Below are 72,089 nucleotides of genomic sequence, written 5' to 3' on the forward strand. Positions count from 1 at the left end.
AAAGTACGACTTCACCAGGGTTGTGATGGTGTCCGGTATGTGGAAAAATCTGAAGGCAGACCACAGGAGTTCATGGGGCACAGAGCCAAATGCATTGGCGAGGTCGAGGAAGACTACATGGAGGTCCCTTTTCTCCACCTTGGCCATTTGGATCTGGTGCCAGATCATGCTGGAATGTTCCAAGCAGCCAGAGAACCCTGATATTCCTGCCTTCTGTACAGATGTATCGACGTACGCATTCCTTTGCAGGTACTCGGCCATCCTCTGGGCAATGACCCTAAAGAAGATTTTACCCTCGACATTCAGTAAGGAGATTGGGCGGAATTGGCTGATGTTCACTGCATCCTTCTCCTTAGGGATCAGGACCCAGCCTGCCCTACGCCACACTTTGGGTATTATCTTTTTTTTCCAAGCTATTCCCATAAGCCTCCAGAGGAACCTCAGGACGTCTGGTGCGTTCTTATACACTTTGTACGGGACTCCATTTGGCCCCGGGGCTGATGCTGTTCTTGCCCTATTTAAAAGCATCAGGGAATGTAACATTGTTAAACATTAACTCCCTTGCACACACGCGGTGGTACGATACGAAGGGAGAGTTTGAGGCGTAGTTCGAGGCTTTAGGCCTAGCTGTAGGCTTTAGGCCGCTGTGAGTTAAATTTGTATTTAAAAGTTTTAATTAAAAGCTATCTCAGGGGATTATAAGGGAATGTTACACTTGTTTAGCCAGGAAAGCCTCATTAATTTAAATGTTTTAATTAAAAGCTATCTGAGGGAATTATAAGGGAATGTTACACTTGTTTAGCCAGGAAAGCGTCACTGAGTCTAAAGGTTTTTGTAGGGTCATGCCAAATGTTTGCAGTAGGGGGCGATGTTGCTACACGGACGGACGGACGGACAAACGGACGGACGATATAATCTATTATAGGCTGGTTCACTTCGTTCCTACCAGTATAACCCATTTTTATTAACTCCAACACCACTCAGTCTGACAGTTGGGGCATCCCTAATCCTGAATGGCCAGGCGCATCGGAGTAACAAGGGGAAATAACACAACTAACTATTTACCACAAGACGCCCACACGGTTGTACGCACCTGCCATGCCAGTCCCACAGAGGTGCAGTCTGTGATTTTTCGCTCTGGAGAACACGAGTAGCCAGGGCACAGCGTGAGCAGAACAGGCCCAGGGTGGAAGGTCATGGATACGTGTGAGCAGGGGGTGTGTGGAATCTGCCAAGGGGAGTCACGATGTCTCAGCGCATACGACTGGGAGCACGCAGTGGCTACGAACACCTGACAACCTGATATCTTAGGCCAAGTGTCTACCGTTATGCTGACAATGCAGAAACGTGTCAAGCGGCTTTGTATCAATGTTCCTGGGATTCCCTGCTCCACGTCCCACAGGATCATGGTTCTGAGGTTAGCAGAGTTATTCTAATAAACATAATAAGCATTGTATACAGTTACTACGGATCGTTTTCACACTGGGACTCACTGTCACAAGTTCGAGTTCAATTTGATATCCTGGACCTTGCTGATCACTGTCCTTTGTTGCTCCTATATATCCTGTTACTGGGATCACGATCACTCTGTCTCTCCCCATATCCCTGTTTGTTTCTCTGTGTATCCTGGTGCTTCCCTGTGTGTGTCTGTTTCTCCATGTCTTCCTGTGGCTCTGCGTATTTACCTGTGTCTCTCCATGTCTTCCTGCGTGGCTTTGTCTCCCTGTTTGCTGTCTCTCTGTCTTTGTGTATCTGTATCACAACGTTGATGTGCCTCTCCGTCTCGCTGTCTCATTGTCTCCCTGTATCACTTTTTCTGTGTGTCTGATTCTATCTCGGTGTTTGTCTAACTCTGTATCTGCGTCTTTGTCACAGTCTCTGGGAGGGAGACAGCAACCTTCAACTGGTCTTCCTGTTAAATGAAGTTTCTCAATGGGAAAGCTAATGCGAGGGAAGCTGATCATCACACATTTTTACAAGCCACCAAATGACCTCTGGCCCGATATGCAATGCAGCCTTCAGTGCACCCAACCGTCAACATTGACGACTTCAACAGCCAACACTACATGTGGGGGTATTCTAACAACAACACTGCACAAGGACAACTGTCAGATTGGTTCTCCATGCACGACCTAAACATGGTGTACAATGCAAAGCAGTCCGGCACATTCAGTTTCATCAGCTAGAAAGACTACTCGCCTCATCTTTCATTCACGAACCACAATAGCAATGGCCGACTGCTGATGCGCTCCCGACAAGTGCTGCCCATCTTCTCCCAATCCCAATATCGCCCAAGTCAACCAGTTCTGCAGAAGGTGAGTGAGTGCAGTTTGTATGATCTCCCCCTGTTCTGCAGAGTGAGATTGAATGAGTAGAGTTTGTAACTTCTCTGTCTTATAAAGATTCACAGTGGAGAGTGTATGATCTTCCCCAGTTCTACAGAGTGAGTGGAGTTTATTTTCTCTCCCCATTTTGCAGAATATGATTGAGTGAATGGAGCTTGTACGATTTCCCCCTGTTCTGTAGTAAGAGTGTGTGAGTTGAGTTTGTATGATCTACCCCTGTTCTACATAGTAAGAGGAAGCGAGTGGAGTTTGTATATTCTACCCGTACGGGGTAGATCCGTGTGATGTAAGGAAAAAGTTTAGCTGGAGGCATATTATATTATTTGCGACAATTGTAATGTATGACTTACTGTTAGTAGCTCAGAATATTGGAGAGTATATTTAGTATACTGATGATATTGATGTAGTTTATATTTCAGTTTTTTTACGTGGTGGTCTGGCTGCTGCTGCACCTTACTATTGTAGTATGGTTCAAGGAGACTTGGACGACGTAGTCGGAGGCACACTTATTTATTAAACACAGTTGTATTACAGGCCGAGATATACAACACTCGAAGGGGTATCGGCCCCTTCACCTAACAGGGAGATCCCTCTATCTCTACCCCGGCTAGCCTACTCCCAGGTCCTCCACTACAGGGCTAGTGTGTTTGTTTGCCATCCGTAACACCTCTACACTATTAAAAATTTCTTCCCTTTATTACTGCTACTTCCTCCCTTTGTTGCTGCTAATCCTACATAATGCACGGGCATAATATGGCTTTGAGACCCCCCCCCTCACCTCCCACGCATTTAACAAGTAGTGACTAATCCCATATCTGCATTTACCATGAATATGCTAAATTCATCTTCATATGCAAATTCCTTTGTCAAGGCGCCCTTCCCCCTCTAACCCAGCTTAAATATACGCTGCCAAGCTTGGTGGTGCTCATTCAGACGCTGTCTTTCCGACAGACCTGTTCTTCACCTGAGGACGGCTGCTTGCGTTGTGGCCGAAACGTCGTGAGAATTGTATTTTATTATGTTTTATTTTTATTATTTTATTATTTCCCTTCTACGTGACTTTACCGAAAGAACCAAGAAGATATTCTACCCCTGTTCTACAGTGAGTGTAGTTTGTATGATCTCCCCTTGTTCTACAGTGAGAGTAAGTTAATGGATTTCGATTTAAAGCTTTCGTGAATGCAGGGATTCATCTTCTTGGTTCTTTCGGTAAAGTCACGTAGAAGGAAAATAATAAAATTATAAAAATAAAACAATAAAATAATTCTCACGACGTTTCGGCCACAACGCAAGCAGCCATCCTCAGGTGGAGAACAGGTCTGTCAAGTAGACAGAGTCTGAATGGCACGCCCCAGGCTTGGAGCGACTATTTATGCTGGGATGGAGGGGCGAAGAGCGTCTTGACAAAATAATTTGCATATCAAGAGGAATTTAGCATATTTATGGGAAATGCAGATATGCGATTAGTACTACTTGTGAAATGTGTATGAGGTTTGGCGAGGGGTTTAAAGTAATTATGCCCATGCATTATGCAGGATTAGCAGTATCAAAGGGAGGGAATAAGGTTAGAATTAATAAAGGGAAGGAATATTAATAATATGGCGCCGCAGCAACTAATATGCTTATAGACTATACATTGTAATATTACACTATGTTTTATTCTACCCACCCAACTGTATACCACACTGCTATATATTCACTATAAAATTATGATACTATATATTACCTTATACATTGTATTAAACATTACACTTTAACACTATTTTTTTATTATACAATATGCTATATACCAGAGGTGTGGACTCGAGTCATGTGACTTGGACTCGAGTCAGACTCGAGTCATGAATTTGATGACTTCAGACTCGACTTGGACTTGCATAACAATGACTTTGTCCCACCTCTGAGGTGTGGACTCGAGTCATGTGACTTGGACTCGAGTCAGACTCGAGTCATGAATTTGATCACTTCAGACTCGACTTGGACTTGCATAACAATGACTTTGTCCCACCTCTGCTATATACTATACCATTGACCGTCGCGTGAAAGGTACTAAGAGTAAGCAACGAAATATGCCAATGGGAGAGTGATGATAGGAAGCTTGCAGCGGAGCAAAGAATCCATTCTCTGCGGAGAATACAAGATATATATAGTCAACTAGCGGTTAGTACCCGGCGTTGCCTGGGCTAAAAAGGCAGAAACATGTAGTTACGCAAATCCATTGATACACAAAAATAGAGTTACACGCACAAATGGACTCGCATATACATACATAGACTGAACAACAACAACCGCCATTCGTCACTAAGTGGCGGTGACTTCACAACAACGCTTGTGCCAGGCTATGTGCACCTTGAGGCCACGTGAAGTGTCGAACGCCCACTGGAAAGAGGTGATGGGGCAAACCCAGATGGCACAGGTCGACTGACTGAGACAATTTGCTGATGCAGCACCTGTGGCCCCTACTGTGGCAACTTTCTGTGCTTTAGCCACCCAGCGCTCCGCTCGTTGTTGTGAGCGTCGCTCCTCTGCCCTCCGTTGTTGTTGGAGGGTGACTGCCTCCAACTGGCCAGTAGCGTCTTTCAGGAGCCTCCACAGTGGCCGATCTTGACACGGCTGGTACCAGTCATCCGCAAGTGGACTCAGCTACAAGTCCAAGACAGACCTGTTCTCCACCTGAAGACGGCTGTTTGCGTTGTGGCCGAAACGTCATGAGAATTATTTGATTATGTTTTATTTTTATTATTTTACTACTTTCCTTCTACGTGACTTTACCGAAAGAACCAAGAACACACATATGTACGTACACACACACACATATGGACTAAGACACACACACATGAACTTACACATACATAGACTGACATACACATATGGACTGTGACACACAGATATCTACTTTAGATACACAGACATGGATTAACACACACATATGGACTCACACACAGACGCATTGACTTACACACACACATTGAGTGACACACACATGTATAGACTTACACAAACATGTGGACTAACACACACATATGGACTGACATACACATCGACGTACACGCACACAGATCGACTGACACACACATATGGACTAACACACACACATAAACACTTTGACGTTGTCCGTTCGAAAAAGACTCACATGGAGTTAAAGACACGCATGGCTCTACACGCACACACATATGGACTCAAAGACACAAACATGGACTCACACACACACATCGACGGGCACAGCAATCCCCGATGATGACACAGCTATCAGTATCGCAGTACTACGTATGAGTAAATAGCGTGACGTGAGCGATGGAAACAATAATGCATTTAAGAAATAAGCAGAAATCACAGACTGGCAGTAGACAGTGGCAGCGTTATAAAAGCGCAGCAAAAAAATGGGAAATTGAGGAACCCAAAAATCCAAAAAGAGTTTTGTGTACACAAACATAATTATTGTAACATGTCAACTCGTTTCATAATGGTAAACAATGAACCTGAGTTGTTATCTTCACGCAAACATAATTATTGTAACATCTGTGAACTTGTTTCATAATGGTAAACAATGAAGCTGAGTTTTTATCTGCACACAAACATTATTATTGTAATGTTTGTCAACTAATGTGTTTAACAATAATAAACAATGGACTTGAGTTGTTAGCGTAAGAAGCAAGGAAAATTGTACTTAGCATAGGCGTGTTGAGGCCTTGTGCGATGCGTAGCCCCCGTCCTGGCCTACATTGGCGAGGCGCGGAGTTGGCACGTTGCCAGGCTAGGGGCTGGGCCGCTACCCCCTCTCCAACATCCGGCGCCCGTGCAAGAATAATGGTATGTAAGCAGTAAAATATTATCTACGGAGTCTGTAGTATAAACTGAACGCATCGTGTTGGTGGGGGGGGGGGGAGGGTGAAGAGGACATGACACTGTGAATAAATATCCGCAGCGTTATGTGTGTACGTGTTGACTGTAAAACGCGTAAAAGAAAATGTCTCCCGTGAGCTGGAGCGAACGCGCATCACTTGGCAGGGTCTGCCACCCCCCCCCCCACGCATTTGGCGTCACTTGGTACGGTCGATGTCGCGCAATAAGTAAATAGTGAATAATAGAAACGGCACAAATGTGTTAATTAAACTACTTTAAAGTTTACGGATGGGAAAACGGAATAGCCTATTCCCACTACGGGGCTTAGGGCGTGCCGCCTGGGAAATGATTTCGGTCTTAAACCCCACCGTCCGAGAGCCAAATCCTCTGCAAGTGCGAGCGCGTGGAGACTTTTATATATAAAAAAGAAAAAGAAGAAAAAGAAGAAGAAGATGTCAGTGAGTGGACTGCGGTCTGAAAGTCACCGTAAACGTGAACACAATCAGTTAAAATCCGAAATGGTTTATTACGTCCTTCCAATGATTGCTGAGCTAGAATCCATCTTCTCGGTTGAAATTGTCTCTGTGTTTGTATATGTGGATCGCCACATGGACGAATCTCTCATGGTAGCCGGATGGCTTGCAAAGAACCTCTGTCTTGGAGAAGTCAATATCATGTGAGCCCACTGAATTATAACAGTGATCTTCCACGGCTGAGGTGTTTGTACTACCGTGTTTCAATTCTGCTTTATGTTCATGGATGCGGTCAGAGACATGTCGTTTGGTTTTTCCAATGTAACTGCTACCACAGAGGCAATTTAGTTTGTAAACGCCAGGGTACTGTATGTCTGGAACCACGTCTTTTACAGACGGGACCAGATCACGGATTTTATGTACTGTGTTGAATCGGACCTGGATCTTGTGCTTTACCAGGATTTTGGAGATCTTTTTTGTGACCCCAGCAATGTAGGGTAAGGTGATGGTTTTGAAAGGCTCCTCAACAGGATCCTTCTTGATGGTTGGAGTGATGGCTTTGCGGATTGTGTAGTCGGAGTAACCATTAGCCTTAAGAGCTTGGCGTACGTGTTTGAGTTCACTGGAAACGTGTTCCTGGTTTGGAGATGCATTGGGCTCTATGGTATAGAGTCTTGATGAGGGAATTCTTCTGGGATGGATGGTGGTGGGAATCCGGTTTTAGGTAAGCATCCGTATGGGTGGCTTTCCTGTAGACAGAGTGGCTCATTGAACCATCAGGTCTCCTTTTAATTAGGACATCCAAAAAGGGTAGCTTGCCATCTTTTTCGACTTCCATGGTGAATCTGATGGCTGGGTGTATGGAATTGATGTGGTCGAGGAATTGGTCTAGAGCAGGCCGGCCGTGTGGCCAGATGAGAAAAGTGTCATCTACGTACCTCTTCCATAAGGTCGGGCGTAGAGTGGCAGTCTGGATGTCGTCAGTCTCAAATTTCTCCCTGAAAACGTTGGCTACAACCGGATTTAGGGGGAGCCCATTGGGGTGCCCTCAGTTTGTTTGTAGAAAGTTCCATTCCAGGTGAAGTATGTGTTGGTTAAGCAGTGTCTCACCAGGGGGGGGGGGGGTACCCCAGTATCCAGTCCTTGATGAACCAAGTCTTCAATGATTGTGATGGTGTCAGGTACAGAAACTTTGGTGAATAAGGAAACCACATCAAAACTGACAAGCAGGTCGTCTGGGGACAGGGGAATTCCCTTGGTTGTCGATACCAGATCAGTAGAGTTTAGTACCGCAGAGGTTGTTTTTCCAGTGAAAGGCCGCAGGATTTCAGACAAAAAACGAGCCAGTTTGTAAGTGGGGGAGTTACTAGTAGAGACAATGGGACGAAGAGGTGTATCTTCTTTATGTATCTTTGGCAAGCCATATAATCTTGGTGGCCTGGCTGCAGAAGGTTTCAACGAGAACTGTTTGGTTTGATCAAATAATGCGGTTGAATAAAAAATATTTTGTTGGTTTTAATGACGAGGCTGTTGGTGGGGTCTCTTTTTATTTTTGTATAGCCACCATCGTTGAGTAGTTCTTGAATTTTGTTGTATTCTATTTTGTCCATGATGACAGTGGCATTGCCTTTGTCGACTGAGAGGATGACAATGTCATCCCTATTTTTTAATTGAGCTAATTCAAAACGCTCATCTTTGCTGATGTTGCTAGCTGGCATCTTAGCGTTTTTGAGGGTTGCAGCGATTTCAGATCTTGCTACGTCTGCAGCGATGTGACTCATGCCCTTGAGAGCCACATCTACTCGGGCAATGATATCATTAACTGGTATCTGTCTAGGTGTGACTGCAAAGTTTAGTCCTTTAGCTAAAACGGATTTCAGACCATCCGAAATAGAACTGTTACTGCGATTAATTACGACTTTGTTAACGTCTAGCTTTTCAGTGTGTGGGTCCGGTCTCTTGTTTGAGAGGCGGTTAAATTTGGAAATCAAATTGTCCTTACATTTGGTCGACATAGCGGCAGCTGAAGAGGCAGTCATTTTGTCTACATGTTCCCAATCCGATGTGGACATTGTTGCAGTCAAAGATAAGTGTGATTTGTAGAGTGTCTTGTCTAACTGATCTAGTTCGGTGCGCGTAAGTCTGATTTTCTCTGAGATAAGAGCTAAGGTAGTTCTAGACAGAATTCGCTTAGTATTAGAAGAAGTTACAGCAGCAGAGGTTAGTGTAAATGCGATTGGTATTACCTTAGAGTGGCGGCATCTCTTCAGAAAGGTGAGAGACTCGATTAGCTGAGCCTTTTTATCCCGGAGCTTGTTGAAGCATCTTAAAGTTTTGTGGAAACCCACCACGTAGAGGCGGTTAAATTTCGATTTAAAGCTTTCGTAACTGCAGGGATTCATCTTCTTGGTTTGTTCGGTAAAGTCACGTTGAAGGAAAATAATAAAATAATACAAATAGAACATAATAAAATAATTCCCACGACGTTTCGGCCACAACGCAAGCAGCCGTCCTCAGGTGGAGAACAGGTCTGTCGAGAAGACAGAGTCTGAATGACACGACCCAGGCTTGGAGCGACTATTTATGCTGGGATGGAGGGGCGAAGAGCGTCTTGACAAAATAATTTGCATATCAAGAGGAATTTTATTATTTTCTTTCTACGTGACTTTACCAAAAGAACCAAAAAGATAAGTTAATGGTGTTTGTTTGATGTCTCCCTGTTCTGTAGTGTGAGTGGAGTTTGCAAGTTCTACCCCTGTTCTGCACAATGTGAGTGAAATTTGCATGATCTCCCCCTGTTCTGTACTGCGAGTGAGTGGATTTTGTACATTTCCCCCCATTCTGAATAGCGTGAGTGGAGTTTGTATGCCTCTCTGTTCTGTAGTATGAGTCTGTGAGTTGAGTTTGTATGATCTACCCCTGTTCTACATAGTAAGAGGAGGTGAGTGGAGTTTGTATATTCTCTCCCTGTTCTAGTCAGTGTAGTTTGTATGATATCCCCTTGTTTTTCAGTGAGTGGAGTTTGTATGATCTCCCCCTATGCTAAAGCGTGAGTCAGTGAGTGGAGTGTGTATGTTCTCCTCCTGTTATAAAGAGTTAGTGAATGGGGTTTGCATGATCTCCCCGTGTTCGACCCTGTTCTGCAAACTGTTAGTGAGTGGATTTTGTACATCCCCCCCCGCATTCTGAATAGCGTGAGTGGAGTTTGTATGATTTCCCCCTGTTCTGTAGTAAGAACTCGTCATTGTGCCAAACCACAGGCAGGGGCACAACACCAATATCCCTGCTTGCCACGGGGCTGGGCACAACACCAATATCCCAACTTGCCACGGGGCTGGGCACAACACCAATATCCCCCTTGCCACGGGGCTGGGCACAACACCAATATCCCCCCTTGCCACGGGGCTGGGCACAACACCAATATCCCCCTTGCCATGGGGCTGGGCACAACACCAATATCCCCCCTTGCCACGGGGCTGGGCACAACACCAATATCCCCCTTGCCACGGGGCTGGGCACAACACCAATATCCCCCTTGCCATGGGGCTGGACACAACACCAATATCCCCCCTTGCCATGGGGCTGGGCACAACACCAATATCCCCCCTTGCCATGGGGCTGGGCACAACACCAATATCCCCCTTGCCACGGGACTGGGCACAACACCAATATCCCTCTTGCCACGGGGCTGGGCACACCACCAATATCCCCTCTTGCCATGGGGCTGGGCACAACACCAATATCCCCCTTGCCACGGGGCTGGGCACAACACCAATATCCCCCCTTGCCATGGGGCTGGGCACACCACCAATATCCCCCCTTGCCACGGGGCTGGGCACAACACCAATATCCCCCTTGCCACGGGGCTGGGCACAACACCAATATCCCCCTTGCCATGGGGCTGGACACAACACCAATATCCCCCTTGCCATGGGGATGGGCACAACACCAATATCCCCACTTGCCACGGGGCTGGGCACAACACCAATATCCCCCCTTGCCACGGGGCTGGGCACAACACCACTATCCCCCCTTGCCACGGGGCTGGGCACAACACCAATATCCCCCTTGCCATGGGGCTGGGCACAACACCAATATCCCCCCTTGCCACGGGGCTGGGCACAACACCAATATCCCCCTTGCCACGGGGCTGGGCACAACACCAATATCCCCCTTGCCATGGGGCTGGACACAACACCAATATCCCCCCTTGCCATGGGGCTGGGCACAACACCAATATCCCCCCTTGCCATGGGGCTGGGCACAACACCAATATCCCCCTTGCCACGGGACTGGGCACAACACCAATATCCTTCTTGCCACGGGGCTGGGCACAACACCAATATCCCCTCTTGCCATGGGGCTGGGCACAACACCAATATCCCCCTTGCCACGGGGCTGGGCACAACACCAATATCCCCCTTGCCATGGGGCTGGGCACAACACCAATATCCCCCTTGCCATGGGGCTGGGCACAACACCAATATCCCCCTTGCCACGGGGCTGGGCACAACACCAATATCCCCCCTTGCCATGGGGCTGGGCACAACACCAATATCCCCCTTGCCATGGGGCTGGGCACAACACCAATATCCCCCTTGCCACGGGGCTGGGCACAACACCAATATCCCCCTTGCCATGGGGCTGGGCACAACACCAATATCCCCCTTGCCATGGGGCTGGGCACAACACCAATATCCCCCTTGCCATGGGGCTGGGCACAACACCAATATCCCCCTTGCCACGGGGCTGGGCACAACACCAATATCCCCCCTTGCCACGGGGCTGGGCACAACACCAATATCCCCTCTTGCCACGGAGCTGGGCACAACACCAATATCCCTGCTTGCCACGGGGTCTGGTTTTAGCTCACACGCCAGGGTGTAGTTTCAGCCGCAGGATCTGCAGGAGCGCGAGTTCATCCCCGCGGTGCCTGTGTTCAGGGACGACGATGACATTCTTCTCACCACATGCTCGCCACGTGCTCTGCTCCAGGCGCGGGCCGGTTTAGACCAGCAGCGAGTGGTGACGCAACTCTGAGATGTGGGGGGAAGGGCAGGGTTAAGTTACCACGATAGTAATTACAATATTCATATTACTACTATAATAGCCCAGACATGTGTGTAACGCGCGTGACGTCACTCCAGATGCCGCACCTCCCCCCTTCATTAATAATAAAATAATCATGAGCGGGTGGAGTTTTACACTCACGCGGAAGAAGGTCTAGTGGCAAAGTCGCTTCAAATATGACGTTTCTTTACAGAAAGTGACGGTCAAAAATAAATGTAAGCAGCATCGTGCTACATCCATACATGACGTCACTTCAAAAGAGCCCCCCCCTCATTAATAATCACGAGCGGGTGGATTTTAACACTCCCGCAGGTCGACGGAAATTTTTTTAAATGCAAATTTGCTTCAAATTTGACGTTTCTTTATTGAAAGTTAATCAAATAAATAATTATACGCATCAAAGTGTATTTGGTGTCAATTGTGGTGCCACAACGACGGGGCCGCTCTGCCGAGCCAGGGAGCCGCCCGGCTTCCCCCACCGCACTGCCCCCCATCACCCCCCCCCCACATAAGCACACACCCGCACGCATTCCCCCCCCCCCCCCCCATAGAGCTGGAAGGGAAGGTTACCTGATCGACCGGTTTTTATCCGAGAGACCCTTATCGGGATTAATTCTCACGGTTTCCGGCGATCAGGGAATTGGATGACCTCCCCCGTGCTACGTGGCACCGCAGCGCGGTGCCACGTAGCACGTGCGGGATCCCCGAACGAGTCATTACCGACCAGGGTAGTGAATTCGAGGCCGAACTATTTCAGGCGCTGTGCCGAGAGTTCGGGATCCAGAAGGACCGAACCACGGCGTATCACCCCCAGGCGAACGGGATGGTAGAGAGGATGAACCAGACTCTGGCCGGGAAGCTTAAACGCATGGCGGCCGCGAATCAACAGGACTGGGACGAACACCTTCCCTATGCCCTGTTCGCCTACACCACCGCCGTTCACACCACTACAGGACAGACCCCGTTCCTAATGATGTTTGGTCGCGAGTCTCGCCTGCCCGCAGATCTGCTGTTCGGTGTCCCTCCGCCGCAACGGGAGGAAGGGAGCCACCCCGTGGAGCACTTGCTGGAGACCCTGCGAGGGGCCAGGGGCCGAGCCTACCCGCACGGAGAGGCCGCGCACCAGCGGCAAGAGCAGGGCGCCCGACCCCGTATGGAGCCCCCCTTCTACACTGCGGGCTCCGAGGTGTGGCTGTACACTCCCCGCGTCGGTGCCGGACAGGTGGGGAAGCTGACCACCTACTGGCGAGGACCCTGGATTGTGAGACGGCAGATCTCACCATGGACGGTGCTGATTCAGGGAGGAGAGAGGGGCCGGGAGATGGTGGTCAACATCCGCCGACTGAAGCCGTGGCGAGCAGCCCCCGAGAAGGGGAGCCCCGCCGTCCAAGTACCCCGAAACCCCGGGGTCCCCCCACCCCCCGTGCCCAGGGGCCTCTCGCAGTACATGGGCCCCACGGAGCCCCGGGCTCCGAGGGGCCCCGGGCGGGGCCGGGGGCGACGAGGACGGCGACCCTTAAACCCCACCGCCTCTGAGTTTGTTCCCCAGCCCGCAGGTGCCAGAGGCCGAGGGGAGCCGTTGGAATGGAGGAGGAGACCACCGCCGGAGCCCCAGGAGACGGAGCCGCCACCCCCGAGGCCAGCCACAAGGGCCGGGCGAATCCCGCGGACCCCGCGGCGATACCTCGTGGGGGCAACCCAGGCGAGGTGCTCCAGTCAACCCGGGACGGGGACTGGCACCCCGGGGGGCTATGTGGTGCCACAACGACGGGGCCGCTCTGCCGAGCCAGGGAGCCGCCCGGCTTCCCCCACCGCACTGCCCCCCATCACCCCCCCCCCCACATAAGCACACACCCGCACGCATTCCCCCCCCCCCCCATAGAGCTGGAAGGGAAGGTTACCTGATCGACCGGTTTTTATCCGAGAGACCCTTATCGGGATTAATTCTCACGGTTTCCGGCGATCAGGGAATTGGATGACCTCCCCCGTGCTACGTGGCACCGCGGCGCTGCGGCCGGCCTTAATGTGGTGTGGTCGCGGCGTGGGGCATTCGGCCACCGCGGTTGAGGCGCATTTCCCCCCACACACACTCCCACGGGTCGACGGGACAAGCAGGGGAGGCACGGGACAGCATGAATAGCGGGGTCACAGGGGCTGTTGCGCATAGTCATGGAGGGTTGGGATAATTGCGCTTGAGCGCGCAGGCCCCCTTGTTAGGAAGGGTAAGGGAGTAATTAGGATGTACGCCGCCAACGTCGCTCACTGATTAGCATATCAACAGCGCCCGGGAACCGCCGTGCGCGGGCTTGGGGTGCACGAGCCCATTGTTCAGCGCAGCATCCCCTTTGAGGTAGGGAGGATAAATAGAGGAGCGCAGAGGGGAAATCGCTCTCTTACTCCAGCGCCAGGCGACCAGACGCAGCTCGAGCCAGCGACCCGGACGTCCGTGCGACGCACCGAGGCACGCGGTTAGCACCAGGATCAGCGGACCGCCGTGGACACTTAACAGTGAGTAAGAAGGTGCATTAGAATCATAGCCGATAAATAGGGAATAGGTGCCGGTTTAGTGGAATAGGCCAGCCTCGTCGACTCACTGATTGAACATTAGTTACCAGGTAATAAATCATTAATAGCGAAGCGTGGTCTCGCGTGATCTTGTCGTGCAGTGTGAGCGTGTGGGAACGCGTGTGGTACTGTGTGTGCGTAAGCTCGCGGCGTGCGTAATAGGCGTACCCCAGGTGCGCGATCATAACGTAAGCGGCCAGCAGACGGCGAGCGCTGCGCAGAGCGGCGCAAGAGTGGGTGTCGCGTGTGTTCACTCCGTGTGTGATACAGGTGCGCGATCATAACTTGCGTAGTTGGTGTGGAGTTGGAGTGTACGGAGCGGCGTGTGTGTGTGTGCATACGTTCGTTACATGTCGGATACGGATGCGCATTGGTAACGTGCCGCACAGGGCTATACTGCGAGTACGGCGTTTGATTGACGATGATGTGCGCACGTATGCTCGCAGCGTGGGAGCGCGGCGCGAGGCTGTAATAGTAGGGGTATCGCGTTCGAATGCCGGCGAAACCGTAGCGGGTAATAGGGAGGTGGGGTGACGTAAACGAATAGGGGGATGCAGGCGGGAGGGACCCCGGGGGCCAACGGCCCCCACAAATTGGTGTCGGAAGCGGTACGGACCCCCGCGTTACCTCACGCTAAAATAAGACTAATATTTACCGGCCGGGGGGCCCCTTCGTGGAAGGCATTCGCCCGCAATCTCTTAGGGGCCAAGGAAATTAATGGATGGACGGACGCGCAGGCAGTACGTCAACTTAATATGAATCTTGATGGGCGGGCAGCCGATTTTGTAGAAGCGTTACCCGCGAGCGCACAGACACAGCTAGAGGAGCTGATGCGCCGACTCGATCAGCGTTTTGGCATGCGTGACGAGGAGGAAGCAAAATCGGCCTTAGAGGCGCGCCGTCGCCAACCTGGCGAAGATCTACGTGATTACGCCGAGGATGTGCGCGAGTTAACAAAGATCGCACGCCCGGGGTACGCAACTGATGTTATTGAGGAACTGGCCGCCGAGAAAATCCAGCGGTACCTGTCTCGCACGGCGTGGTGGCAGCCAGACGTGAGCTGCCCACGTCTTCCCTTTAACACCCTTGTCGAGCGCGCACGTAAGTGTGAAAGAATTCACAGCGAACGCGCGCAGCTCCGGGGGCTGGGACGAGAGCGCGCCATTGCGAGCCTGCTCTCGGAAGACGAGGAGGAGGAACAGGAGCTCGCGAGGACGGTAAGGGGCCGGGAAAGAGAGCCTCCAGTGTCCCGCGAGACAACCCCGGGATGGGTTGCCGGTATACAAACGGGTATAAAGAATGTCTCCGGCCAGGTAACCCAGGTACGCGAGGAAACGAATACAAATATGACCCAACTGCAATCCTCCGTTGAGACCATCCGATCCGAGATGGGGGAACTAGACTCCACGGTAGGAGGGCTAACTGGAAGGATAGCGCGACTAGAAGCAGAGTATGAGCAGCAGCGCACTGGGGGAGGAGGAAGTGGGCAGAGAGCCCACTACAGAGCCGCCACCCCTCCCCGGGCATGTTATATGTGCGATCGCCGAGGGCATCTAGTGAGGGACTGTCCTCAGGTCGCCCGAGCTAGACAAGAGCTAAGGTCAAACACTAAGGCCCCCCTAGAGAGGGGACCACCGGGGGGTGAAATCGACGTAGCCCCGACACAAACAAGCTGTGAGAATAATGGCGAGCGAGTGATCTCCACACAGGTTCCAGCAACAACGCCCACAGAAACGGTGACTCCTGGCGACTGGCTGCGGGAGCTGGTGGCGGGGATCACGGGGGCCACGTCGCTGGTGGAAGGGGAGGTAAACGGAGTGCGTACCCGAATCCTGCTTGACACGGGGGCGGTGGCCTCGCTCGTGAGCGCAGCGCACTGCAGCGCGATCGGGGTCGACGTGCGTCACCTGCAGGCACCGGACCGCGCGCTGCACACGGCGAGCGGAGCCGGAATGGGGCTGCTGGGGAGAGCCACCCTAGAGGTCCGCATAGGCAGCCAGGTGTGCACGCAGGAGTTCTACGTGTCGAGTGCGTTGTGTCACGAGTGTATCGCAGGCACCGACCTCCTAGAACGGTTGGGACTCAACGTGCAACCCCGCCAGCGATGCGCCACCATGGAGAGCAACGGCGAGCGGATACCGTTCCTGGGACGAGAACCAACGCGCCGCCGCTTTGCACCTGTGGCCGCTATCCTGGCGACGGCAGTCACCATCGGCCCGCTCACCGAGATGCTGGTGCCGGTGGCAACATCCCCCACCGACCCCGCGCTCCGACCATCAGGGGAGGTAATGCTAACTCCTCACCCGGAGTTGGCAAAACGGTATGGGGTTGTGGGATCCGCCACGTTGGTAAACGCAGATGGGGACCGATTGTTTATGCGGATGTTTAACCCCCACAATACCCTAGCGATAATGCGACGGCGCACCCCGATAGCCACCGTACACCCCCTGCACGCACGCCACTCTAACGACTCGGTGTTCGCACTCTGGGCTGAGGACCCCGGTCGTCCTGAGGGTGAGCAGGACCTGGCCTGGCGAGTCGGCCCGACTCCCCGAGCCGAGGTCGTTCCCCTGCTCGACGCGTTACATGTACCATGGGCGGACTTACCTAAGGGAGAGGCCGATCGGCTGCGCGAGTTACTGCGGGAGTATGCCGACGTGTTCAGCGAACACGACTCGGACGTGGGTCGGACCGACCTTGTTAAGCACCAAATTGACACCGGTGCAGCCCGACCCATGAAACTCCCTGCGTACCGAGTGGGCGCACCCGAACGCACCCAGATCAAAGAGGCGGTTGGGGACATGCTTCGCGATAACATAATTCAGCCCTCGGCGAGCCCCTGGTCAGCGAGGCAGGCGTGCACACCGATCCGGAGAAGGTACGCGCCGTAGTGGAGTGGCCACGGCCAAGGAATCTGACGGAGATCAGATCATTTTTGGGGCTCGCCACCTATTATCGTCGATTTGTAAAGGGATTCAGCGAGATTGCACGCCCCCTCACCCAACTCACCTCCCCTAAGCACCCCTATCAGTGGACGGGGGCCTGCCAGACGGCCTTCACCACTCTCAAAGACCACCTCACCCACGCCCCCACCCTCGCTTTCCCCGATTTTACCACCGATTTTATTTTGGACACCGACGCCTGCAGCAGCGGGCTGGGCGCGGTGTTGTCACAGGTACAGGATGGGATGGAACGAGTCATCGCGTACGCCAGCCGGACCTTGAGTGGGGCCGAGCTGAACTATTGCGTGACTCGCCAAGAGTTGTACGCCGTGATTTTCGCATGCAAATAGTTCCGGCCGTATTTGTACGGCAGGAGATGTCGCGTACGCACTGACCATTATGCTCTGCAGTTTCTTCTTACATTCAAGGAGCCGCGGGGGCAGATGGCCCGGTGGTTGGCGCAGTTGCAGGAGTACAACCTGCAAATCGAGTATCGGGCTGGCCGGACGCATGCAAACGCGGACGCCTTGTCGAGGCGACCCACGGTGTACGCCGAGACGAGGGCGGAGGAGGCCTGCCCGTGTTTCACGGGGGGACGCTGCCGGCAGGCAACGGACCCCCGAGAGGCCGCGGCCACTGACCCCCCCCCAGCGAGAGAGAGTGCAGTGTGCGCCACAGAGACCCTCACAGGTGGCACTGAGGATCCCGTCGACCGCCCGGCAAGCGCGGGACCCGCGGCTTGGGACCCGATCGGACGGATCCAGGAGGACGTCGGCTGCGCCTTCCCGGGCCTAAACGACGAGCAGCTGAGACAGACCCAGCAGCGAGATCCGGATCTGGCGGCGGTGGAGGCGGCACTGCGAGAGAAGAAGGATGCACTACCAGGACCCTGGAGCGGTTTGTATGCCCGGTTGTGTGTAGAAAACGGGGTGGTGAGGAAACTGGCCGACGCTGGGCAGCCGGGGTGCATCTGCGTTCCCGCCCATGTGCGACCCCAACTACTACGACTGGTACACGACCACCCGCTCGGGGGCCATGATGGGGAACGGCGCACCCGGGAGACTCTGCGTCGCCAGTATCTCTGGCCTAAATTGGCGCAAGATGTGGCCGCCTGGGTGCAGGGCTGCCGGGCCTGTCAGCAGTGTGGGCAAAAGCAGGCGAGGTACCAGGTACCCCTGAGGCCCTTCCGAGTCAGTCGGACGAATCAGTTGGTCGGAATCGACCTGCAGGGGCCCTTTCCACGATCCCACCGGGGCAACCGATATATTCTCGTAGCGGTGGAATACTTCACCCGCTACCCCGTGGCGGTGGCTATCCCGGATTAAACAGCCCTCGTAGTGGCCCGGGCCTTCGTGGAAAACTACGTACTTAAGTGCGGGATCCCCGAACGAGTCATTACCGACCAGGGTAGTGAATTCGAGGCCGAACTATTTCAGGCGCTGTGCCGAGAGTTCGGGATCCAGAAGGACCGAACCACGGCGTATCACCCCCAGGCGAACGGGATGGTAGAGAGGATGAACCAGACTCTGGCCGGGAAGCTTAAACGCATGGCGGCCGCGAATCAACAGGACTGGGACGAACACCTTCCCTATGCCCTGTTCGCCTACACCACCGCCGTTCACACCACTACAGGACAGACCCCGTTCCTAATGATGTTTGGTCGCGAGTCTCGCCTGCCCGCAGATCTGCTGTTCGGTGTCCCTCCGCCGCAACGGGAGGAAGGGAGCCACCCCGTGGAGCACTTGCTGGAGACCCTGCGAGGGGCCAGGGGCCGAGCCTACCCGCACGGAGAGGCCGCGCACCAGCGGCAAGAGCAGGGCGCCCGACCCCATATGGAGCCCCCCTTCTACACTGCGGGCTCCGAGGTGTGGCTGTACACTCCCCGCGTTGGTGCCGGACAGGTGGGGAAGCTGACCACCTACTGGCGAGGACCCTGGATTGTGAGACGGCAGATCTCACCATGGACGGTGCTGATTCAGGGAGGAGAGAGGGGCCGGGAGATGGTGGTCAACATCCGCCGACTGAAGCCGTGGCGAGCAGCCCCTGAGGGGGGGAGCCCCGCTGTCCAAGTACCCCGAAACCCCGGGGTCCCCCCACCCCCCGTGCCCAGGGGCCTCTCGCAGTACATGGGCCCCACGGAGCCCCGGGCTCCGAGGGGCCCCGGGCGGGGCCGGGGGCGACGAGGACGGCGACCCTTAAACCCCACCGCCTCTGAGTTTGTTCCCCAGCCCGCAGGTGCCAGAGGCCGAGGGGAGCCGTTGGAATGGAGGAGGAGACCACCGCCGGAGCCCCAGGAGACGGAGCCGCCACCCCCGAGGCCAGCCACAAGGGCCGGGCGAATCCCGCGGACCCCGCGGCGATACCTCGTGGGGGCAACCCAGGCGAGGTGCTCCAGTCAACCCGGGACGGGGACTGGCACCCCGGGGGGCTATGTGGTGCCACAATGACGGGGCCGCTCTGCCGAGCCAGGGAGCCGCCCGGCTTCCCCCACCGCACTGCCCCCCATCACCCCCCCCCCCCACATAAGCACACACCCGCACGCATTCCCCCCCCCCCATAGAGCTGGAAGGGAAGGTTACCTGATCGACCGGTTTTTATCCGAGAGACCCTTATCGGGATTAATTCTCACGGTTTCCGGCGATCAGGGAATTGGATGACCTCCCCCGTGCTACGTGGCACCGCGGCGCTGCGGCCGGCCTTAATGTGGTGTGGTCGCGGCGTGGGGTATTCGGCCACCGCGGTTGAGGCGCATTTCCCCCCACACACACTCCCACGGGTCGACGGGGCAAGCAGGGGAGGCACGGGACAGCATGAATAGCGGGGTCACAGGGGCTGTTGCGCATAGTCATGGAGGGTTGGGATAATTGCGCTTGAGCGCGCAGGCCCCCTTGTTAGGAAGGGTAAGGGAGTAATTAGGATGTACGCCGCCAACGTCGCTCACTGATTAGCATATCAACAGCGCCCGGGAACCGCCGTGCGCGGGCTTGGGGTGCACGAGCCCATTGTTCAGCACAGCATCCCCTTTGAGGTAGGGAGGATAAATAGAGGAGCGCAGAGGGGAAATCGCTCTCTTACTCCAGCGCCAGGCGACCAGACGCAGCTCGAGCCAGCGACCCGGACGTCCGTGCGACGCACCGAGGCACGCGGTTAGCACCAGGATCAGCGGACCGCCGTGGACACTTAACAGTGAGTAAGAAGGTGCATTAGAATCATAGCCGATAAATAGGGAATAGGTGCCGGTTTAGTGGAATAGGCCAGCCTCGTCGACTCACTGATTGAACATTAGTTACCAGGTAATAAATCATTAATAGCGAAGCGTGGTCTCGCGTGATCTTGTCGTGCAGTGTGAGCGTGTGGGAACGCGTGTGGTACTGTGTGTGCGTAAGCTCGCGGCGTGCGTAATAGGCGTACCCCAGGTGCGCGATCATAACGTAAGCGGCCAGCAGACGGCGAGCGCTGCGCAGAGCGGCGCAAGAGTGGGTGTCGCGTGTGTTCACTCCGTGTGTGATACAGGTGCGCGATCATAACTTGCGTAGTTGGTGTGGAGTTGGAGTGTACGGAGCGGCGTGTGTGTGTGTGCATACGTTCGTTACATGTCGGATACGGATGCGCATTGGTAACGTGCCGCACAGGGCTATACTGCGAGTACGGCGTTTGATTGACGATGATGTGCGCACGTATGCTCGCAGCGTGGGAGCGCGGCGCGAGGCTGTAATAGTAGGGGTATCGCGTTCGAATGCCGGCGAAACCGTAGCGGGTAATAGGGAGGTGGGGTGACGTAAACGAATAGGGGGATGCAGGCGGGAGGGACCCCGGGGGCCAACGGCCCCCACAAATTGGTGTCGGAAGCGGTACGGACCCCCGCGTTACCTCACGCTAAAATAAGACTAATATTTACCGGCCGGGGGGCCCCTTCGTGGAAGGCATTCGCCCGCAATCTCTTAGGGGCCAAGGAAATTAATGGATGGACGGACGCGCAGGCAGTACGTCAACTTAATATGAATCTTGATGGGCGGGCAGCCGATTTTGTAGAAGCGTTACCCGCGAGCGCACAGACACAGCTAGAGGAGCTGATGCGCCGACTCGATCAGCGTTTTGGCATGCGTGACGAGGAGGAAGCAAAATCGGCCTTAGAGGCGCGCCGTCGCCAACCTGGCGAAGATCTACGTGATTACGCCGAGGATGTGCGCGAGTTAACAAAGATCGCACGCCCGGGGTACGCAACTGATGTTATTGAGGAACTGGCCGCCGAGAAAATCCAGCGGTACCTGTCTCGCACGGCGTGGTGGCAGCCAGACGTGAGCTGCCCACGTCTTCCCTTTAACACCCTTGTCGAGCGCGCACGTAAGTGTGAAAGAATTCACAGCGAACGCGCGCAGCTCCGGGGGCTGGGACGAGAGCGCGCCATTGCGAGCCTGCTCTCGGAAGACGAGGAGGAGGAACAGGAGCTCGCGAGGACGGTAAGGGGCCGGGAAAGAGAGCCTCCAGTGTCCCGCGAGACAACCCCGGGATGGGTTGCCGGTATACAAACGGGTATAAAGAATGTCTCCGGCCAGGTAACCCAGGTACGCGAGGAAACGAATACAAATATGACCCAACTGCAATCCTCCGTTGAGACCATCCGATCCGAGATGGGGGAACTAGACTCCACGGTAGGAGGGCTAACTGGAAGGATAGCGCGACTAGAAGCAGAGTATGAGCAGCAGCGCACTGGGGGAGGAGGAAGTGGGCAGAGAGCCCACTACAGAGCCGCCACCCCTCCCCGGGCATGTTATATGTGCGATCGCCGAGGGCATCTAGTGAGGGACTGTCCTCAGGTCGCCCGAGCTAGACAAGAGCTAAGGTCAAACACTAAGGCCCCCCTAGAGAGGGGACCACCGGGGGGTGAAATCGACGTAGCCCCGACACAAACAAGCTGTGAGAATAATGGCGAGCGAGTGATCTCCACACAGGTTCCAGCAACAACGCCCACAGAAACGGTGACTCCTGGCGACTGGCTGCGGGAGCTGGTGACGGGGATCACGGGGGCCACGTCGCTGGTGGAAGGGGAGGTAAACGGAGTGCGTACCCGAATCCTGCTTGACACGGGGGCGGTGGCCTCGCTCGTGAGCGCAGCGCACTGCAGCGCGATCGGGGTCGACGTGCGTCACCTGCAGGCACCGGACCGCGCGCTGCACACGGCGAGCGGAGCCGGAATGGGGCTGCTGGGGAGAGCCACCCTAGAGGTCCGCATAGGCAGCCAGGTGTGCACGCAGGAGTTCTACGTGTCGAGTGCGTTGTGTCACGAGTGTATCGCAGGCACCGACCTCCTAGAACGGTTGGGACTCAACGTGCAACCCCGCCAGCGATGCGCCACCATGGAGAGCAACGGCGAGCGGATACCGTTCCTGGGACGAGAACCAACGCGCCGCCGCTTTGCACCTGTGGCCGCTATCCTGGCGACGGCAGTCACCATCGGCCCGCTCACCGAGATGCTGGTGCCGGTGGCAACATCCCCCACCGACCCCGCGCTCCGACCATCAGGGGAGGTAATGCTAACTCCTCACCCGGAGTTGGCAAAACGGTATGGGGTTGTGGGATCCGCCACGTTGGTAAACGCAGATGGGGACCGATTGTTTATGCGGATGTTTAACCCCCACAATACCCTAGCGATAATGCGACGGCGCACCCCGATAGCCACCGTACACCCCCTGCACGCACGCCACTCTAACGACTCGGTGTTCGCACTCTGGGCTGAGGACCCCGGTCGTCCTGAGGGTGAGCAGGACCTGGCCTGGCGAGTCGGCCCGACTCCCCGAGCCGAGGTCGTTCCCCTGCTCGACGCGTTACATGTACCATGGGCGGACTTACCTAAGGGAGAGGCCGATCGGCTGCGCGAGTTACTGCGGGAGTATGCCGACGTGTTCAGCGAACACGACTCGGACGTGGGTCGGACCGACCTTGTTAAGCACCAAATTGACACCGGTGCAGCCCGAGCCATGAAACTCCCTGCGTACCGAGTGGGCGCACCCGAACGCACCCAGATCAAAGAGGCGGTTGGGGACATGCTTCGCGATAACATAATTCAGCCCTCGGCGAGCCCCTGGTCAGCCCCAGTGGTACTAGTAACGAAAAAGGATGGGTCAACCCGGTTCTGCGTCGATTACCGTAAACTAAATGCAGTCACGCTCGGCGATGCCTTCCCCATACCCCGCATCGACGACACCTTCGACAGCCTCGCCGGAGCGCGATATTTTTCCACCCTCGATCTCGCGTCCGGGTACTGGCAGGTGGAGATGGCGGAGGAGGATCGGCCAAAAACAGCATTCACCACCCCGATGGGCCTGTTTGAGTTTCGAGTGTTGCCGTTCGGACTCACTAACGCGCCCGCGACGTTCCAGCGGTTGATGGAGTTGGTGATGCGGGGCTTGCAGTGGGAACAGTGCCTGATTTACTTGGACGATGTGATAGTGTTCAGTAGATCTTTGTCTGAGCATTGGTCCAGGCTTCGAGAGGTGTTCCAGCGACTGCGAGCGGCTCATCTCAAGCTCAAGCCACGTAAGTGTTACATCGCACAACGCGAGGTGGGGTACCTCGGGCATCGCGTCAGCGAGGCAGGCGTGCACACCGATCCGGAGAAGGTACGCGCCGTAGTGGAGTGGCCACGGCCAAGGAATCTGACGGAGATCAGATCATTTTTGGGGCTCGCCACCTATTATCGTCGATTTGTAAAGGGATTCAGCGAGATTGCACGCCCCCTCACCCAACTCACCTCCCCTAAGCACCCCTATCAGTGGACGGGGGCCTGCCAGACGGCCTTCACCACTCTCAAAGACCACCTCACCCACGCCCCCACCCTCGCTTTCCCCGATTTTACCACCGATTTTATTTTGGACACCGACGCCTGCAGCAGCGGGCTGGGCGCGGTGTTGTCACAGGTACAGGATGGGATGGAACGAGTCATCGCGTACGCCAGCCGGACCTTGAGTGGGGCCGAGCTGAACTATTGCGTGACTCGCCAAGAGTTGTACGCCGTGATTTTCGCATGCAAATAGTTCCGGCCGTATTTGTACGGCAGGAGATGTCGCGTACGCACTGACCATTATGCTCTGCAGTTTCTTCTTACATTCAAGGAGCCGCGGGGGCAGATGGCCCGGTGGTTGGCGCAGTTGCAGGAGTACAACCTGCAAATCGAGTATCGGGCTGGCCGGACGCATGCAAACGCGGACGCCTTGTCGAGGCGACCCACGGTGTACGCCGAGACGAGGGCGGAGGAGGCCTGCCCGTGTTTCACGGGGGGACGCTGCCGGCAGGCAACGGACCCCCGAGAGGCCGCGGCCACTGACCCCCCCCCAGCGAGAGAGAGTGCAGTGTGCGCCACAGAGACCCTCACAGGTGGCACTGAGGATCCCGTCGACCGCCCGGCAAGCGCGGGACCCGCGGCTTGGGACCCGATCGGACGGATCCAGGAGGACGTCGGCTGCGCCTTCCCGGGCCTAAACGACGAGCAGCTGAGACAGACCCAGCAGCGAGATCCGGATCTGGCGGCGGTGGAGGCGGCACTGCGAGAGAAGAAGGATGCACTACCAGGACCCTGGAGCGGTTTGTATGCCCGGTTGTGTGTAGAAAACGGGGTGGTGAGGAAACTGGCCGACGCTGGGCAGCCGGGGTGCATCTGCGTTCCCGCCCATGTGCGACCCCAACTACTACGACTGGTACACGACCACCCGCTCGGGGGCCATGATGGGGAACGGCGCACCCGGGAGACTCTGCGTCGCCAGTATCTCTGGCCTAAATTGGCGCAAGATGTGGCCGCCTGGGTGCAGGGCTGCCGGGCCTGTCAGCAGTGTGGGCAAAAGCCGGCGAGGTACCAGGTACCCCTGAGGCCCTTCCGAGTCAGTCGGACGAATCAGTTGGTCGGAATCGACCTGCAGGGGCCCTTTCCACGATCCCACCGGGGCAACCGATATATTCTCGTAGCGGTGGAATACTTCACCCGCTACCCCGTGGCGGTGGCTATCCCGGATAAAACAGCCCTCGTAGTGGCCCGGGCCTTCGTGGAAAACTACGTACTTAAGTGCGGGATCCCCGAACGAGTCATTACCGACCAGGGTAGTGAATTCGAGGCCGAACTATTTCAGGCGCTGTGCCGAGAGTTCGGGATCCAGAAGGACCGAACCACGGCGTATCACCCCCAGGCGAACGGGATGGTAGAGAGGATGAACCAGACTCTGGCCGGGAAGCTTAAACGCATGGCGGCCGCGACTCAACAGGACTGGGACGAACACCTTCCCTATGCCCTGTTCGGCTACACCACCGCCGTTCACACCACTACAGGACAGACCCCGTTCCTAATGATGTTTGGTCGCGAGTCTCGCCTGCCCGCAGATCTGCTGTTCGGTGTCCCTCTGCCGCAACGGGAGGAAGGGAGCCACCCCGTGGAGCACTTGCTGGAGACCCTGCGAGGGGCCAGGGGCCGAGCCTACCCGCACGGAGAGGCCGCGCACCAGCGGCAAGAGCAGGGCGCCCGACCCCGTATGGAGCCCCCCTTCTACACTGCGGGCTCCGAGGTGTGGCTGTACACTCCCCGCGTCGGTGCCGGACAGGTGGGGAAGCTGACCACCTACTGGCGAGGACCCTGGATTGTGAGACGGCAGATCTCACCATGGACGGTGCTGATTCAGGGAGGAGAGAGGGGCCGGGAGATGGTGGTCAACATCCGCCGACTGAAGCCGTGGCGAGCAGCCCCCGAGGGGGGGAGCCCCGCCGTCCAAGTACCCCGAAACCCCGGGGTCCCCCCACCCCCCGTGCCCAGGGGCCTCTCGCAGTACATGGGCCCCACGGAGCCCCGGGCTCCGAGGGGCCCCGGGCGGGGCCGGGGGCGACGAGGACGGCGACCCTTAAACCCCACCGCCTCTGAGTTTGTTCCCCAGCCCGCAGGTGCCAGAGGCCGAGGGGAGCCGTTGGAATGGAGGAGGAGACCACCGCCGGAGCCCCAGGAGACGGAGCCGCCACCCCCGAGGCCAGCCACAAGGGCCGGGCGAATCCCGCGGACCCCGCGGCGATACCTCGTGGGGGCAACCCAGGCGAGGTGCTCCAGTCAACCCGGGACGGGGACTGGCACCCCGGGGGGCTATGTGGTGCCACAACGACGGGGCCGCTCTGCCGAGCCAGGGAGCCGCCCGGCTTCCCCCACCGCACTGCCCCCCATCACCCCCCCCCCCCACATAAGCACACACCCGCACGCATTCCCCCCCCCCCCATAGAGCTGGAAGGGAAGGTTACCTGATCGACCGGTTTTTATCCGAGAGACCCTTATCGGGATTAATTCTCACGGTTTCCGGCGATCAGGGAATTGGATGACCTCCCCCGTGCTACGTGGCACCGCGGCGCTGCGGCCGGCCTTAATGTGGTGTGGTCGCGGCGTGGGGCATTCGGCCACCGCGGTTGAGGCGCATTTCCCCCCACACACACTCCCACGGGTCGACGGGGCAAGCAGGGGAGGCACGGGACAGCATGAATAGCGGGGTCACAGGGGCTGTTGCGCATAGTCATGGAGGGTTGGGATAATTGCGCTTGAGCGCGCAGGCCCCCTTGTTAGGAAGGGTAAGGGAGTAATTAGGATGTACGCCGCCAACGTCGCTCACTGATTAGCATATCAACAGCGCCCGGGAACCGCCGTGCGCGGGCTTGGGGTGCACGAGCCCATTGTTCAGCGCAGCATCCCCTTTGAGGTAGGGAGGATAAATAGAGGAGCGCAGAGGGGAAATCGCTCTCTTACTCCAGCGCCAGGCGACCAGACGCAGCTCGAGCCAGCGACCCGGACGTCCGTGCGACGCACCGAGGCACGCGGTTAGCACCAGGATCAGCGGACCGCCGTGGACACTTAACAGTGAGTAAGAAGGTGCATTAGAATCATAGCCGATAAATAGGGAATAGGTGCCGGTTTAGTGGAATAGGCCAGCCTCGTCGACTCACTGATTGAACATTAGTTACCAGGTAATATATCATTAATAGCGAAGCGTGGTCTCGCGTGATCTTGTCGTGCAGTGTGAGCGTGTGGGAACGCGTGTGGTACTGTGTGTGCGTAAGCTCGCGGCGTGCGTAATAGGCGTACCCCAGGTGCGCGATCATAACGTAAGCGGCCAGCAGACGGCGAGCGCTGCGCAGAGCGGCGCAAGAGTGGGTGTCGCGTGTGTTCACTCCGTGTGTGATACAGGTGCGCGATCATAACTTGCGTAGTTGGTGTGGAGTTGGAGTGTACGGAGCGGCGTGTGTGTGTGTGCATACGTTCGTTACATGTCGGATACGGATGCGCATTGGTAACGTGCCGCACAGGGCTATACTGCGAGTACGGCGTTTGATTGACGATGATGTGCGCACGTATGCTCGCAGCGTGGGAGCGCGGCGCGAGGCTGTAATAGTAGGGGTATCGCGTTCGAATGCCGGCGAAACCGTAGCGGGTAATAGGGAGGTGGGGTGACGTAAACGAATAGGGGGATGCAGGCGGGAGGGACCCCGGGGGCCAACGGCCCCCACACAATCTTTATTTGAAGCTTTGGTGACTGCAGGAATCCATACTCTTTGGTTCTTTCGGTAAAGTCATGTAGATAGAAAATTATCAATAGATCACGACGTCTTGATCGCAACACCAGCGACCGTCTTCAGGTATGAGAGAAAAAGCTACTGAAACAATGTCTTATATAGGCCTGATATGGTGCAGCCTTAGGGTAAGAGGGCGGGGCTAGAGATAGTCTGCCTGAGGCTGTGTTGTATTGTGAGCAATGGAAATATTTTTGGTAACCCCTGCTTTGTATGGCAAGGTGATGGTTTTGATTTGGTCCTCAGATGGTTGTCTCCCCATGGCTGGGGAGACAGCTTTACGGATTGTACGGTCAGAATATCCATTTATCCTGAGGGCTTGGTGTACGTGCTCCAGCTCACTGGCTAGGTGGTGCTGGTCGGAGATGCAATGGGCCCTATGGTGTAGTGTTTTGATGAAGGAATTCTTCTGGGCTGGATGGTGGTGGGAATCAGGCTTTAGATAGGCATCCGTGTGGGTGGCTTTCCTGTAGACAGAATGTTTCAACGAACCATCAGGTCTCTTCTCGATGAAAACATCCAGGAATGGTAACTTGCAATCCCTTTGACGGAGCGGTGTACCTTCCTTGTGAATTTTTGGAAGGCCATAAAATCTGGGTGGTCTAGCAGCAGAAGGTTTTAGAGAGAGCAGCTTGCTTGGTTCGATTAGAGAAGTCGAGTTAGTCATGACATTGTTGGTTTTCGTAACAAAGCAGTTGGTAGGATCTCTATTGATTTTGGTATACAGTGAGGGAAAAAAGTATTTTATTTCCTGCTGATTTTGTACGTTTGCTCACTGACAAAGAAATTATCAGTCTATCATTTTAATGGTAGGTTTATTTGAACAGTAAGAGACAGAATAACAACAACAAAATCCAGAAAAACGCATGTTAAAAATGTTATAAATTGATTTGCATTTTAATGGGGGAAATAAGTAGTTGACCCCTCTGCAAAACATAACTTAGTACTTGGTGGCAAACCCCTTGTTGGCAATCGCAGAGGTCAGACGTTTATTGTCGTTGGCCACCAGGTTTGCACACATCTCAGGAGGGATTTTGTCCCACTACTCTTTGCAGATCTTCTCCAAGTCATTAAGGTTTCGAGGCTGACGTTTGGCAACTCGAACCTTCAGCTCCCTCCACAGATTTTCTATGGAATTAAGGTCGGGAGACTGGCTAAGCCACTCCAGGACCTTAATGTGCTTCTTCTTGAGCCACTCCTTTTGTTGCCTTGGCCGTGTGTTTTGGGTCATTGTCATGCTGGAATACCCATCCACGACCCATTTTCAATGCCCTGGCTGAGGGAAGGAGGTTCTCACCCAAGATTTGAGGGTACATCGCCCCGTTCATCGTCCCTTTGATGCGGTGAAGTTGTCCTGTCACCTTAGCAGAAAAACACCCCCAAAGCATGTTTCCACCTCCATGTTTGATGGTGGAGATGGTGTTCTTGGGGTCATAGGCAGCATTCCTCCTCCTCCAAACACGCGAGTTGAGTTGATGCCAAAGAGCTCTATTTTGGTCTCATCTGACCACAACACTTTCACCCAGTTGTCCTCTGAATCATTCAGATGTTCATTGGCAAACTTCAGACGGGCATGTATATGTGCCTTCTTGAGCAGGGGGACCTTGCGGGCACTGCAGGATTTCAGTCCTTCATTGCGTAGTGTGTTACCAACTGTTTTCTTGGTGACTATGGTCCCAGCTGCCTTGAGATTATTGACAAGATCCTCCCGTGTAGTTCTGGGCTGATTTCTAACCGTTCTCATGATCATTGCAACTCCACGAGGTGAGATCTTGCATGGAGCCCCAGGCCAAGGGAGATTGACAGTTTTTTTGTGTTTCTTCCATTTGCGAATAATCGCACCAACTATTGTCACCTTCTCACCAAGCTGCTTGGCGATGGTCTTGTAGCCCATTCCAGCCTTGTGTAGATCTACAATCTTGTCCCTGACATCCTTGGAGAGCTCTTTGGTCTTGGCCATGGTGGAGAGTTTGGAATCTGATTGATTGCTTCTGTAAACAGGTGTCTTTTATACAGGTAACAAGCTGAGATTAGAAGCATTCCCTGAGTGCGCTCCTAATCTCAGCCCGTTACCTGTATAAAAGACACCTGGGAGCCAGAAATCTTTCTGATTGAGAGGGGGTCAAATATTTATTTCCCTCATTAAGATGCAAATCAATTTATAACATTTTTGACATGCGTTTTGGGGGATGTTGTTGTTGTTATTCTGTCTCTTCCTGTTCAAATAAACCTACCATTAAAATTATAGACTGATCATTTCTTTGTCAGTGGGCAAACGTACAAAATCAGCAGGGGATCAAATACGTTTTTTCCCTCACTAGCTACCATCCATACGAAGGTACTGAATTTAGTTGTTGTATATGGTATTATCCATGATGACAGTGACATTGCCCTTGTCAGCTGAGATGATGACAATAATATTGGTCGCTTTCGCGACCACTATTATTCATAACAAACGTTTTTGGGTTAGATCACGTTATTTATAAATGTGTCGTAACCCTTTACCACCCGACACGGCCAATCAGTAAATAAAGTGTCACGTTGACAAAAGACAAATAGTTGACTACTTTAGCCCACCGGTGTGTTGAAGAGTGAAACCACAACATTTACAATTTTTGAGAACGACGTTTCGCTAGTAATTGCATCCAGCAATTGATGATGCATCCAGCATCATCGGGCAATTCGCCAGCGAAACGTCGTACTCAAAAATTGTCATAAAGGTGTCGTTGTGAAAAATTGGGTGACTTTGCGTGACTTTGTTTTCTCAATGGGGAGTCTGTATGTTTCTCTTTGACTCCTTGTTGTATGTATGTTGAAATTATATCGCACCATACGTAGCCAGTCATGCTCGAACTTCGTGAACATAATTGAGAAACCACTTCAGCCGTGATTTGTTTCGATTACATTCATTATCGTTTATTAAATCAAAAGTGACAATCACTGAAATGCGCACTTCGCAGTGCACAGCTTCAAAAGTCTCACAAGGGGGTGTATGTTTATGGAGTGCGGACGTTGGAGCGGTGGCCCATTTGTTAGCGCATTGCACTATGAACCCAACGACACAAGATCACTTCCCGGCTGTAGCTGAGATTGGCGGTGAGTGATCGTTTTAATCGACCCAGAGCTCTGCGCCTTCCCCGAACAACTGCCGCTACTCACCAATAAATGGTGGTATCGTCACCACGGCACTTGTGCCAGGCTAGGTGCACTACGAGGCAGCCATGTGAAGTGACTGCTGACAGGAGAAGGTCATGGAATAGACCCAGGTGCCATGCGCTGACCGGGCACTTTCCTATACTGAGTGGAGAACAGTTTACTCCTCATGGTGACTGGAGCCAGAACCAGTCCACCAGACATCCCGTATGCCCCAGAGGTCGCAGCAGTACCGGGACAGCTTCTGATACAGGAATGGAAGCCTCCCTATATTCACCAAAACCAGTCCACTAAACCTCCTGTATTCCACAGAGGTCCAAGCGGTATTGGTCCAGCTACCAAAAGAGTAGTGGCAGCCTCTCTTCCACACTGTGGAAGTGAGCAACCTTGGTGTTTTTTTTAGAAACCATTCCTCCACCACCCCACTAACACGTCAAACAACCTCCTATGAAAGATCTTCCGGCAGCTGCAGATTGAAAATACGATTGTAAATACGATTGTAAATTCGAATTCCCGTCATGTATACGCAAATTTACCAAACATTTATTTATTTATAATCGAACTACTCCTGGTGCAATGTCACGTAATGAACTGCCAAGTGGCCAATCAACCGCCCAGCGCCAGTATACTGCGAATCGTCGATTAATGCGCAGTGTTATCACACTATCACGTGTTTTTGCTACAATGCAGTTCTTCCATTCGGGAATATTTTACGCACCATTGTTATAATGCAGAACGTGCCTGCCGTTATAACGCATGCACCATTACAATGCGGAAATGCGTGCACCGTGATAACGTGGTTTTTGAGTGGTCGACGACAATCTAGATAGAGTACACGGAGCCTAATGAACCTCTCCCCTTTGCCTCACCAGGATGTCATCATGTATGTATCTATATTGAGCTTCTTTCACACCATACATAGCCAACTAATCGTAGGTACGGAGGAAGGACAAGAAACGAAACACACAAAGCAGTTCTAAAGAAATGCATTTTCAAAGCGCAGAGCTCTATTGGGCTTCGTAATATCAGAAGGAGAGCGTTCTAGAAGGCCACATAAGCACATCTGAAAGCGTGCAATGTCGTGACCATCTTTTTGTTCGATGGCTAGTCAAAAGCTGCGGCTGCAAGGATGACCGGATATATCATAATAATAATACCCCCAGTTGACCGCAACACCCTTGCTGCCTATGCTGTCACACCGTCTGTATGTGTTGAACATTTTTGGCACCGTACGTAGCCGACCGTGCTATACGGAGGTGCAGAAGGACAACAAGGCTCTTCTGGAGCCGTACGATTAACCTTCAACAATGCGAGCGCAACCTCTTCTCGTGAGGAAGCTTAGAGAGCTGAATGGCGTTCAAAAGAACTATACTCTTAGTTCTTTCGGTAAAGTCACGTAGGTAAAAAATGAAATTAATAAAAAATTTAACAATAAGATCACGACGTTTCGGAGGCAACACAAGTCTCCGTCATCAGGTGGGACCGTCACAGCCAGATTTGCTGCATCAAGTGAGGCAGCGATACAAGATGCAAGCTCTTAAATACAAGTAAAGGGGGGAGGAGAGGAGGAGAGGAGCTTATCAGAATGTGGTAGCCAATGAATGGAACGTATCGGGAGGGGGGGGGCTAAAACAGGGCACGGGTTACTCGTCCTCGACTTGGACGTGTTTGTGCGCAAGTCACTGTGGATGCACATGATAGAAAATAAACGAAAATGCTCATGTTTATACCAGTGTTGGCTGACAATAAAGAGAGTACTGTTAAACGCTGGGGATATTAACACCCGGTGAAGTAAAATAGTGCCCGTCAGATAAGAACTCACAAACAAACAAACACCTCGTGAAAAATCCAACGCAGAAAATCTCCACTGCTACCCACCTGGGCCAAACTGTTTTTGTCTTTTTCCTGTATGTGCCGGTTGCAAAACAGACAGAGAGAGAGACAGAACAAGCTCATTTCTTTAGAACTGCTTTTTGTGTTAAGTTTGTTGTCATTTCACTGCACCTCCTATTAACACAGTTAGCTCTGTATTGTGCCAAATAAGTTTAACACACCAACATACAGTTATTTTTATTATAATATAGTTAGAGGCAGAAATAGTTTTCGCCTAACCAATGGATACTTTTCTACTGCTGCTGCTCCCCTAGCACATTAGCTGAGGTCTCGCCGTACAAGGGACAAGGCCTGAAGCCAAGCATCACGGGAAGTTTAACCGCAAGGCAGTGGTGCGTCAGCTGAGACGCGGATCTCAGACACCTGCATGCCCTCGAACACGCCTCCCACTTGGTCGGTGTTTGAACTCCCGTCCTCGAACGTCGTCGTCATTGTGGCCTTCCAGGGGATGCTTCCAATGTAGCGCCGGCCGGTCACCACGTACGACACTGATTTCCCGGCTTGGACGTCGATTGTTGCCTCCAACGAATCTGTCACCGACTTGGATTCGGTGATGGTCTTCTCCCATTGCCTCGTTAAGGTTGTGGCCACCTTCACCTGGTTCTTAGCGATAAGCGGGATGCCCGCCTCAAAGGTCACCTCCACGCCAACCGCCAGCGATGTTGACACACTCCAAGATGAAGTCATCGTGACCGTCACGTCGATCTTCCGTTTCACGTTGAGCGGAGGACTGCCCGGGGGAGCACGACAATTCTCGGCGATGGTGCGTGTCGTGAGCTCCAGTGGATCGACATTGCTTACCACCTGCGATTCGAAGTCATAAATGAAGTTCACGAGCCGTACCCTGGCCACGGGAGCTCCAGTCTGCACCGACACGAACCGCGGGTTGAGGATGAATGACGGCGTGTCCATTGCGCCGTGCCGCGTCACAGCCTTGAAGGTGTTGGCCGTCTGACCGCTGCCGACGGCTTTCCATATCGTGACGTCCTGCGCCGATCCCGTCTTGGTGTCGTCGTAGACCCACTGCCAGTCACCCCGCACGACGTGTGAGGTGTTCACGCAGCGCACTGTGTCCACCGAGGGGACGCGGCCGTAGCTCCCTTCGGCGACGAAGCCGAGAGCGTGGTACGATGGTGGGCAGATCGGCTTCCAGATGGAGACATCCCGGTCCGCTCCTGAGCCCCGGTCAGTCCAGATGCGCTCAAAGGACAGCGGCTTTCTCAGTGTTCCGGTGATGGTCTCTCTCAAGAGGATACCTTTAGGCCGGTTATAGTTGGGCATGGCAATGTCGCCCAGAGAGCAGCAGCCTTCCGCCTTCCAGATTGAAACGTCGTACTTCCCTCCGCTGCCTGCGATGACAGTCATGAACCCGATGAGAATTGTCAGCGTGTGAGTTTCTGTGTTGTGAGTCTATGGGTCTTTTTGTATCTATCTGTGTGTCTATGAATTTCTCTGTATGTCTATGGGTATCCGTGTTTCTTTCTGTGTGGCTCTGGGCATCTCTCTGTGTGTCTGTCTCTCTGTGTGTATCTGTGTGTCTATAGGGAGGCGGGGGGTGTGCCCCTACCATAGCCATATCATGCCAGATCTCCATCACGCATTCATTGTTGTACAGGATGTCTCCCTGTATCTATCTCTATGTGTATATCTCCATGTGTCTCTCTGTGTGTGTCTATGGGTGTCTATCTCTGTGTGTGTTTATCTCTATGTGTCTATCCCTGCGTATCTCTATGTGTGTCTATTGGTGTCTATCTGCATATGTCTATCTGTGTGTACACCCCGTACCCCTATCGTTCCAGATGTCTGTCACACTCTCAGTGTTGTACAGGATCTATCCCTGTGTGTCTATCCATGCGTGTCTATTCATGTGTGTCTGTATATGTCTATGGGTGTCTATCTATGTGTTTGCATCTTATGGTGTCAATCTGTGTGTGTGTCTATCTCTATGTGTCTAACCATGATTGTCTCTGTGTGTGTCTATGGGTGCCTATCTCTGTGTGCCTATCCCTGCGTGTGTGTGTGTGTGTCTGTGGGTGTCTATCCATGCGTGTCTATCTCTATGTGTCTATCCCTCTGTGTCTGTCTCTGTGTGTTTGTTTGTGTGTCTATAGGTGTCTATCTGTGTGTGTCTATTTTTGCGTGTCGAACTCTGTGTTTCTGTGTGTGTCAATGGGTGTCCATCTGTATATGTCTATCTATCTATATATACACCCCGTACCTTTATCATTCCATATCTCCGTCATTTTGTCCGTGTTGTACAGGACGAGCGCCACCTCTGACGAGGTCGGCAGGAACGCGGAGAGAATGGCTTTGTTCGCGTCCAGCACGGCGGGCACGATGCGCAGGTCGCTGTGGCTCGCGTGGGACATGAAGGTCCCCGCCGTGATGCCTGCCGCCGTGCAGCCAAGCACCGAGGAAACAGGGGGCAGTGATTGGACGAACAACAAAAAGTGAAATCAGTTTTTTGACAATTACTAAACGAATTATAGTGGCTCTGTGAAGTGGCTGATCGCGTGGAATTTACAGAATCAGCCAAACACTCTAAATGCTTGATGTTGATTTCACATGTGCAGGGAGAAAAACCGGAGGAACAGGCATCATCAGGGTCAGGGATTGAACCCACGCCCTCCAGCATCCCAGACAGGGCAGTTAACTAACAGGAGGGAGCCAGTGACTCTCTCCGCCCCAGGCCTCACCAGTCAACATCGGATCGTTCTCCACACTCCAGAAGCTGACGTCGTGCTTCGCCCCCGAGCCTCTGTCGTTCCACACGAAGCTGAGGCGTCCCTGGGTCACGTGGCTCGAATTGACGCACCTTGGGGAGAGCGGAAGGGGAGGGAATGCCACGGCAGCCAGGTTAAGTTATCTCCGTTGTCTGGTAGGCAAGAGGTTGTGGCTTTGTTCCCAGACCCTGCTGATGTATGCATGCGCGTGCATTCAACTTCTTTCACACCATACGTAGCCAACCGTCCTAATTGGAAGTGCGGAAAGGACAACAAACTAAACATAAAAATCGGTTCTAAAGAAGTGAGCTTCAATTTAGATGTAAAATCAGAATCATTGAAATAAATATAAATTTTACTAGAGCAATATGATGATCTATAAAGCTCCCTTTCACGGATGTCTGATGGTCACAAAAGTCCAATATTCGCAGATGCCCAGTAGTGCATAGGTCCAGTGGCTTCCTAATATCGGAAGGAAGTGCATTCCAGACGATATCAAAAGTGCATCTGCAGGTGTGCGATGCATTAACCATTTTTGTTCGATGGTTAGCCAGAAGCCTCTGCTGCGAGAATGACCAGATGTATAAAACCCCCAAGTCAATCCCAACACCTTGGCTGGCCGTGCTGTCACCACATCTTTACCCCACCCATCCTCCACAATGCTGCAACCCTCTGGGAAATCGTGTGAATCGAAGAAAACAATAGCCTTTCCATTCACCAGGACCTCAATAACTTCCCTCATCGTCGTTTGAAGTCACGCACGCCCCTTTTGGGACCTGGAGTTTAACCTGAAACAATGTGAGCGAGTTCAAGCCTCAATGAAGCTTGTAGAGCTAAACGGAGTTCAAATGTACTCGCAAAGAAACACCTTGTGAAAGACCTAACACATACATCCCCTGGGTTTGATCTTCTACGAAGCTCATGGTCCACCCTAAACTACATTCACTGCACAGCAATTTATAGTAAATGTGGATTCCTGATGCACAAATGGAAAATTAAAAACTCTCACGGAGATGAAAGTGTTCATCCAGAACAGACCATACAGCATGGAAAGACACAATTCTCTGATCCACAAATGCGAAGTAGATATCACCGTGATGATGATCCACTCCTCCGCTACTCCTGAGGCTGTTGTTTGGGCTTGACCACCTGAATGTCAGATTCTAGTTGTTACTCTGCATTAACATCAGTAGCACAAACAAAGAAGAAGAGTCAAAATATCTATATACCTTGCATTGTTGAAGAAGAATACTCAATAAATCGATATAATCATCATAATAACATACGTACCAACACTTACTTCACCTGGAATGGTACTTTCTACAAACAAAATGAAGGTACCCCCATGGGATCTCCCTTATCACCAGTGATAGCGAATTTTTCATGGAGATATTTGAAACAGATGCCATCCAGACATCCACCCTACGTCCTTCTTTGCGGAAGAGATATGTAGATGACACTTTCGTCATTTTGCCACATGGCCTGCCAGCTTTGAACCAATTTCTCAACAACATCAATTCCATACACCCATCCATCAAATTTACCACGGAAGTGGAGAAAGACGGTAAGCTACCATTCCTGAGTGTTTTGTTTGAGAAGAGACCTGACGGCTCGTTGGGACACTGTCTACAGGAAATCCACCCACACAAATTCCTATCTGAAACCTGATTCCCACCACCATCCGGCACAGAAGAAATCCCTTATCAAAACACTACACCATAGGGCCCCCTGAATTTCCGACCAACACCACCTAGCCAGTGAACTGGAACACTTACACCAGGCCCTCAAGATGAATGGGTACTCGGACCGCATTATTCGCAAAGCTATTTCTCCAACCATGGAGAAACAACCCCATGAGAAGCCAATCAAAACCATCATGTTACCATACATAGCAGGTGTTACCAAAAAATATTTCCAAAATTTTAAACATACACAAGATCCAGGTCCGATTCAATACAATACACAACATTTGTGATATAATCCCATCTGTGAAAGATGTCATTTCTGACATGCAATATCCGCGACGGTGGTGGGTTTTCTACCAATCAAAGGGCTGCCAAGTAAAAATGTGCATGATAATGTAAGATCGTTGAGCAGCCTCCAGGGTCAGCGCCCTGAGGTGGCTATGTTAATGTGAGAGATTAGCATGTTAATGGGAGATCGCAGAGCAGCAACCTCGAGCTTGGCAAGCGAGGTGGCTGTGTTAGTGTGAGAAATTTAACCTGCTGATATTTGGGCTAAGCCCATTTAAAACATTTATAAACAGTTTACATTTAGAAGCTAACCCCCTCTTCCTGATGACGAACGCTTGTGTTGCGATCGAAACGTTGTAGTTTTTTGTTATTTTCTCTGAACCTATCTACGTGACTTTACTGAAAGACCCCAAAAATATGAATTCCTGAAGTCACGAAAGCTTTAAATCAAGACACAACATACACACAGCACACATACAATGCACACACAAAACACACAGCCTACACACACAATATACACACAACACACACAATATACACACACAACACACATACACACGAATAGACAGATTGGCGAGCTGCGCCCCTCACCTGTATGCGTTGAGGCTGGGTGTCTGGCTGTAGCTCGCCACGGCCACGTGGCCCAGGCACGTGAAGCCGTTCGACGGGTTGAGCTGGTACACTGTGACATCACGGTCAGCTCCACTGCCTCTGTCATTCCACACCTCACTGCAGGGTAACGTGGGAGGTGAGGAGGAGGAGGATAGCCAACGGCATAGACGATGACTAGATGGTCAGTCAATCGATCGATCAATCGTCAGTCAATCGATAAACCTTGATCAATGAAATCACTTCCACACAGCGTTACACAGCCGATGAAAAGTTAATGCAGTTCGACTGATTCAGAGTGAGAACTCTGCTGTCAAACCGGAGCCTGTAAAAACCACACTGGTCAGGTACGGGAACCTCTCCACTCTCTCCACAACTGCCTCGCCAAAGGGGAGTTTGGCAGGTGGAGTGTTTGGTTGCACAAATTACCCAAGCAGGTGCTTAGTTTTGAAGGGGCTGCTAATATGGCTACAACTGTTAATAGCACGCTTCAGGTCAAGCAGCAGTGCTTCAAACGCCTTCTCTGAGTGAGCAGTAATCACTAGATCAGTAGCATACATAACATGGTTGACCAATAGGGAGCCATCCCTCAACCACACCGGGACATCGAGCAGCCTCCCATTGTATCTGTACCAGATGGACAATCCTCTGGTAAATCCGTGGAGGCTTCTAAAAAAAGTGGTTTTAAATAATGTAGGAGCTAAATAACATACCAGTTGCACCCCGACATGAACAGGGAATGGCTTTGACTCCCGGCCGCATAGTTTTACCATAATGGTGATTTGTGAGGCGCTGCAAATCTTTTTTTAAAGGAATAAAATCGTGATTGTGATCAAGACTCCATCTCCTCAGCAACCCACGACCAACACTCATCCTTGCATTGCCACATAGCTCCCCGAACCTTCGAGTGAAGCTCGCGGTAAGCCTCTTCATTCTCTGATGTCTAGCAGCCTACTGCCATTATTATTGAGCTGATCTCACCCATGGCTTCCACTCACTTCAGCCCAGGTGCCAACATCATAACCCATTCGGGTATTAAAGTCACCCAACAGGATGACTATCCCGAGGGGCCACTTTAGCTAGCACCTGTGACAGGAGGTCAAAACAGGGATCTCACTCATCGGCCTTGCCTGCATCCCTCCACTGATGTTCATCTTCGTTGGAGGCATAAGCAACCACCACCAACATTTCTCACCTCCGGATGATCGGGAGGTGAGCCCACAGTAGTCTGGGGCTTACAGGTTCCTACACTTCACCCCCATGCCCTGTTAATTATTTTGTCAAGAGAAAGCGCCACTCTCTGTTATTTGGCAGTCTCCTGCCAGAGTGAGTCCAACGAGTCTCCTGAATACCGCAGATATCCAGGGGGTACCGGTCTAACTCCCGAGAGAGGAGTGGCAGACTCTCATCTGCAGTGTGCTTTCGAACATTCCATGTGGCCACTCGCGGCAGCTTTTTGCCATTTCTGACGGAACCCCGAGGGTACAAATTCAGTCTCCTAGTTTTGCCACTGTGATGGCTACGAGCGACACGAGGGGAAGAGTCGATTGGAATTGACCTTACCCCAATGGCATTGCTCACCACAGCGTTACCGTCTGCCAACCAAAAGATATACACAAACAGACTCATACAGACTCACGTGACGCTGATGGGAGCTCGTACCAGCGAGTTTCCAAAGTCCCTCACTAGAATACTCGCGGACTTCGGTTGCTCGTGCAGAGCGACCACGACATCTCCCAGCGGATAGAAGCCTGGGATAGCAAGAGACCCACGGAGTCCCACAGACATTATGATTATTATTACCAAGGCATGTTCATCAAGGGACCTTTTTGACAGTATCAAAGTATGAAAAATAAGAAGAGGTTTTACCCTTTCTGGCAATAAAACTGGAGGTGTTAAGATGTTCAAAAACACAAAATGAATGCGAGTACGAAGGGTACATTACTATTATTATCAAGGCGCGTTTGTTCGCATTGTGCTTGTTGTTGTCATCGAGGGATGTTTGTAGTCTTACCGGACTCCAGGCTGGATGGTCTCCAAATCGACACGTCCACTGCAGAACCACTTCCCCTGTCGTTCCAAATCGCTTCATATTCCGTGCTGAACTTGTACACCACCTTATTCACTGTGAGAATGGGAGGCCAAGAAACTATGGGTCTCTGCTTGTGTTTATGGGTTTCTCCGTGGTGAGTCGATTGGTCTCTGTGTGGTGAGTCTACGCACATCTGCGTAGATAAATGTGTCTTTACATGGTGAGTCTATGGGTCTCTGTGTGGTGATTCTATGGATTTATGTGGTGAGTCAATGGGTCTCTTTGTAGGTTTATGAGTCCCTGTGTAAGAAGTCTGTGGATCTTTGTGATTAGTCTAAGGGTGTCAATGTGGTAGGTCTATGAGTCTTGGTGTGGAGAGCCTATGGGCCACTGTGTGGTGAGCCTTTGTATGTGAGTCTATGGGTCCAAGCATGGTGGGTCTATGAGTCTCTGTGTCGGTCTATGAGTAATTGTGTGATGAGTCTATGGGTCTGTGTGTGGCGAGTCTATGAATATTGGTGTGGAGAGTCTACGGGTTTTTGTGTTGTGAGATTATAGGTCTCTGTGATGTGAGTCTATGGGGCTCTGTGGGGTGAGTCCAGGGTTCTTTGTGTGGTGAGTCTATTGGTCTCTGTGATGTGAGTCTTTGGAGCTCTGTGTGGTGAGTTCAGGGTTCTTTGTGTGGTGAGTCTATGGGTCTCTGTGTAGTGAGTCTATGGGCATCTGAGGGTGAGTGTCTGGTTTCTATGTGAGTTTATGGGTATTTGTTTGGTGAGTCTATGGGTCTATGTGTGGTTCTATTGGTGATTGTGTGATGAGTCTATGGGTCTCTGTAGGGTCAGTTTATGCGTGGTAGTCTATGGGTATCTGTGTGGTGAGTCTATATGTGTCTCTGGATGAAGAGGAAAGACCCCAGCTGGGCCCCAAAGTGAGAGGGCCAGGAGGTATGCAGTCAACAATGCTTGACTCAGGGAGGAGGACGCCCCTGCCATGCATAGTCCCATGGGATGTTGGCTATCAACAACAAGGCAACTCCTATGACTAATTGGGAATGGGACGCAAGTGTAGGATTGATCACCCTGTCGCTGGCCGCCTTTGGGGAGGGTGTATAGTATGAAAGGCCGAAACACCCTAGGAACCAAAGGTTCACTACTGACGATGCGCTCCCCAAATTTCACCAGGCTCACTGTTCATGAACTCTTGGAAGTGCTTGCACAAAGGATAGTAACATCTCATCCTGTGTTCTTTGGAATCTGCGTGGTGTGTTTATGGGTCTATGAGAGGTGAGTCAATGGGTCTCTGCACAGGTCTATGAGTCTCTAATGGCTGAGTCTGTGGGTCTTTGTGAAGAGTCTAAGGGTCTATATGTGGTAAGTCTAGAAGTATTGGTGTGGAGAGTCTACGGGTTTCTGTGCTGTGAGATGATAGGTATCTTTGATATGAGTCTATGGGGCTCTGTGTGGTAAGTCCAGGGTTCTTTGTGTGGTGAGTCTATGGGTCTCTGTGATGTAAGTCTATGGAGCTCTGTGTGGTGAGTTCAGGGTTTTTTGTGTGGCGAGTCTATGGGTCTCTGTGTAGTGAGTCTATGGTCATCTGAGGGTGAGTGTCTGGTTTCTATGTGAGTTCATGGGTATTTGCTTGATGAGTTTATGTGTGGTTCTATTGGTCATTGTGTGACGAGTCTATGGGTCTCTGTATGGTGAGTTTATGCGTGGTAGTCTATGGGTCTCTGTGTGGTGAGTCTATTGGTCTCTGTGTGAGTCTATGGGTCTCTTCTGGTTATTCTATGGGGTTATGTGTGGTAAGTTTACACTTGTGAGTCTATGAGTCTCTATATGGAAAGTCGTCGGGTCTTTGTGTGGTGAGAATATGGGTATCTGTGTGGTGAGCCAATGGTTTTGTGTGTTGAGTCTATGGGTTTCTTTGAGACGAGTCTTTGGGTTTCTGCGTGATGACATTATGGGTTTCTGTGTGGTGAGTATATGGGTCTCTGTGTGAGTCTATGGGTCTCTATGTGCTGAGTCTTTTCGTCTATGTGTGAATCTATAAGTCTTTTCTGGTTATTTGATGAGTCTCTGTGTGGTGAGTCTATGCGTCTTTGTGTGGTGAGTAAAGAGGTTTCTGTATGGTGAGTCTATATGTCTCTGTGTGGTTAGTTCATGTATGTAAGTCTATGAGTCTCTTTGTGCTTAATCTGTGGATCTCTGTGTGAGTCTATGTGTTTCTTGTAGTGATTATATGGATGTCTGTGTGGTGAGTCTATGGGTCTCTGTGTGGTGAGTCTCTGGGTCTCTGGGTATGTCTGTGGGTCTCTAAGTGGTGTATCTATGGGTCTGTTTGTGTTGATTCTATGGATCAATGTGTGGTGAGTCAATGGGCCTCTTTGTATGTCTATGGTTCTCTGCGTGGTGAGTCTGTGGGTCTTTGTGATGAGTATAAGGGGGGCTTATGTGGTAAGTAAATGGATATTGGTGTGGAGAGTCTATGGGTCTCTGTGTAGTGAGCCGATATATCTCTGTGTGCTGAGTCTATTGGTCTATGTGTGGTGATTCTCTGAGTGTATGTGGTCGATCTATCTGTGTCTGTGTGGTGAGTCTATGGATCTCTGTGTGATAAGTCTATAGTCTATGTGCAGTGAGTCTTTGGGTATCTGTGTGGTGAGTCGATGGCCCTCTGTGTAGTAAGTTTATATGTGTGAGTCTATGGGTATATGTGTGAGGAGTCTATGGGTGTGTGTGTGGTAAGTATATAAGTCTCTGTGTAGTGAGTTTATGGGGTATCTGTGTGGTTAGTCTATGGGTTTCTGTTAAGTGAGTCAATGGGTCTCTGTGTGGTTAGTCTATGGGGCTTGGTGAGATACGTTAATGTGGGTGAGTCTGTATGTATTTGTGTGGTGAGTCTATGGGTGTCTGTGCGGTGAGTCATTGGTTCGCTTGGTTTGAGTGGATGGGTCTTCGTGTTGCGAGTCTATGAGTCCCTTTGAAGTGAGTCTATGGGTCTATGTTTGGTGAGTCTGTGTTGTGAGGCTAAATGTCTGTGTGGTGAGTGTGTGTGGTGAGTCAATGGGGTTATATTGGTGAGTTTCCTGAGTACAGGGGTCTCAGTTTAGCGATTCTATGGGCCACTGTGTAATGAGTGTATGGGTCTCTGTGTTGTGTGTCTATGGGTCTGTGTGTGGTTAATCTATGGATCTCTACGTTGTGAGTCTTTGGATCTCTGTGTGGTATGTCTAGGGATCTTTCTGTGATGAGTCTATGGGTCTCTGTGTGGTGATTCTATGGGTCTCTAAATAGTGAGTCTATGAGTATGTGTGTGAGTCTATGGTTATATGTCTGCTCAGTCTATGGATCTCTGTGTTTTGAGTCTTTGAGTTTCTATGTGGCCGGTCTATGGGTATCTGTGTCGTAAGTCTATGAGACTCTGTGTGGTGTGTCTGTACGGTGAGTCAATGGTTCACTTTGTTTTGAGTCGATGAGCCTATGCGTATCTTTGTGGTGAGTCTAAGGTGCTGTTTGTGCTGAGTCTATGAACTTACCAATCGTAGCAAAAACGCAGGGCCAGGAAGTGACCAACAGGAGGCCACAAAGTGTAACGTGATGCATCTTGATATTCACCTGGGGACACAGAGCTCACTCACTTATTCAACAACCAACTCAACCACCCCCTCATCCACTCACTCACTTACTTGCCCACCCAATCACAAACCCACTCACCCACTCACTCGCCCAACTACCCACCCAACAACCAGTGCCAGATTAAGCTAATGTGTGGCCTGGAGCATATGTTATAAAGGGTCCCTAAATAAAATAAAAACACATGAATACTAAAATACAATTTTTTACTTGCATAGTAAAGTAATTGTGTTTTGTCATTTTCTATAAAGCCAGATAATGCGACAAATTGCTAACCCTAAACATCCAGTCGTTCATAAAAGTTGAAGGCAGTTCAGTACAATAGTAATAGAGCAAGTGCAGAATCACTCAACCGGAATTGATAACTTAAAAGTATTTAGCACGGGGCCCTTGAAAGTGCGGGGCCCATAGCATATGCTACTTTTGCTACTAGGATAATCCGGCACTGTCAAAAACTCAACCACTTACCCACTCAATTACCCAACCAGTCACCCATTAACTCACCAACCATCGCTCCCACCTACTCACCCATGCACTCACCCATTGACCCAATCACTCATTCACTCAATAACCCCCTCAACGACTCAATCACCCACGCACTCATTGACCTACTCACGCACCAACTCACGCACTCACTCCCCAATGCATTCACTCACCCAATAACCCACGCACTCCATAACTGACCCAGCCAACCACCCACTTACTCATCCACCCGCTCACTTACCGACTCACTCATCTACTCACTCACCCACTAACTCACTAACCCACAAACTCACTTACCCACTAACTCACTTACCCACTAACTCACTAACCCACTCACTCACCCACCCACTCACCCAACGTACGCACCCACACACTCAACAACTCACCCACCCACTCCCCCTACCCAACCACCCACTCACCAACTTACCGACCCACTTACCCACCTGCTCAACCAACTACTCACCGAACCACAAACTCACTCACCCACCCACGTACTCACGCAACTACTCCCTCACTCACTCCCCCACCCGCTCACACACCCGCTCACCCACCCACTCACTCGCCCACGCACTCACCAAAGCATTCACTAACCCACTCATCGAGCCACCCACCCACTCACCCACTTACCCACCCCATTTACCCACCTACTCACCCAACCACACACTAACTCACTTACATACGCATTCACCCCCTCAATCGCCCACCCACCCACTCGCCCGCCCACCCACTCGCTCGCCCACCCACTCGCTCGCTCAACCACTCTCCCAACAACTCACCACTCACCCACGCACTTACCCACCCACTCACTGGTCCACCATTTCCCCCACTCAACCACCCACTCAACCACCCACTCAACCATCCACTCAACCACTCCCCCACCCAACCACTCCCCCACCCAACCAACCACTAACATACCAACTGACCGACCCACTCACTCACCCATCCACCCTCTTACCCAACAACTCACTACCCCCACTGACCCACCCTCGTCCGACCCACCCGCTTACCTACCCACTCACCGACGCACTCGACCACCAACTCAGCTACTCACTCGCCCACGCACTCACCCACTCATTCACCCACTCACCCACTCACCCACTCGCCAACGCACTCACCAAACCATTAACTCACTAACTCATCGAGCCACCCACACAAAGATCCCCCGTATAGCCTTAACAAACTGTCGTAGAAAGTGCTGTTAGCGAGCACCCACACACACACTCACCTACCCACCCACTCCCCCTAACCAACCACCCACTCACTCACCCACCCACCCACTTATCCATTCACCAACCCACTCACCCACCCTCTTACCCACCGACTCTCTCACCCACTGACCCACCCTCTCAATCACACACTTACCCATTCACTCACTCACCCACCCACTTACCGACCCACTCACCCACCGATCTACTTACCCACTCATCCACCCACCAACTCACTCATTCAGCCACCAATGCAAGCACTCACCCACTCACTTGCCAACGCACTCATCCCTTCACTCATCCAGCCACCCACCCAGCCAGCCACTCACACACTTACACACCCACTCACCCACCCACCTACTTACCCATTCACCGACCCACTCACCCACCTACCAACTCACTTGTCCAATCACCTACCCACCCACTCAGCCACCCACGGTTTCACCCAATCACCAACTCACTAAATCACCCACTCACCTACCCACCTACTCACCCATGAATCAACACTGCCCATAGACTCATCAATGCCCATGGACTCAACACTGTCTATAGACTCAACACTGCACCATCGACTCCAGCACTGCACCATTACCTCAGCACTGCCCCATAGACTGAGCACTGCTATAATGAGATCACATATAGTTAGATAGAACGATACATAGAATGACACGGCCATTACAAACCCTACACGACCATTATGAACCCACCGAGAGAGAGGGAGAGAGAGCGAGACACTGAAACACGGAGCGAGAGACCCAAATGTAGGACTCGAATCCAGGTTCTCACAGTTCACTGTGTGGCAGTCACTGTGGATCCAGACGTCTGGTGATGATGATGAATGGAGAATGCGACGATCTATCTTTATAGCCCCAACCATCTCTGTCTCCCCCACCCCCACCCCCGCCTCTCTCTCTCTCTGATTGGTGTCGATAAAAAGAGATCAAGATGACCCCGAGGTCAACAAACATCTCCGATGAATGAATAATTGACAGACCTTGGCTCTTGGACGTCTGAGCAGATAAACCCAATAAACCCGAGAGCCAAAAACTCAGCATATTGCCCACCCAGGTAGCCTCTAGCATGATGTTTGTGCAAGTGTTGAGGACCGAGAAGTATGGGTATCTAAGTGAGTGTATGGGTCTCTTTGTGGTGAGTCTATGAACTCACCACACCAATACAGGGGACGAGGAAATGACCAAAAGGTGCAGGCTACAAAGTGTCACATAATGCATCTTGATAATCACCTGGGCACACAGATATCACACACCCACTCGCCCACCGACTCACCCACCGACTCACCCACCCACTCGCCCACCTTCTCACTCGCCCACTCACCCACTCACTTACATACTGATTCACCCCCTCCATCGCTCGCCCACTCACTTACCCCAATACTCGCCAACTCACTTACCGATTCACTTTCTGACTCACCTACTTACCCGTGACTCAACACTGCCCATAAACTCAGAACTGCCCAACGACTCAACACTGACCATCGACTAAGCAATGAACCATAGACCCAGCACTACCATTATGAAACCACATATAGAAGAGACATACGGTGACACGGCCATTATGAATCCGACGCGGCCATTGTGACCCACCGAGAAAGAGGGGCAGAGAGAGAGAGCGAGACACTGAAACACGGAGAGAGAGAGAACAAGACGTAGGACTCAAACTCAGGCTCTCACAGTTCACTCTGTGAGTCACTATGGGCCCAAACTTCTGGCGATGATGATGGTGGTGATGGATGGACCATCATTGTCTCCCCCACCCCTCTCTTTGTTTATTTGTGTGGACAGACAGCTCAGTAGATCAAGATGACCCCGAGGTCAATAAAGCTCTGATATGAATTGACGTCCGTGATTGATTGACAGAGCTCAGTTTTTGGACGTCTGAGCAAATAACCCGACCGAACCCGAGAGCCAAACACGCAGTGTATTCCCACCCAGGTAGCATTTAGCAGGCTGTCAGCACAATTACTGAGTAGTATGGGTGTTTATGTGAGTATATGGGTCTCTTTGTCATGAGTCTATGGGTGTCTGTGTGAGGTGATCGAAGAGTGGCCTCCACGAGGCAAGAGCGTCAATGCAAGAGAACCACCGCAACAGTGGCCATGCCAGTGAGACACACAGCCCATTACACAGTAAGAACCAACGATACATCGAGGCTAAGGGAGCAGAAGTGGCCATGTTAGTGAGACCCCCAGCGCGTTAATGCAAAGGCATCCAGCAGGGCAATGCAACTGAGAGAGTCGAAGATTACAACCAAACGGCACGAAGGATGGAAGCATCACAGCGAGTTATGACTATACATGGTTAATAACGTCCTGCGATTGTGAGAGATGGACTGTAGGGCATGTGAGCATGAGAGTGCACTCCAAAGGGCATGTGAGCATGAGAGTACAATGCAAAGGACATGTGAGCATGAGAGATCTAAGACAGAGGCATAGAGAGAGAGAGTTGGAAATAACAGCTTACATACGCAGGTAGGATGGAAACATCACAGACAGTTAAGACTTTACCTGGTTAATAACGTCCTTCCAATGATTGCTCAGTTTGTACCCATCCTCTTGGTTGAAGTTGTGTCTGTGTTTATATATCTGGATGGCTTCATGAACAAATCTCTGAAGGTAGCCGGTAGGTTTGCAGAGTACCTCTGCCTTGGAAAAGTAAATTTCGTGTGAGCCCACAGCGTTAAAACAATGATCAGCAACGGCAGAGGTATTGGTCCTACCGTGTTTCAGATCTGCCCTGTGTTCACGAACGCGGTCCGAGACATGTTGCTTCATTTCCCCAATGTAACTGCTGCCGCAACCACAACTCAGTTTGTAGACACCAGGGTATTGCACGTCAGGAATCACATCCTTTACAGATGGGATTATATCACGAATTTTGTGTACTGTGTTGAAACGAATCTGGATCTTGTGTTTGTTGAAGATTTTGGAAATCCTTTTTGTAACCCCTGCTATGTACGGTAAAGTGATGGTTTTGGTTGGATCCTCAGAAGGTTGTCTCCGCATGGCTGGGAGACAGCTTTGCGGAATGTAAGGTCCAAGTATCCGTTCATCCTGAGGGCTTGGTGTACGTGCTCCAGCTCACTGGCTAGGTGATGCTGGTCGGAGATACAACGGGCCCTATGGTGTAGTGTTTTGATAAGAAAATTCTTCTGGGCTAGATGGTGGTGGGAGTCAGGCTTTAGATAGGCACCCGTGTGGGTGGCATTCCTGTAGACGAGCAAATCAGGTCTCTTCTCGATCAAAACATCCAGGAATGGTAGCTTTCCATCCTTTTCCACTTCCATGGTGAATTTGATAGACGGGTGTATGGAATTGATGTGGTTGAGAAATTGGTTTAGTGCTGGCAGGCCATGTGGCCAGATGACGAACGTGTCATCTACTTATCTCTTCCACAAGGAAGGACGTAGGGTGGATGTCTGGATGGCATCTGTCTCAATTTTCTCCATGAAAACATTCGCTACCACTGGCGATAAGGGAGAACCCATTGGGGTACCCTCATTTTGTTTGTAGAATGTACCATTCCAGGTGAAGTATGTGTTGGTAAGGCAGTGCCTTACCAAAGTTGGTACATCTGGATTCAGTCTTAGTTGGACCAAGTCTTTAATGATTGCAATGGTGTCCGGTACCGGTACACTGGTGAACAGAGCGACTACATAGAAACTGACAAGCAAATCATCTGAAGACAGTGAGATGTCCTTGATTAGAGAAACCAAGTGAGCTGAGTTAAGTACAGCTGAGAGGTAGACTTGCCCGTGAAAGGAAGCAGGGTCTCATACAGAAATCGGTCCAGTTTGTAGGTGGGTGAGTTAATGGTGGAGACGATAGGACGGAGCGGGGTACCTACTTTGTGGATTTTTGGAAGGCCATAAAATCTGGGTGGTCTAGCAGCCGAAGATTTTAGGGAGCTCTGGTTGGTCTGATTGATTATAGAGGTCTATTAAGTGATGATATTGTTGGTTTTAGTAGCTAGGCAGTTGGTGGGATCTCTGTTGATTTTGGTAAAGCTGCCATCATTAAGAAGGTCCTGAACTTTGTTGTTGTAAGTGGATTTATCCATGATGACAGTGCATTGCCCTTGTCTGCTGAGAGGATGGTTATGGTTTCCGGTTAGGGTTATAGTTAGGGATTAGTGTTAGGATTTAAGGTAAGGGGTTAGGGTTAAGGGTTAGGGTGGTTGGTTGTGTGTTAGGGGTTAGGGGCTAGGGTTTAGGTTTACGTTAGGGTCTATGGGTTAGGAGTTAAAGGATAGGGTTATGGGTTAGGGTTCGGAGTTAGGGTTAGTGGTTAGAGTTAGGGGTTAGGATTAGGGTTCATTGGTTAGGGGTTTGGGTTTGAGTTTAGGGTTATGGTTAGGGTTAGGGGCTAGAGGTTAGGGTCTAGGGGTTGGGGGTTAGTGGTAGGGTTTAGGGTGAGGATTATGGTTTAAGGTTTAGGTTTAGGGTTTAGGGTTATGGTTATACTTTTTAAGGGTTAGGGTTTATGGGTTTGGATTAGAGTTTAGGGTTAGTGTTTGGGGTTAGGGGTCAGTGTTCACGGTTCACATTTCAGGTTTAGAGTTTAGGGATAAGGTTTAGGGATTAGTGTTAGGTTATGGTTGGGGGTAGGTTTAGATTTTTGGTTAGGGGTCAGCGTTAGCGTTAGGGGTAAGGGTTTAGCGTTAAGAGTTAGGGCTACGGGTTAGGGTAACGGTTAGCATATTGTTGAGGGTTTGGAATAGGGTTTAGGTTTAGGTGATAGGGGAAATGGTTACGGTTTAGGGGTTAGGGGTTAGGGTTTTGGGGTTAGGGTAAGAGATTCGCACACTCACAAACTCACGCAGAGACTCGCACTCACAGACTTGCACGCAGAGACTCGCACACTCACAGACTCACACACAGAGACCCTCACACTCATAAACTCACGCAGAGACTCGCACACGCAGAGACTCGCACGCAGAGACTCGCACGGAGAGACTCGCACACTCACAGACTAGCACACTCACAGACTCTCACGTGCGTGTGAGTGAGCAGGTGATTGAGCTGCCGCTGCTCAACCCGGAGCTGTTCCAGCGAGTGGGAATCACCCCCCCCCCCCAAGGGGTGTCTCCTCTATGGGCCCCCGGTAACCAACACCCTGCCCCCCCCCACTCCGACCCCCACGTACAACACACACACATGTGAGTGTGTGTGTACGTGTGTATATTTGGGGATCACCCCCCGCCCCCCACCAAGGGGTGCCTCCTGTAGGCCCCCCCCGGTAACCAACACGCTAGGCCCCCCCCACCACCACCACCCACCCCCACCTACAAACAACGCACACAAGCACACGTGTGTGTGTGTGAGTATTTGTGTGCGCGTGTGTATATAATGAACAGATTTGCAGATTTGCTGAGCATATCTGTGAGGCCCTGGGGGAGGGGAAATCCCGCAGCCAGGAAAACATCATGGCACAAAGTGGGGATGACCCTGCTGAGGCTGCGGTGCCTCAAATATTGGAAGAAGTCACCCCCTGTGAGTGGCTGGCTGAGGTGCCATCTGTTGAGGAAGTACTGAAGGCGATCCGGAGTCTGAGACCAGGAAAGGTACCGGGCAGAGATGATCTCCCAAGCGAAATGCTGAGGGAGGGTGGCGTTTGTGCACAGACTGCCCTATATGACATCATAACAACAGTCTGGACCACTGGACGGGTTCCGCAGGATTGGAAGGATGCCCTGGTGGCCCCCCTCTTTAGGAAGGGGGACCGAACAGACTGTAATAACTACAGGGGCATTTCACTACTCAGTGTGCCGGGAAAGGTCCTGGCAAGGATCATTCAACATCGCCTTGTTAGGCACGCTGAGGAGAGGCTTGCGGAGCCCCAATGCGGTTTCAGGAAAGGGCGGTCCTGCACAGATGCCATATTTTCTCTCCGTCTGCTACAGCAGAGGTGTAGGGAATTCCAACAAGACCTACATCTCTGCTTTATTGACCTGGTCAAGGCCTATGATACCATCAGTAAGCCTGGGCTCTGGGTTGTTCTTCGTGCTTTCGGGGTCCCTGACCCTCTGCTCATGATCATTAAGGACCTTCATGATGGTGAGCGGGCCCGGGTAAAACTATGTGGCCGGGAGTCAGAGCCATTCCCTGTACACCTTGGGGTGCGACAGGGATGTCCTCTGGCTCCCACATTATTTAACATCTATTTTGACCACGTAGTTCGTGAAGCCTTCAATAGCTGTACCGGGGGAATTTCCATTTGGTACAGATATAATGGGAGGCTGATCAATGCCCGGGTGCGATCAAGGGATGGCTCCCTATTGGTCAACCACATTTTGTATGCCGATGATTTGATAATAGCTGCTCATTTAGAGGAGGAGTTGGAGACGCTGCTGCTGAGACTAGTACCATGTCACTAAGAGGTGGGGCCTTACCATCAGCCCCACCAAACCTAAGCACCTGCCTGGGTATTTTGTACCATCGGACACTCCACCCCCACAACTCCCAATCGGTGAAGGGGCAGTTGTGGAGAGAGTGGAGAGTTTCCCATACCTGGAGAGTGTGCTTATGGCCGGCTCCAGTTTACCAGCAGAGGTCTCATATTGAATCAGTCGAGCAGCAATATATTTTCATCGGTTGCGTAACGCTGTGTGGAAGTTACCTGGTCTGTTGCTCCGCACAAAGCTTCAGGTCTTCTCGGCCACAGTCATTCCCTCCCTTCTCTCGCTTGCGGAACGTGGACCCCCTAATGGAGCATCTTCGCCAGTTAGAAACATTTAGGCTGGCCTGCCTACGATCCATCCTGGGTTTAACCAGGCTGGATTGTGTGAGGAGCTCACAAATCATTGAAAGTCCCATCGGTGAGCTCCTCTGGCAGGCAAGGCTGCGTTGGCTGGGTCATGTAGCCGTCATGCCCAGCCACCACATGCCGAAACAGCTTTTGTTCGGCCGGATCGAGGGGGCTAAACGGGCGCGACACGGGCTAGAGAAGAGATGGATTGATGTGGTACAGGAGGACGTGGAACTGACTGGACTTGCCGATGACTGGTACCAGCCATGTCAAGATCGGCCTCTGTGGAGGAGGCTCGTGAAGGACGCTACTGGGCAGTTGGAGGCAGTCGCCCTCCAACAACAACAGAGGGCGGAGGAGCGACGCTCACAACAACGAGCGGAGCGCCGGGTGGCTAAAGCACAGCAAGTTGGCACAGTAGGGGGCACAGGTGGTGCATCAGCCAGTCATCTCGGTCATCTCAGTCAGGCACCTGGGTCTGCCCTGTGACCTCCTGCCAGCGGGCGTTCGACACTTCACGTGGCCTCAAGGTGCACATTACGTGGCACAAGCGTCGTGGTGACGTCACCGCCACTTAGTGGCGAATGGCGGTTGTTGTTGTATATAGTGTGTGTATTTGTATGCATGTGTGTATATGTGTGTGTATACGTATGTGTGTACGTGTGTGTATACGTGTGTGTGTGTGTACGTGTGTGTATTTGTGTGGATGTACGTGTGTGTAAACATCTGCTGGACTACATAGTGACGGACCAGCGGATGCGAGCCCATGTCCTTGACACCAGGACCTACCGTGGAGCTTATCTGCCCTCTGACCAACGACCAGTTATCTGTAAGATGCGCCTGCCATTCGTCCACTCCGGTGGTGGGTGTATACCAAGGACCCCATTCCAACCTACGCACTCACTATTTTAACCACCCACCCACTTACTCACCCTCACCACTCAATACTCACCACTCACATACTCACCCACGCACTCACTCCTCACTCACCCAATCACTTACCCCTCGCTCACCCAATCACTCACCCACTCACGCACTCACTCTCTGAACCACTCACCTACTTACCCACCCACTTATCCACCCACTTACCCACCCACTCATCCACCCACTCACCCAAACACCCACTCACATGCCCACCCACTCACTCACCTACTCACTCACCCTCACCACTCATCCACTCACCTACCCACTCAACCACTCACTCAACCATCCATCCACTCACCCACTCCGACATTGTTTAACATCTTTTTCCATGGCTATACCGCAGGAATATCCATCTGTTAAATATATATTGGGAGGATGAGCGATGCTCGGGTGTGGTTAAGGGATTGCTCCCTATTGGTGAACCATGTTATGTATGATGATGATGATCTGTTTGCTGCTCACTCAGAGAAGGCATTTGAGGCGCTGCCGCTTGACCTGGAGCATGGTGGAGCCTTACCATCAGCACATCCAAAACCAAGTTCCTGCCTGGGTATGTTGTACCATCAAACACTCCACCCCTCAACTCCCTAATGGTGGAGCAGTTGTGGAGAGAGTGGAGATGTTTCTGTACCTGGGCAATATGCTAATGACCAGCTCCGGTTTGACAGCAGAAGTCTCACTCCGAATCAGTCGAGCGGTATTGTCTTTTGATTGGCTGAGTAGCACTATGTAGAAGCTACCTGCTTTGTTGCTCCACACGAAGCTTCGGGTCTTCTCGGCAGCGGTCATGTCCTTTCTTCTCTATGATAATGAAACGTGGACCCCCCCCCAAATAGAATATCTATGCATTAGAAACATTTAGACCGGCCTGCCGCTGATTCATCCTGGGTTTAACTCGGCTGGATTAGAGCTAAGTGGACTTGTCAAAGACTGGTAACCAGCGGTGTCAAGATCTGTGGAGGAGGCTCGTGAAGGACGCTATAGGCAGTTGCAGGCAGTTGCCCTCCAGCAACGGAGGACAGAGGAGCGACGCTCACAACAATGAGCAGAGCGCCGGGCGGCTAAACACAGCACGGTAGCACAGTAGGGGGCACATGTGGTGCATCAGCCAGTCATATCAGTCAGTCAACCCATGGCACCTGGGTCTGTCCCCTAACCTCCTGCCAACAGGGGTTCGACATTTAACGTGGCATAAAAGTTAAGCCTGGCACAAAGCCCCATGGTTATGTGAATGGACAATGCGACGTTCAATCTTCATAACCCCGACCGTCTTTCTCTCCCCCACCCCTCTGTCTGTTTGGTGTGGACACACGGCCCAGGAGATAAGATGACCTCGAGGTCAATAAACATTCTGCATGCCTCTCTGATTAATGCACATCAGTGACTGATTAACAGAGCTCAGCTCTGGCTCCCGTGCATGGAGGTTTGAGCAGATCAACCAAATAAATCCGCGAGGCAACTACTCCGTGTATTTCCCACCCAGGCATCCTCTAGCAGGCTGTTGGTACAAGTGAAGTATTCGGAATGACGGCAGGAAACCTCTTGACGGGTAGCACACTTTTTATTAAACCTTGACTTGTCACGATACAACCTGTGGTCTCTATTTCTCACCCTACACACACTTCACTTGACACGTGTGGTCACTACCTTTTCCACTACACACTCCACTTGACACGTGTAGTTACTATGGCTCACTCTGCATGCTCACACTGCATGCTCACACTACACTCCCGCCCCGTAATGTCCGTGGAGCCTCCAGGCCCACCCCAGCTTGGGCGTGGGTCACAACCTCTGGGTCCCGAGGGCCGGCCCTCACACGGACGTTCGGCCCCGGGTCCCAGGGTCCCGCCTCTGGGTCACACAGAGCCCCGGTCCTTACAAGGACAGCGGGACTAGGCGCCGCAGGGCCCTATCTCTTCCTCCTCCGTCTTCAATCTTCGCTGGTCACCAACTCCCTTTGCGCCTGTGCGCACCACCTTATATAGCCCCCGCTCTCGGGAGACGGAGCATATGCGGACCTCGACGTGAGCATCCCCCCTTAGTTGACCAATCCCCGCGCGCTTGCCCCAGGATCCCATCGAGTTGACCAATCCCCGCGCGCTTGCCCCAGGATCCCATCGCTGTCAGCGCGCGTCACCGATACCTAGCCAATCACTGCCTCATAACCCCCGACCCCGCGCTGACCCCTGATCCTGCACCGTCAGCGCGCGTCACCAACACACACAGCCAATCACTACGCGCTGGCACACGATCCCTTACCCCAGCGCGTATCACCACTACATCACCCCCTCCCACATAGCTCGCAGCCGGCCCGGCTGCTAAACAACACAACACAACACGACACAACACAACAAAACCCCACCCCCCCAGTGTGCCCCGTAACGCAACAACTACAACACAACGACACAACACCCGACAACAACCTATGTACAAACCGACAACCAACACAAAAAAAGTCAACAACAACACACAACACCTAGACAACAAGCTATGTACAAACCGACGAACAACACAATAAAAGCAAGTCCAAGAAAAAGAACGTGTCCAGTGTCTCTGTGACTATCGATCCCCCCCCTCCGCTCGCTCCTCCACCGGGGTGCTAGAGCGGCCGAGCGGACGGGGAACGCAGTGACGAGGCGCTCCGGCCGCATCGGCCCCTCAGCCGGTTGGTCATGAAAAGTTGCGCGACTGAGCGCGAGTCCGCCTGGCCGGTCCATCGTATGGGACGGGACGCTGACGACCGTCTGGTGGCTCCGGCAGCCCTGGAAGGCGCGGATCGGGCCTGGAAGGACCGGTCACGCCGCGGGGATCCAGCCGCCGGTGGTCGGCAGCTGGCAGTTCCGAGACACCTGGGAGCGGATCAGGCGGAGACATGTGAGGATCAGGCGGAGACATTTCCCCCCTTGGGTCGTCGGTCACGTCACATGCTCGGCCCTTATGACACAAAGGGAGGCCATATGGAGGCAAGAACGGTTTCAGTCGGGAGAGGTGAACGTACCAACAGCGCTTTCCCCATTTTATCTGAACACACTGGGGGCGTGCAACCCGCACGACCTCCACGGGTCCCCGCCATGGCTTCAACAATTTAGGCGACGTAGCCAAAGGTGCCTGAGGGCAGTGCAGCCAGGCCCTGTCGCCTGGTTTCCAGTTGTGCACGGACACCTTCCGTGCACACAAACGCTCGTTGGCAATTTGGCGAGCCCGCGAATTAAGCCGTGCGGCCTCCCGTGCCTCGGTCAGCTTATGAATGTTAAATTTAATATGTTCAGCCAATTTCGAATTCGTTCGTGGCGCGGACAGTCCCAGCTGCGTTTCCATGGGCGGGTCGGCTTCCCGACCATACATCAGATAGAATGGGGAAAATCCCGTTGCCGCATGGGGGGCCATTCTATACGCGGCGAGGACCAACGGGACCTGCAGATCCCAGTCAACATGTGCCTCACACACCTGCTGGCACAGCATAGAAGTCAAAGTCCTGTGGAGTCGCTCCACCATCCCGTCTGTCTGTGGGTGGTACGGGGAGGTACGCACCTTCTTAGTACCTAATAGGTCGCACACCTCTTGCAGCAATTTACTTGAAAATTTTTTCCCTTGGTTGGTCAGCAAGCGTTCGGGAGCCCCTTTGTCCAGAACGTAGCCCTGGACAAAGGCGTCCGTCACAGCTGCCGCCGACTGGTTGGCGAGTGGCTACGCCATAGGCCACCGGGTAAAGTATTCTACACCAACCAACAGGTACTTATTTCCCCTAGGCGTGACTGGAAAAGGCCCCAAAATATCGAGCGCCACGAGCTCGTTAGTGCGCGAGACCTGAATAGATTGCAGTGGTGGATTTGACGCCACTGGCGGCGGTTTTCGTCTGGCGCACTCAACACACCCCTTTAGGATATTCACCACATCACTCCCCATCCCCGGCCAATAATAGTCACGCTGAAGCAGAGCAAGCGTTTTGTTTACTCCCAAATGCAATGAGGCGTTCATGTGCGGCCAGGACAACTTTCCCCCGCACAGTGGAAGGCACCACGAGTGCGTGGCGCCGGGACAAATTGTCCCATCTCATTAACAGGCCCTGCCTGAGTACCCAGGAGCCAGTTCGTTCCCGGCCCTCCTCGGGACCCCCCGCCCTGCGACGCAACGCTAGCAGGGAGCTGTCAGCCATTTGGAGACGGCCCCACTCAATCAGCGACAGTGAGAGCAGCAAGTCCTCTCCCTCAGGGGTAGCGGGAACATCACCGATCGGTGCATCCGCGGTAGCGGCCAACGCCCCCATACTTTCCGCAGCTGGCGGTTTACAGCACGCCGATCCAAATAAGCACGCACATTTGTGACAAGGCGACAATCGCGACAGGGCATCGGCGTTAGTGTGGCGCAACCCCTTACGGTATGTGGTCGTGAACTGATAGTCCTGGAGGACTTCCAACCACCGTGACAATTGGCCCGAGGGTTGGGCGACCCTCAATGAATACTGAAGCGCCGCGTGGTCCGTCCGGACCGTAAAGTGACGGCCATAGAGATACGGTCTAAATTGCCGTACAAAAAAAACAATTGCCAGCAACTCGCGACGGGTGACGCAGTAGCGCTGCTCCGCCGGCGACAAAACCCTGCTACCATAGGCGACCACCCTTTCGACTCCCCCAACGACCTGTGAGAGCACCCCCCCCCAATGCCCGTGTTGCTAGCATCCGTGTCTAGCAAGAAGGGACTTGTAAAGTCAGGATAACGCATGGGCGGGGCACCCACCAAGGCGTCTCGGAGGGAGCAGAACGCGGCCTCCTCCTCCGGTCCCCATCGGAACTTGACTCCTTTTGTCGTTAGAGCGTGCAAGGGTTTTGCAATGGTGGCGAAATGCTCAACGAATCGGCGGTAGTACGAAGCAAAACCGATGAAACTGCGCACGTCCGAAACCGATGTGGGCGTTGGCCATGAACTGACACAGTTCGTCTTCGCGGGATCGGTAGAGATCCCCGAAGAATCGACAATGTGGCCCAAGTATCTCACGGACTTACGAAGAAGGTGGCATTTGGCCGGTTTAAACTTTAATTTAGCCGATCGCATCCGCAAAAATACTCCTCTCAACCGCTGGAGGTGTTCCTCAAACGTTTTACTGAAAACAATGACATCGTGTAGGTAAATCAAGCAAGTTTCCCATTGCAAGCCCGACAAAACCAATTCCATAAGGCGCTGAAACGTCGCGGGAGCGGAGTGAAGTCCCATGGGTAACCGGTTAAACTGGAACAGGCCCCCTGGAGTCCGAAATGCTGTCTTAGGTCTAGACTCATCGTCGAGTGGCAGCTGCCAGAATCCCGATAGTAAATCAAGAGTTGAAAAATATCGCGCACCAGACAATGCATCGAGGGACTCATCCATTCTGGGGAGCCACGGATATTTTATTCAGGCGACGGAAATCTACGCAGAATCGCAAGGACCCGTCTTGCTTTTTAACCAGCACAATAGGTGCTCCCCAAGGACTGGAAGAAGGCGAAATAATGTCGGCCGCCAGCATATCGTTGACGGCCGACTGAACGTGTTCCTTCTCAACAGGACTCAGCCGGAAGGGATTTAGCCTAACCGGTGCCGCATCGCCTGTTTCAATATGGTGGCGCAACAGGTCCGTGCACCCAATGTCATATTTATGCTTACTGAACACATCAGAAAATTCTATCAGCAACGCACGCAGCGCACCCAACTGTACTGTAGACAAATTGTTCGAGTCCGCGCACAGCGAATCGACCCATTCAAGGTCCTCCCTCGATGGATTGTTCTGCGTCGGGTTTGGATCAACATGCGTAACCAGGCGCTCTTCCGCAGGGACCCGTGCCGCGTGAGCTAGCACAGTGCCCTGCTGAATAACGGCCGGCCGCGAACCAGCGTTTAAAACCATCACGAACGGGTCCTTGTCAGCCCGAACCAAAGTGTGAGCCACCGACAAATCGAGACCCCCGACAGCCCTATTTGAAGGACCCAAAAGCATTCCCTGTTCCGAGGTCTCCCCAACCAATGGTTTCCTCAACCAGAGGGGAATTAACATCTGTGAACCCGGGGGCACGTGCACAGTGTGTGTCGCCAGCGCTTGTATCGTAGCGCACGCCGTCCAAATTTCGGTAGGACTCGTCAAAAATGAAATACGGCGACCCGATGGTAGCTCAATGCAACGCTGATCGATGAGAATTTTAATGGGCATTTTAGCCAAAAAGTCTGTGCCCAACAGACAAGGAACCGCTAAGGAGGAAGAAATGAAAACGGGTCCCGACAATTTAATATCTCCAATGCAAATGGACGCCCTAATCTGGCCGACAATGCCCAACGAGCCCCCATTTGCCGCGTAAAATGGCACGTCCACTGGGAGTAGAGGTCGACATTGGACGGGGAGAATGTTGTAAATGAGGTCTGATATAATAGTCGCCGACGCCCCCGTGTCCACTAACACCCTGACTTCGACCCCGTCAATGAATCCCGGGACGACCGATGATCCCGCCGATGCAGCCACTATCCTGTGCCCCAACTCAGACCATTTAATGTCCCCTCGGTCCCGCACGAACCCCCCTCGCCGAACCGAATCACCGATCCCTAACCGGCCTTCCCCCGCCGCAACGCGACGGCCCATGTGTGTCGTGCATGTAGGCCGAGCATGTGAGGTGCCGCGACTTGCCGGGGGTAGTAGGGATGACTTGGGGCCTTGGTCGTTGTCCAGCCGAGGTCCCGTGGCGCGCTGACGTGGAGCGTGGCAACCGGACGCCACATGGCCCCGAAGGCCACAGTTGTAACACGTGATGAGGGACGTCGGAGGTCTCGGTTGCTCCAGCTTGCGGGCCGATCGCAGAGGCGAACAACCCCCCGACCTCCAGTCCCCCGGTCGTCCCGCGGTGAACGCCTCCTCTCGTGGGCTGACGACTTGGAGCTCGGTGACCACCGGGCCCGGGGCTGAGGTCACGGCAGCAGTGCAGACGACCCCCTGTTTACGCTGAAGGACCTCGTATGCCTGTATACTTGTTGCGACCCGCAAAGAAGAAATATCGACCTCGTCGGCCGTGTTGATGGGGACCCCCAGGTTCTGCGCCAACTTGAGCAGTTGCTCCAAGACCATCGCGTCCTGGCCCTCCTCGTCCATACGAGGGAACGCGGCGTCGGCGAGAGCCAACAACGCTGTGCGGTAGGCGAGCACGGTCTCCGTGTCCGCCTTCCGTCGGGCGTAAAAGTGATGGCGACACGCCGAGGGAGGTCCGTAGACCTTGGCCATGAGACCCAGCGCAGCCTTCAGCGTGGAGCGGTCCGACCTCTGTGCGGACCTGAAGGCCGCGAGCGCGTCGTCGTCCAACATGGCAGGCAGTGCTCGCAGCGCCGTAGCGTCGGACCAGGCCGACATTTCCTGATGCGCCAGAAACCTGCGCTGGAATGCTCCCCAGTCCCCGCCTTCCGCCTTGAAGGCTGACAATGTGGGAAGGTGCTGCTGGAAGATGAAGTCGTCGTCCTCTGCCACGTGGTTCCTCTCCGCCCCACCGTCATGTCTGCAAGATGGCGGCCCCAATGGCGGGTGGTTGATGGCGGTCCGCAGCGCGCGCTGATGACGTAAGCGGGCGCGCTTGGAGAACCGCCGCCACGTGTTGCTCGCCGTTCCCGCCAAAAAAAGTTGAAATGGCGGGAATCGCCAAGTCATTTTGGCGGGAACCTGTGGGGCGACCCTGTTGAATGTCCGCCGACGTCCCCGCTCCTCCCGACGTGTTGATCTCTGCCAGGATGGACGCAGCGGCGAGCAGCAGCTCTGCCAGACGGGAGTGCGCCTCGCGGAGCACAGCATCTGACCCCAGTCACTCGTCCGGCGCCCTTGGCGAGTCCTGCGGCGTCGGCATTTCCTCGTCCTCTCCCCCCGATGCCAGCTGGCCCGAGTCGTCAAGGTTATCCTCGTGGTCAATCCCGTGAGTCCGACGGGTCTTCCTTGTATCCATGCCTAGGAGACTGTTTCACTTCTGACGCCAGTTGACGTATTCGGAATGACGGCAGGAAACCTCTTGACGGGTAGCACACTTTTTATTAAACCTTGACTTGTCACGATACAAACGTGTGGTCTCTATTTCTCACCCTACACACACTTCACTTGACACGTGTGGTCACTACCTTTCCACTACACACTCCACTTGACACGTGTAGTTACTATGGCTCACTCTGCATGCTCACACTGCATGCTCACACTACACTCCCGCCCCGTAATGTCCGTGGAGCCTCCAGGCCCACCCCAGCTTGGGCGTGGGTCACAAACTCTGGGTCCCGAGGGCCGGCCCTCACACGGACGTTCGGCCCCGGGTCCCAGGGTCCCGCCTCTGGGTCACACAGAGCCCCGGTCCTTACAAGGACAGCGGGACTAGGTGCCGCAGGGCCCTATCTCTTCCTCCTCCGTCTTCAATCTTCGCTGGTCACCAACTCCCTTTGCGCCTGTGCGCACCACCTTATATAGCCCCCGCTCTCGGGAGACGGAGCATATGCGGACCTCGACGTGAGCATCCCCCCTTAGTTGACCAATCCCCGCGCGCTTGCCCCAGGATCCCATCGAGTTGACCAATCCCCGCGCGCTTGCCCCAGGATCCCATCGCTGTCAGCGCGCGTCACCGATACCCAGCCAATCACTGCCTCATAACCCCCGACCCCGCGCTGACCCCTGATCCTGCACCGTCAGCGCGCGTCACCAACACACACAGCCAATCACTACGCGCTGGCACACGATCCCTTACCCCAGCGCGTATCACCACTACACAAGTACTGAGTAGTATGAGACTCTGTATGAGTCGATGGGTCTCTTTGTGGTGACACTCTTAGTTTTTTCGGTAAAGTCACGTAGGTAAAAAATGAAATTAAAATTAATAAAATAAAATAATAAAATTCACGAAGTTTCGGAGGCAACACAAGTCTCCGTCATCAGGTGGGACCGTCACAGCCAGATTTGCTGTATCAAGTGAGGCAGGGATTCCAAGATGTAAGTTCTTAAATACAAGTTAAGGGGGAGGGGGGGGGCTTATCAGAATGTGGTAGCCAATGAATGGAACGTATTGGGAGGGGGGGGCGGGGATAAAAGAGGTGTGCGTAGGCGTCGACGTGTAAGAGAGGACGAGGGGTACGTGGACGTGGACCTGTTTGTGCATAAGCACATGTTGGTGCACATGATAGAAGAGAACGAAAATGCTTGTTGTTTTTATCAGTGTTGGCTGACAATCAAATACGAGAAATGAGAGTACTGTTAAACACTGGGGATGTTAACACTCGGTAAAGTAAAATAGTGCCTGTCAGATAAGATGGTCCAAAAATGTGGAGTTGGACCATCTTATCTGACAGACACCAATGTGAGCCTCTCCCGCTCCCCCCCCCCCCCCCATCTGTCACAACCCTCTGGGAAGTCCTGTGAATCAAGGAAAACAGTTGCCTTCCCATTTACCAAGACCTTAATAACATCCTTCGGCATCGCTTGAAGTCAAGTCGAGCCCCTTTTGGACCAATGGGCTTAACCTTCAACAATGCGAGTTGAACCCTGATGAAGCTTGGAGAGCAGAATGGAGTTCACGAGAACTCACAAAACACCTTGTGAAAGACCCAACGCAGAAGATCCCCAGGTTTGATCTTTCAAGAAGCTGCTCATGGTCCACCCTAAACCGCATCCACTGCACAAACCTTGGCAGTAGACGCGGATTCCTGATACACAAATGGGAAATTTAAAACTATCCGGTGCGACTGTGGTCATCCAGAACAGACCGTAGTACGTGTAATGACACAATGCCCGATCTACAAATATGGAGACATCCCAGCGATACACTCCACTACTCCTGCTGTGGTTATTTGGCTTGACCACCTGAATGTGAAATTGTATTCTTTGGGTATTTCGGTAAAGTCACGTAGAGAGGTTCAAAAAATAATAAAAGAAACGAAAAACTACTTTTTATAGCAACACAAGCGACCGTCATCAGGTGAAAAAAATATCTACGTGACTTTACCGAATGACCCAAAGAATATTAATTCCTGCAGTCATGAAATCTTTAAGTCAAGATTTGGGAAATTGTAGTTGTTGGCTCTGCATCTACATCAGCGGCCGTACGACGAGGTGTGGAGTGAATGCCCAGCCGGGGAGTGTGATGATGAACCTGTGGCACACGCAGGTGTACTCGGAGGTGTGGAGAGGGTTAAGGGGGGGGGAAAGGGACGAGGACACCGAGGAGGAAATGAAGACCTGCCGGGGGCCGGCACCGTCGAGTCCGCAGCCAGGCCTGGCGGCATGACAGAGGGCCGCACGACACGCCCCGAATGAGTTGCTAGCGGAGACTCGCAATTTAGAACTATTACTATTTATATATTTTACCAGTTTAGGCCCACTGAGATGTGTAACTCTTTTTCAGATGCGACTTGCCAATCACAAATGATCACCCAATGAAGTGGCTTATCGGCACGAGGTAATTTATAGCAACCAAACACTGTAAACGAGTAGAGATGCGGATTCTCAATGTGGAGGGAAAAACCAGTGGGCAGGGAGAAAAATCAATGAAACTAGGGGGAGAGAGACACGCAAGCTCCAAACATACAGCAGGTGTCAGGGTCGGGATAAAACTCATGAGCTCCAGTATACCAGGCGAGATAATTAACATATCCTAGCCACTGTGGAGATGGCACACGAGAGCCTGGCAGAGGCGTGAGGGTTACTCCGTGCCAGCAAGGCCTCGGTTGGCGCCGGCCCAGCAATCACCCCCGACCCTGCTGTTGCGTTGACTTCGCGTTGCGTGACATTCCGTGACCCGTCAGCAGCAGGCCTTCAACACTTCACGTGTTCTCAAGCGCACCTAGCATGGCACAAGCGCGATGGTGACGTCACCGCCACTTCGTGAATGGCGGTTGTTGTATCACTAAGTCTTTATACTGGTAGGAACCTCCTGGTTACACCAGCCCACAGGGGATTATTGTGTTCGTCCGTCCGTCGTTCGTCGTGCATCCAAAAATGGGAGGGGTGGGGCTGGGTGGAGAGGGGAGGGTGGGGAGGGGCTGGGTGGGGAGGGTGGGGCTGGGTGGGGGGTAGGGCTGGGTGGAGAGGGGCTGGTCACCCCGTGGTGCCCTTAGAAAACTCAACGTTTAACCTACTCACGCTGGCTTGTGCCCACCCTCAGTCGGGCATATTTGCGGAATACAACACGCCGCCGTTGACCCTGGCCATTGACCGAACAACCCAACGTTCCTACCAGCTCCCTCCGCAGGAATGTGTTGTATATTTACGAGTATGTATCTCTGTATCTTTGTATCTCTACGAGTCTCCACATATCTCCGACTCTTATGTACCTCTAATATCTACATAACTAATTGGGGTCTCTACGTTTTCTACAGGTCCCTATGTATCTCTATGAATCTCTTATGTGTATATATATCTATTCATCTTTTACGAGTCTCTACGTATATTATCGAGGGAACTGGCTACATGGGATCACCATCATACGTGTAACAGATCAAAGTAAATTCAACTTAGACTGCCTTCATAAACAGCTGTCAAGAGTGACTACAACACAGGCCTCCTGCTGCTGCTGCTACCGCTGGTATCGACCCTGACCACCACACACGAGTCCCCGAACTAACGTAGGAGACGAGAGCAGCCCGTCCTAGGAACTTCCTAAACCTTCCCACTCCTCCTCCTCACACACACAGCGGACAAGTAAAACTCGTGCGAGTGTTTATTTGAAAACGTGTGGGGGGGGGACACAAGACCAAACTTCACCACGCCGGTGCAACTCAAAACGCATGGCGCCCATCCCTGCGAGCCAGCGCTGAACTCTGATCGCACTCCGAACTCAACTGGAACATCGCCTCAACGTCACCAACAAACGACAACAATGCAACATGGCCGCTAGGCCTCTACGTGGGTCTCTGTGCGAGTTCGTGTGAGTCTGTGTGTCTCTGTGTTTATCTCTGTGCCTCTGCGTGTGAGTGTGTTGATGCGTGTCTGTCTGTGTATCTGTGTCTGTGCATGTCTGTGTGTTTCCCAGGCCTATGCGTGTCTCTGTTTGGGGAGCAGTGGTGCAGCAGTTCGTGCTACGCTGCGCTACAAACCCGGTGCCGCGAGTTAAATTCCAGCTCACGGCCACCACTAGTGACGATTATCTAAACCGGTCCTGGTCCTTCCTAGGTCGAATGAGCCTTTGCAGCGGTCTGTAAACATCGTCACTGGGGAAGTCAAAGACGGCTGGGCGTGGTGCTGGCCACCCACCTCCTCGTGTGCCGTGTCGGCCTTCATAGGTGCTCGCTTACAGCACTTGCCCCAACAGTCTGCTACAGGCTATATGTTAGATCAGTGTATTTGTGTCTGTGTGTGTCAACCTGTGTGTCTATCTGTGTGCCTATGTATGCGCCTCTCAATGTGAATGTGTGTGTCTCCCTCTGTCTATCTCTTCGTGTCCCTTTGTGTGTCGGTGTGTGTCCCTCTGTGTGTGCGTGAATCTGTCAAATGGGCTTGTAGTCCAGCTTGGACTCCAGTTTCTTTGACTCAGCCACCTTGCGCACAGCCTTCATGAAGTCCTCCTGCATCACGAACTCACGCTCCGCCCGGATCGCAAACATCCCTGCAACACCGCAGACACAGACAGAGTGGCCCCGGGTAGCCTCCACGCAGAGCAGGGGCAAGGGTCGTCCAGAGAGCACTCTCACACCGACGCCTTTGTCTCCCCCGGCGCTGAAGTGGGGCCACGGTGGCGAGGAAATGTGGACTGCCTCGCCCGGTATGCAGGAGGTCGTGGGTACGCACCCGACCCGAATGCCACGGTGATGAGGAGGTGTTAATTTCCTCACCCGGCCCCACATCCACAGCCGACCCCACCTCTACAGCGAGCGTGTGAGTGGGTGGGTGAGTGGTTGACAGTGAGTGAGCGGGTGAGTGGGTGGGTGAGTGAGTGAGTGGGTGGGTGAGTGGGTAGCTGGATGGTTGAGTGGGTGCACGGGTGGATGGGTAAGTGGGTGACAGTGAGTGAGCGGGCGAGTGGGTGGGTGAGTGAGAGAGCGGGTGGGTGAGTGAGAGAGCGGGTGGGTGGGTGAGTAGGTGACAGTGAGTGGGTGACTGAGTGAGCAGGTGGGTGGGTGAGTGAGCGGGTCAGCGGGTGAGCGGGTGAATGAATGGGTGGGTGAGTGAGTAGGTGACAGTGAGTGGGTGACTGAGTGAGCGGGTGAGTGGTGAATGACAGTGTGATACTCACCAGCCTCTGTGCACACGTTCCGCAGGTCGGCTCCGTTGAAACCATCGGACAGCTTCACGATCGCCTCATAGTCTGCGCACACACAGACACACACACACAGACAGACACACACACCACACAGAAACGCGCACACACAGACACGCACACAGACACAACGCAAGGACACGCACACGGACACACAGACACGCATACAAGGACACACACACACACGTGGACACGCACACAGACAGGGTGATGGGGGTGATGGTGGTGATAGTGACGGCGGGGTGATGGCTGTGGTGGTCGTGATAGCGAGTGTGTTGATGTTGATGATGGTGATTGGTGATAATGTCATTGGTGATGGTGGTTATGGTGACATGGGGGTGGGTGATGGTGGTGATGTTGATGGTGATGTTGGTGGTGATGGTTATTCTGGTGGCAATGGTGGTGGTGATGATGGCGGTGGTCATGGTGGTGATGGTGATGATATTGGTGATGTTGGTGGTGATGTTCACCGATGTCGCCGTGCTTGGTGATGGGAGCAGCGTGGATCTTCATGATGTCCAGACGCCCTTGCTCATTGGGGAGTTCAATGTCTGATACACAACACAGCGCGACACGATTAACACACCACACACAATACACACGATACACACGATACAGCACAATAGACACACAACAACACGAAATACTTACAACACACATGCTATACACACTATTTACTACCATAACGAGCCACGTTGGCCAGACCCCCTCATTAATAATCATGAAGCGGTGACGTCTTCCAAATGGACCCCCTCCTCATTAATAATCATGAGCAGGTGACGTAACTCCACATGTAGCACCCCCCCCCCCCGCCATTAATAATAATTAGCGGGTGTTGTTACTCCACATGGGGGGGCGAGGTGCCTCCTCCCCCCTCGTCAGCGTCAACTTACAACCCTCACTACAAAGGCAGAACCCTCACGTCACGCGATCTCCGTCACGCTGTTGGGACATCAAAGTAAAAAGGGCGTCATGACGAATAAGGGATTATCACCTTTTAATGAAATAAGTATGTCACCGCGGCCTTACCAATTGCACATTCATTGATGCAATGAATATCACGTCACGGTCTGCTTTTCGCTTGCAAGTTTCAGATTTACTGAAATACACCCGTCCTTGGATGGGCAAAAGGCTAGTCACACAATATAAAGACAATACAAACTACACACACACTGTACACAATACCACATGGAATACACATAACACGCATGACACACGCAACACACGACACACAACACATGCTGTACACACAACACAGGCAATATACGCAACAAAGATAAAGTCCCACTGTATAGCCTGCAAAAGCCTGTTGGGGCAAGTGCTGTTAGCGAGTAGTGGCACCTATGAAGGCCGGCACGGCACACAAGGGGGTGGGGGTGGCCAGCACCACTCGTGGCCGCCTTGTCTCCCCTGTGGCGATGTTTACGACACACCACACACAAGGTAGTAATTTGAGGCTAAGTCGACCTAGGGTAGGCCCAGGACCGGTTCAGATAATCGTCACTGGTGTTGGCCATGAGTGGGAATCAAACTCGGGTCGCCGGGTTCGTAGCACAGCATATCGCTAACCGCTGCACTACCGCTCCCCATACATAACACACACAACATGGCCACACGATGCAAGCAACACACACAACATGATACACAACACATCCGAGTCTGTGAGTCTGTGTGCGAGTCTATGCGAGCCTGCGTGTGAGTCTGCAGCTAGATCACCTGCGCGCTCACACGCACGTGAGAGTCTGTGAGTGTGTGAGTCTTTGTGTATGTGTGTGAGTCTGTGTGTGAGTCTCTGTTGGCACAGTAGGGGGCACAGGTGGTGCATCGGCCAGTCATCATAGTCGACCCATGACACCTGGGTCTGTCCCGTGACCTCCTGCCAGCGGGCGTTCGACACTTCGTGGTATTAACATGCACATAGCTTGGCACAAGCGCCGTGGTGATGTCACCGCTACTTAGTGGAGAATGGTAGTTGTTGTATTGTTGTTGTGAGTCTGAATCTGTGGGGGTCTGAATCTGTGTGAGTCTGTGTGTGTCTTTGCTGTCTGTGTGAGCTTGCACTCACATAGTGAGTCTCTGTGTGTGTGAGTCTCTGTGTGTGTGAGTCTCTGTGTGTGTGAGTCTCTGTGTGTGTGAGTCTGTGCGCGAGTCTGAGTCTGTGCGCGAGTCTGAGTCTGTGCGCGAGTCTGAGTCTGTGCGCGAGTCTGAGTCTGTGCGCGAGTCTGAGTCTGTGCGCGAGTCTGAGTCTGTGCGCGAGTCTGAGTCTGTGCGCGAGTCTGAGTCTGTGCGCGAGTCTGTGCGCGAGTCTGTGCGCGAGTCTGTGCGCGAGTCTGTGCGCGAGTCTGTGCGCGAGTCTGTGCGCGAGTCTGTGCGCGAGTCTGTGCGCGAGTCTGTGCGCGAGTCTGTGCGCGAGTCTGTGCGCGAGTCTGCGCGCGAGTCTGCGCGCGAGTCTGTGCGCGAGTCTGTGCGCGAGTCTGTGCGCGAGTCTGTGCGCGAGTCTGTGCGCGAGTCTGTGCGCGAGTCTGTGCGCGAGTCTGTGCGCGAGTCTGTGCGCGAGTCTGTGCGCGAGTCTGTGCTAGTCTATGTGTCACTCACGGATCTTGCGGTCCAGGCGGCCAGGACGCAGAAGCGCAGGGTCCAGGGTGTCCGGACGGTTAGTGGCCATGATCATCTTCACCTTGCCCAGGGTGTCAAACCCATCCATCTGGTTCAGCAGCTGTAGGCGTGCACATGCAGCCACGGTATAGAGATACACACACGTATGTATACATATGTATAGTTTATATATAAACATACATTGACATACGCGTCTATACTCATGCGCACAACAGCCGCAATTCGCCAATGAGTGGCAGTGACGTCACCACGGCGCTTGCGCCAGGCTAGATACACCTTGAGGCTTTTCGCTGCCAGGAGGTCAACGCTGTGGGTTATCTTCTGTGATAGACTAGGTGTAGGTGGCCGTGGGACTGCCAGAGATGACTGGCAGATGCACACCACCTGTGCCCCCTTTCTGTGCCACCGTGCTGTATTTCACCGCCCAGTGCTCTGCTCGTTGTTGTGAGCGTCGCTCCTCCGCTGTTGGAGGGCGAATGCCTCCAACTGCCCAGTAGCGTCCTTCACGAGCCTCCTCCACAGAGGCCAATCTTAACACCGCTGGTACCGGTGTTCGGCAAGTCCACTCAGTTACAGATCCTCCTGCACCACATCAGCTCCATCTTTCTCTAACTAGTGCCATGCCCATTTAGCCCCCTCAATCCAGCCAAACAGAAGCTGCTTGAGCATGCGGTGGCTGGGTATGCAGGCTACATGAACCCAGCCAACGCAGCCTAACTTGCCGTAGCTCACTGATTATGGGAATGTGTCCAGATATTTGAAAGATCTGTGAGCTTCTCACAAAATCCAGCCTGGTTAAACCCAGGATGGATCATAGGCAGGCCAGCCTGAATTCTGGCCTAGAGGAGCCAAAGCTACGTGCAGAGAAACAGGTCAGGTAGCTTCCAGACAGCGTTACGCAGATGACAAAAAGACAATGCCGCTCGACTGATCTTAATTGGTTTACCAATAGAAAGCCATCCCTTGACCACACCCAGGCATCAATCAGCTTCCTATTTTATCTGTACCAGATGGAAATTGTACCGGTACATCCATAGAAAGCTTCTCCAACTCTGTGGTCAAAGATGATGTTCAATAATACACAGGGTCAAGAGAACATCGCTGTCGCACCCCAAAGTGAATAGGGAATAAGCTATGACTCCTGGCCACGCAAATTTACCCGGGCCTGCCCACCATCATGAAGGTCCTTAATGATTGTGAGCAGAGATTCAGGGATTCCGAAAGCACGAAGAAAAACGCAGAGTCCAGGTTTATTGATGGTATCATAGGCCTTGATCAGGTCAATAAAGCAGAGATGTAGGTCCCACTGAAATTCCCTACACCTCTGCTGTAGCAGCTTTACAGATAAAATGGTGTCCATGTTAGACCGGCCTGAAACCAAATTGGGGCTCCGCAAGCCTCTCCTCAGCATGCCTGGCAAGGGGGACCTTTCAAGGCACACTTAGGAAGGAGATGCCCCGGTAGTTGTTATAATCAGTGTGGTGTCCCTTCTTAAAGAGGGGGAACCACCAGGGCATCAATCCAATCCTGTGGAACCCATCCTGTGGTCCAGACAGTTGTAATGATATCACAAAGGGCAGTCTGCACACACATGTCACCCTCCCTCAGCAGTTCGTTTGGGAGATCATCTATGCCTGTTGCTTTTCCTGGTCTCAGACTGGATCACTCTTCATGCTTCCTCAACAGATGAGACGTCAGCCAGCTACTCACAGGGTGCGCTTACTTCCTCCAATATTTCAGTTACAGCTGCCCCAGCAGTCATCCCCACCCTGTCTCGTGATGTTTTATGGGCTGAGGGATTTCCCCTCCCCCAAGACCTCAGAAATGCTCAGAAAACCTGCAAACCAGTTTCTGGGGGTCGGAGATTGGATCACCTTTCCTTCCCTTAAGGATGGTGATCGGTGTGGCACTGCAAGTTACTTTTTTTGATGGAGTTAAATTATGATTTGTGAACGTGGGCTACTGAGGCAGATTCCTCAGAAACCCGCACCCACCACTGATCCTTGCAGCGCCATATGGCTCTCCGAACCTCCAAGCGAAGGCTGCGGTAAGCCTCCTCATTCTCTGACGTGGGATGTTGTAGACAGCCAGGGTCTCTGGGGAGGTCTGCACTGCGTACCCAAAGCAGCCATTGCAGCTGCAATGAGCCACAACCATGACCCTCACCCCTTGGCATCAGGAGGGGGGGGTCGATGCCAATCCCAGCTGCAGGCGATGATGAAATTCTCACCTGCAACTCTCTCACACTCTCTCTCACCCACTCTCACCCTCTTACCTCCATCAGAGTTCTCTGAATCTCTCTGTCAGCTGATGTCCCCTCTGAGAAGCGACGCCCACCTACACACAAAGACACCCCATGTAGCCAGTCTGTTGTGGCAAGTGCTGAAAACTAAATGTTTTGTTTTTCCAGGTAAGGCCCACTGAGCTGCGTAGCTCTTTTTAAGAAGTGACCTGGCCACCACAAATGAGAGCTCAACGGAGCGGCTAATCATCACGTGGAAATGTATTGCAGCCAAATACTCTAAACGTGGAGGGGAAAAACCGGAGGACCTAGAGAATAATCTACATCACCACAGGGAGAACATGCAAACTACAAATATACAGGCATCAGGGTCGGGATCAAACCCACAAACTCCTGTATACCAGGCGAAGTAGTTAACATCTCCTAGCCCCCATTGTGTCAGGGTTTGTATCGGACCGACGAACTCCTGCATACCAGGCAAGGTAGTTAACATCTCCGAGCCACTGCACCGTATTGCGACTCGCGAAGTGCTGATAGCGAGTAGCAGCACCTTTGAGGATGTGGTGTGGTCAGCACCAGGCCCGGGCACCTCTGTCTTCCCCCCGTGCTGATGTTTACACAACGTACCATGGATTAATTTAAGGCTGAGTTGATCTAGGTGAACCCCAGGACCAGTTCAAATATTCACTACTGGTGTTGTTGGTCTTGAGTGGGAATCGAACTTGGGTTCCAGGTTCGTAGCACAGTGTGTCTGTATGCGTATGTCTCAGTGTGTACTTGTGTGTGTCAATATCTCTGTGTA

At 52.7% G+C, this 72,089-nt stretch overlaps 2 protein-coding genes across 3 annotated transcripts in view; both read right to left on the reverse strand.

Moving 5' to 3' along the window:
• Positions 1 to 28,615: 28,615 nt before the first annotated feature.
• LOC133339725 (uncharacterized) lies at positions 28,616 to 46,373 on the reverse strand. Of its 2 annotated transcripts, none has more exons than XM_061547879.1 (8): positions 46,309 to 46,373; positions 43,738 to 43,816; positions 40,185 to 40,295; positions 39,810 to 39,921; positions 38,153 to 38,290; positions 35,562 to 35,680; positions 35,084 to 35,254; positions 28,616 to 34,214 (listed from the first exon to the last, which is right to left on the reverse strand). In XM_061547879.1, exons 2-8 carry the CDS (start codon positions 43,802 to 43,804, stop codon positions 33,181 to 33,183), a joined length of 1,752 nt encoding a protein of 583 aa, XP_061403863.1. In that variant the 5' UTR covers positions 43,805 to 43,816; positions 46,309 to 46,373; the 3' UTR covers positions 28,616 to 33,180. The 2 variants fall into 2 exon arrangements, with proteins under 2 accessions (XP_061403863.1, XP_061403862.1); XM_061547878.1 differs by having other exon boundaries at positions 46,230 to 46,368.
• An 18,507-nt stretch (positions 46,374 to 64,880) lies between these two features.
• PSMC6 (proteasome 26S subunit, ATPase 6) overlaps positions 64,881 to 72,089 on the reverse strand; it is a 19,043-nt gene continuing 11,834 nt past the window's right edge. The window contains exons 10-14 of the mRNA XM_061547876.1: positions 71,321 to 71,382; positions 69,025 to 69,145; positions 66,900 to 66,980; positions 66,406 to 66,477; positions 64,881 to 65,778 (exon numbers count right to left, since the gene is read on the reverse strand). Coding sequence (XP_061403860.1) covers positions 65,660 to 65,778; positions 66,406 to 66,477; positions 66,900 to 66,980; positions 69,025 to 69,145; positions 71,321 to 71,382 — 455 coding nt within the window. The 3' untranslated portion in view covers positions 64,881 to 65,659. The remainder of the gene's footprint in view (positions 65,779 to 66,405; positions 66,478 to 66,899; positions 66,981 to 69,024; positions 69,146 to 71,320; positions 71,383 to 72,089) is intronic.

The sequence above is a fragment of the Lethenteron reissneri genome, unplaced genomic scaffold, assembly GCF_015708825.2.
Source record: "Lethenteron reissneri isolate LAM-NWPU_2019-01 unplaced genomic scaffold, ASM1570882v1 scaffold_214, whole genome shotgun sequence".
In the NCBI taxonomy this organism is placed as follows: domain Eukaryota; kingdom Metazoa; phylum Chordata; class Hyperoartia; order Petromyzontiformes; family Petromyzontidae; genus Lethenteron; species Lethenteron reissneri.

Excerpts from the sequence above, each read along its gene's own strand:
- LOC133339725 (XM_061547879.1), bottom strand. The coding sequence starts at position 43,804 with ATGCATCACGTTACACTTTGTGGCCTCCTGTTGGTCACTTCCTGGCCC. Across the intron at positions 35,255-35,561 it reads GAACGATCCGATGTTGACTG|GCATCACGGCGGGGACCTTC; the intron begins GTGAGGCCTGGG and ends GCACGGCGGCAG. Across the intron at positions 34,215-35,083 it reads GGAGATATGGAATGATAAAG|GCAGCGGAGGGAAGTACGAC; the intron begins GTACGGGGTGTA and ends CTGTCATCGCAG.